At 42.5% G+C, this 59,689-nt stretch overlaps 4 protein-coding genes across 4 annotated transcripts; all 4 read left to right on the plus strand.

Moving 5' to 3' along the window:
• The first annotated feature begins 403 nt into the window (after positions 1–403).
• LOC138420462 (olfactory receptor 52H1) lies at positions 404–1,351 on the plus strand. The gene has a single exon (XM_069553695.1). It carries the CDS (start codon positions 404–406, stop codon positions 1,349–1,351), a length of 948 nt encoding a protein of 315 aa, XP_069409796.1.
• Positions 1,352–21,542: 20,191 nt separating this feature from the next.
• Positions 21,543–23,339, plus strand: UBQLNL (ubiquilin like). Its single transcript, XM_069554733.1, has one exon. The coding sequence runs from the start codon at positions 21,543–21,545 to the stop codon at positions 23,337–23,339; it is 1,797 nt and encodes a 598-aa protein (XP_069410834.1).
• A 4,264-nt stretch (positions 23,340–27,603) lies between these two features.
• On the plus strand, positions 27,604–30,263 carry UBQLN3 (ubiquilin 3). Its single transcript, XM_069553672.1, has 2 exons — positions 27,604–27,677; positions 27,953–30,263. The coding sequence occupies exon 2, from the start codon at positions 27,990–27,992 to the stop codon at positions 29,961–29,963; it is 1,974 nt and encodes a 657-aa protein (XP_069409773.1). The 5' UTR covers positions 27,604–27,677; positions 27,953–27,989; the 3' UTR covers positions 29,964–30,263.
• A 26,444-nt stretch (positions 30,264–56,707) lies between these two features.
• Positions 56,708–58,408, plus strand: LOC138420117 (ubiquilin-1-like). Its single transcript, XM_069553279.1, has one exon. The coding sequence runs from the start codon at positions 56,855–56,857 to the stop codon at positions 58,406–58,408; it is 1,554 nt and encodes a 517-aa protein (XP_069409380.1). The 5' UTR covers positions 56,708–56,854.
• The last annotated feature ends 1,281 nt before the right edge of the window (positions 58,409–59,689 follow it).

Here is a 59,689-nt window from a genome sequence, read left to right on the forward strand (position 1 = left end):
TGTAAACTATAATCCACCAACTCATGGAAAAATATGTCCTGTAAATTGGTAGTTTGTAATAGAGGTACACTGCATAATCAAAAGAATGATTGATGCCAATATGGAAAATTGCCTGGAAAAGCTGTATAAATCATCAGCGATGGCCAGAATAAATAAGATAGTCTCTTTAGGTAAAGTAACTGTATGTTCTATTATATATGAGACTGTGGCTTATGCATGTTACCTGCCAACTTCCTAACAATCTTCCTTCACTACAAAGGATCTCACTTTGAATTATAATTAGACAGCCACTTTATTTTTCGGGATATATAATGAGCTGTTGGAAGTGAGGGTGACTCAAGTGAGCCTAACATTTACCACCCTCTGTCCTCAGGAGCTGGGACTTGCGCCATCCTGGTCTGCCATGGTCCTTTTGAACCTGAGCAGAGACAACGCAGGACCCTTCATTCTGGTGGGGATCCCAGGCCTGGAGCAAGCCCATGTGTGGATTGGAATTCCCTTCTGTGTCATCTATATTGTAGCCATTGTGGGAAACTGCATCCTTCTCTACCTAATCTTAGTGAAGCGTAGCCTTCACGAACCCATGTTCTTCTTTCTCTCCATGCTGGCCATAACTGACCTCACCTTGTCCACAGTTGGTGTTCCTAAAACACTCAGTATCTTTTGGCTTGGGGCTCGAGAGATCACATTCCCAGGGTGCCTCACACAAGTGTTCTTCCTCCACTACAGCTTTGTCCTGGATTCAGCCATCCTGATGGCCATGGCATTTGACCGCTATGTGGCCATCTGTTCTCCCTTGAGATACAACACTATCTTGACCCCCAAGACCATCATCAAGATTGTGGTGGGAATCTCCTTTCGTAGTTTCTGCATCATCCTGCCAGTTGTATTCTTGCTCACACGACTGCCTTTCTGTAGGACACGCATCATACCGCACACATACTGTGAGCACATAGGTGTTGCCCGGCTTGCCTGTGTGGACATCTCCATCAACATCTGGTATGGCTTTTGCGTTCCCATCATGACAGTCATCTCAGATGTGATCCTCATTGCTGTTTCTTACACACTCATCCTCTGTGCTGTCTTCCGCCTCCCCTCCCAAGAAGCCCGCCAGAAGGCCCTGGGCACCTGTGGTTCCCATGTCTGTGTCATCCTCATGTTTTATACACCTGCCTTTTTCTCCATCCTTGCCCACCGCTTTGGACACAATGTCTCCCACACTTTCCACATCATGTTTGCCAACCTCTACATTGTTATCCCACCTGCACTCAATCCCATTGTTTATGGAGTGAAGACCAAACAGATCAGAGAAAAGGTCATCATTTTATTTTCCATCAAGGGTACATTATAATGTTCCACTGTGCAATGGAAAAGTTAGGAGAAGTTTTTAACATATATTAATATGTAAGAATTTTTTAAAAAGGGAAATGTTATTTAAAGTAAGAACAGTCTACAAGTGATTTTGTGTTTTATGAATATGTCATGATTTATATGAAAGAAAGATTTTTAAGTATTAAAATACTCCTTGATGACCTGATTTTTTTTGAAATATGAAACTGTGCAGGATACAATTTGAAATACGGAGGGGAAAACAGAGTGCTGAGTTAGTCTAAATAGAAAATAGCAATAACAATTTAGAAACTGAATTTTGCAGTTATGGAGAGAGAAAAATATGTGAAATCGGACAAAGACTCTGAAGAAAATGATTAAAACTGAGAATATAAAATTGAAATTTTTCACTTAGGGGATTATTAGATGGATTTAGGACATTTTTAATAATATATATTCTAATTATTGTCTATGTTATGTAATTCACTTTAAATGTCCAATCCTTAGACACCAAAGACCTTCCAGTACAAGTCTGTTATAAATAATGAGTTCTATCTGCATTGCTATAATAGGAATAAGAGAATATACTTATCAATGCCATGGTTTTGGGGAAGGGAGAGTAGCTTTTAAGCTCCAAGACATACTGATAAAGTGAACTTCAGAGATAGTGCTCCGCAAAAATGACCCCCTAAAGTAGCTGGAGATCTGAGAAGAGGGCTGGACTTCCTACAACCTTCCTACAATACATAGGTGAGAACTCAAGCCAATATGAAAGTAAAACAAAACAAAACAAAACAACAACAACATTGGCTGGAAGACTTGTGGAGTTCTTATCTACAGAGCCTATTTCCTTGATTAAAAGACTCAATTGCAAAATACATTTCTTCGGTGAGGTATGGGGATGAAAATGGGAAAACTACAGTAAAGTAATACATTCAAGGTAAGATGCACCCAAATGTCATAAGCATTAGAATTGAGAAGATACATGTTGTAATCAAAGAAAGATGTGGAGTTCTTTCAATATATATATATATTTTTTGAAAATTGTCTATTCAACTGGAATTGCTTATTTAGTACTAATATATTTCAAGTTTTGTCTTAAGCATTCAGGATTAATAATATGGAAGAGGTTCTGCTTTGCTTCTCTGGAGCTCATTTTCCAGGGAGAGTAACAAATAAGGAGCAAGAAAATAAATGTGTTACCTTCAAATAGTAATATAATCAATAGAAAAACAAAACCAAATATAATGATGGACTAAAACTTGATGAGAAAGACGATGGCAGAGAGAACAGCACTTGCAAAGGCCATGGGGCTGGAAACAGCTTGACATGAGCTGAGGCCAAAAACAAGGTCTGTGTGGTCACAACAGAGTGGGGTGGGCTAGGAGGTGAGGGATTATGGGCAGGACCAGATCCTGGGGCACTGGAATCATCCAGACCTCATTTTAGGAAGAGGAAACTCAAACTCTTAGAGTGAAATGACTTTTCCAAGGCACATGGCAAGGCAGTCATAAATGTGGAGCTAGAAAAGAATCTGCTAAGTCCTATTGATATTCCCACTGAACAAAACATAACCTTACTCATGTGAAAACAGACTCCAGAGGAAGGGAAAAAAAAATATCTATGAGAATCAGAGCTGGTTTTTATTGTTTTTATATGCTAAGCTGTGTTCGACTCTTTGAGACTCCATGGACCGCAGCCCTGCCAGGTTCTTTTGTTCATAGGACTTCCCAGGCAAGAATACTGGACTGGGTTGCCATTTCCTTCTCTCAAGGATCGAGCCCTGGTCTCCTGCATTATCAGGCAGATTCTTTACCACTGAGCTGCCTGGGAAGCCCATTATTGTTTTTGTGAATTGTGTTTATCTTCAATTAAGCCACAATTGACTGGGTATTCTGTATTTTTGTGCCAGCTTGCTAAAAATACTGTTGGATATCAAAAGAGATGATCTCTTGTTCTTCTGGTTATTTACATCTAACTGAGAACATGGATTTTTCCAAGAGGTGATATTTTTAAAAGTTTATTGATGGAAAAGTAAATAAATAGAGACTGAGCTGGGATCATTTAAAAATACATACTTCTTTCATCCTGTCAGGAACTGGAATCTGTGGTTATTCACTGACATGCACGAATGGCTCCCTTGGAAGCTTAATGACCCAGAAAAAACAACAAAGGAAGTGACTGTCTCCCTTTCCTTCTCCAGCCCTCCATCTTTGGGCTAGTTATCTATTATAACTTTTCTAGCTTTCTCAGGAGAGTTTCTTTATTTCTATGACTTTATAGCCTCTTCGCTGATAACTCTATATCTTAGTTTTCATATGTAATCTTTCTGATAAATTTCAGCTCTTTCTTACCTCATAGGGTCAGTACCAATATTAAAAGCAAAATGTAAGTGAGTGTGCTTTGCAGATTGTAAAACATCATTCTAACGTTAGCTGTTATGCTAATATTTTCACTAATTACCACTAACATTCTCATGTCAGACTCATCCTATTCAAACCCAAGCTCATCACCGTTATTTAAAATCCTCCCCTTTACTGTTTATGAGAGGAGAAAACTGGTTAAACTCTGATTTGCTCTTCCTTTAAGTTTAAATTTACTGCCTAGCTGCTAATGTTTCTTTCTGGTGAGGTTGGTTATAAATATTCTATTCCATGTCAGACCATGAATGACATTACATGTTCTGGTTTGGATGAAAAAAGAATAATTATACAAAAATTATCAGGTGACTGTCTCACACATAAGTTGCCTTGTCCTGGATCCATTCCTTTTTGCAAATTCCCATCTCTTATATTAAAGATATCTGAAACTAGTACAACATTGTAACGCAACTATACTCCAATAAAAATATTTTTAAATGACATTACCAATAGAGGCATTAGTTATTTTATTTTCCTACACTCAGAATTTAGAACTGGACTCTACAAATTGTTTAGTTGCTAGGCTATCCGACTCTTTTGCGACCCCATGGACTGTAACCCAACAAAACTCCATGGGATATTCCAGGCAAGAATACTGGAGTGAGTTACCATGCCCTCCTCCTGGATCTTCCTGATCCAGGCATCAAACCCACAGTTCCTGCATTAGCAGACAGATTCTTTACGGCTGAACTACCAAGGAAGCCCACTCCACAAATAGTAGGAATTGATAAATGTGTCCCTGACACCTTTAGTAACTTAGATTATTAAATAAATTTACAAATGGTTTATGTCATATTTTCAATATCATTCACAAAGTACATGTTATGTGAAAGGAAATACATGGGAGTAGAGACACTGAGCAAGTACACAACCTGCTAAAATCAAGAGGCTTATAATTTAGTAAAAGGAGTAAATCATATAAATTGGTAATTTACTCAGATGATCTTATGTATCACAAGGTACCCCAATAATTAGGTTAAAGTGCTAGGGAAGCATAAAGAAGCAAACTCAGTTAATTGGAGTCAAAGACAGCTTCCTGGAAGATTTCTGTAACTGTCTTAAAGGAGAGTTCATTTCTGTGATTGCCTTAAAGAACACAAAGAAGGTGGACCACAAGGATAAGGAGAATTGGATGTGCCTAACAGAAGGGATGGTCTAAGCCTGCTTGGGAAATGATGTGTTCCAAAGATCTGCAAGTGTAAATTGACGGAGGCATCATCCCTGGTGGTGATGCATTGCTCAGGGGCTGTAGGGGCTGTGCAGTGAGAAATATGGGAGCTTATAAACTAGTCTTCAGCGGATGTAGGGAACTTACTGGAGTATCAGCAAATGAAGAACAGTCCTGTAGCTTGATGCTATAATTGGTATTTGAAAATTAAAAATCAGTCATACATTTGCTAATTCCTTTTGCAACCTAGTTGAGTTAAGCATAGGACTCAGATGGATATAGAAATGTGAGCTTTATCTTTGGTAGTGTTGGATTTAAGAATATGGTATGACTATATATTCAGATTGGCTTTTACTGTTTTATCTCCAAGTCTAAACTTGGGAAGACACAACAAGAATGAATCAGAATTCACAGAACAATAATTCTAGCTCAGTCGGCTGCAGAATCACAAATGTGTATGTACGTATATGAAGACACATATAGAGAAAGACCTCTAGATCAGCTCTTCTCAAAATGTCAGTGAGGAGTCACCACTTTTTTAATGCCCCCCAAACTGTAGATTAATACTATTGTTAAGTACAATAAAATTAATTAGTAGAAAAAATTTAAATGTGTTGAATATACAAGCCTTGTTTTTATTATTATATTCAAAAGTCATAAGACATATTACAATGCATAAAACCAGAACAGACAGAGGAAGAAAATAAAGAACTTACAGAAATTGTACATACTGTTTCTTGAAAGAATGTATACCGGTGACTAATGTGGAGAACTTATATTATTTCATTAGATTTTGCCATTCTGCAACTATAGTTAATTGAAAGTTATAAATGAAAACTGAAAGCCTTACATTAAAAGCTGATATATACCTTTTGAAGCAATGCCATGTATATCAGTATTTAAATTCTTAATGTATCAAATGAGCTTACATTGATTTTGTCAATTTAACAGGTTTGATTGATGACAATACTATTCTGTTTAAATCATATTTTGTGTGTTGGTTTGATTAGTTTTTTTGCTAATGTGAGTAGTCAGAAAACCTATGTGACAAAGGTTTATTAAGTAAAATGGCAGAGATAATTTTAAAGCAATGACACCACTATAATTACATTTGCTTATCTTTTCTTTATTTATTCCAGCAAAGCTATGCTTTCATTATTTTATCTTCAGTTTTTATTAGTAGACAGTTTCAATAATTTATCCTATACTTTACAGTTGAATTCAAATGATCTTTCAGTAGAAAGAGTAAATTCTGAATCCTGGAATTTCCTATGTTCCTGGAGTTTCCTATGTTGGATTTTGTTTTGATAAAAAAATAAAATTCAAAACATTCTATTAAATGTGTAAGGTATTCAGTGATAGTCTTTGCAGATGTGCAACATACAGCTCATAATTTATTGTAAATTAGTTTTCCTTTAAGGATTATGTCCCAACATTCTGGAGACACTTTGACCTCCCAAATTTATAACTTCCATATTTGCCTCTAAAACTTACCTACTATTGGAAAGTATGTTGCATAAAAGTATTAGGATGTTAATAGTGCCATAGAGAGTCAAGTTAAAACAATCTGTCTGACCAATTTAATTCCTTAAGAAGTGGGACCAAAAGGTCATTTTATGGTAATGACGATCCTATATGCGAGACAGCAAAAGAGGCGCGGATATAAAGAACAGACTTTTGGACTCTGTGGGAAAAGGCAAGGGTAGAATGATTTGAAAGAATAGCACTGAAACATGTATATTACCATATGTGAAATAGATCACCAGTCCAAGTTTGATGCATGAAACAGGGCACTCAAAGCTGGTGCACTGGGACAACCCAGAGGGATGGGATGGGGAGGGAGGTGGGAGGGGGGTTTGGGATGGGGGACACATGTACACTGGTGGCTGATTCATGTCAATGTACGGCAACAATTACCACAATATTGTAAAGTAATTAGCTTCTAATTAAAATAAATATATATATATTTTTGAAAAGGTCACCTTCTTTTGCAGAAACAATGAAAGTTCATTCCATAGATCAAACATCTCAATAGGGCTTTTCACTACAATAACCATCATTCCTCATAGGCAGAAGCTTGTTTTTGATCAGCTTCTATACTATCACACGATAAAGAGAATAACCTTGAATTTGACACAGTAAGTTTTATACAGTTCCCTGTTCTGATTATCTAAGCACATCATTCAGTTCAGCTTTTATTTTCCCTAGCAAGCCTTTAGGTTTACATTCTGTTGTAATTAAGCACATTAATCTTGCTAGCTACTCCAGTGTATTTACCCATAACTATCACTGTTTCTATCAGTCAGTTCAGTGTCTCAGTCGTATCTGACTCTTTGTGGCCACATGGACTGCAGCACGCCAGGTTTCTCCATCCATCACCAACTCCTGGAGCTTGCCCAAATTCATGTCCACCCAAGTTGGTGATGCCATCCAACCATCTCATCCTCTGTCGTCCCCTTCTCCTCCCACCTTCAATCTTCCCCAGCAGCAGGGTCTTCTCCAATGAGTTGGTTCTTCACATTAGGTGGCCAAAGAATTGGAGTTTCAGCTTCAACATCAGTCCTTCTAATGAATATTCGGGACTGATTTACTTTAGGATGGACTGGTTGGATCTCCTTGCAGTCCAAGGGACTCTCAAGAGTCTTCTCCAACACCACAGTTCAAAAGCATCAATTCTTCAGCGCTCAGCTTTCTTTATAGTCCAACTCTCACATCCAACATGACTACTACTAGACAGACCTTTGTTGGCAAAGTAATGTCTCTTCTTTTTAATATGCTGGCTGTCTAGGTTGGTCATAGCTTTTCTTCCAAGGAGCAAGTGTCTTTTAATTTCATGGCTGCTATCACCATCTGCAGTGATTTTGGAGCCCCGCAAAATAAAGTCTCTCACTGTTTCCACTCTTTCCCCATCTATTTGCCTTGAAGTGATGGGGCCAAATGCCATGATCTTAGTTTCCTGAATGCTGTTTTTTTTCTTTTTAAGCCAAGTTTTTACTCTCGTCTTTCAGTTTTATCAAGAGGCTCTTTAGTTCTTCATTTTTTGCCATAAAGGTGGTGTCATCTGCATATCTGAGGTTCTTGATATTTCTCCCGGCAATCTTGATTCCAGCTTGTACTTCATCCAGCCTGGCATTTTGCATGATGTACTCTGCACATAAGTTAAACAAGCAGGGTGACAATGTATAGCCTTGACGTACTCGTTTCCCAATTTGGAATCAGTCTGTTGTACCATGTCCAGTTCTAACTGTTGCTTCTTGACCTGCATACAGATTTCTCAGGAGGCAGGTTTCTATCAGGACATATTTTTATACCAAGCTTAAACCCTAAACTACATATTGTATCCTTTGTTCATAGCTTTACATACGGGTCTAAGTTGGTTGTATTTGTCAGCAAGAATGCTAAAAGAATGATTATTCCTTCATATCAGTTCAGTTCAGTTCAGTCATTCAATCATGTCCAACTCTTTGCGACCCCATGAACCGCAGAAAACCAGGCCTCCCTGTCCATCACCAACTCCCGGAGTCCACCCAAACCATGTCCATCTAGTCAATGATGCCATCCAACCATCTCATCCTCTGTCGTCCCCTTCTCCTCCTGCTCTCAATTTTTCCCAGCATTGGGGTCTTTTCCAATGAGTCAGTTCTTTGCATCAGGTGGCCAAAGTATTGGAGTTTCAGCTTCAACATCAGTCCTTCCAACGAACACCCAAGACTGATCTCCTTTAGGATGGACTGGTTGGATCTCCTTACAATCCAAGGGACCCTCAAGAGTCTTCTCCAACACCACACTTCAAAAGCATCAATTCTTCAGCTCTCAGCTTTCTTCATATTCCAACTCTCACATCCATAAATGACCACTGGAAAAACCATAGCCTTGACTAGATGGACCTTTGTTGACAAAGAAATGTCTCTGCTTTTTAATATGCTGTCTAGGTTGGTCATAACTTTCCTTCACATCACTTTTATATTTAAATCACACATAAAATAATTATCATGCTGGTAATATCTGTATATTCAAGTTGCAATTATAAAAGAAAAATTTGCCAGCTTTACTTGTCCTGTGTTTTGGACTTCCATATCATTAAACTCTTAAATATACGAGATTATGTTGTGTTGAGAAAAGGGGAGCCTGCTTAGAGCAGGTGCTCTGACAAGAAGTAGTGAAGTTTGGATTCCTCACTGAGAAGTCCTGTCTCCTTTGCACAATGGGCTTGTTGTTTATGGTTTCTGGGCCATAACTTAGTAACTGCTTTCAGACACTTCAGGTTAGAATGTGTATGAACATGCTCCACAAGGAAAACACCTAACATGAAACGACTTTTCTGGAATAACAAAATACACAACTACAATAGTATATAATATTTTTAATTTTTGACAAACTATGAATTTTTTCTGTAATGGTATAAACACAAAATAATTTTTATGTAAACTAAAAGCAAATATAAACTGTACATGAGATACTGTGAAATACCTTTCATTCTTACATTCTATTAGGGTTTCCTAGGTGGACTTAGTGGTAAAGAACCCTCCTGCCCATGCAGGAGACATAAGAGACACTGGTTCCATCCCTGGGTTGTGAAGATCCCCTAGAGGAGGGCATGACAACCCACTCAAGTATTCTTGCCTGGAAAATTTCATGGACAGAGGATCCTGGCAGGCTACAGTCCACAGGGTCACAAAGAGTTGGACACAACTGAAGTGACTTGGCAAGTACTACAGTCTATTATGTACCTCTGAATGGAAGGATATGTTTTTTTGAGGAGGGGAAATGTTATGAAACTAATAATGTTTATTATTAGAGTCCAAAAGTGATGTGGATCCAATAGAGTTTTTCCTCAGGATGACTCTAAGCCACACAGCCTTGAGTAATGCTGTATTAATTCTCCTTAATTAAGTCACCCTACCAGGTGATTTACTCCTGTTATGGTTATCTTCACGAGCTTCCCTGGTGGATCAGATGGTAAGGTGTCTGCCTACAATGCGGGAGACCCGGGTTTGATTCCTGGGTGGGGAAGATCTCCTGGAGAAGGAAGTGGCAACCCACTCTAGTACTCTTGCCTGGAGAATCCCACGGACGGAGGAGCCTGGTAGGCTACAGTCCATGGGGTTGCAAAGAGTCAGGCACAACTGAACGACTTCACTTTCACTGTTATCTTCACAACCATTTCTTTGGGAAGATATATCAACCATCACAGCACAAAGGAAAAAAAAATCAAGATCAGAAGATCTAAGAAACTTGCTTAAGACTACTTAGCAGTGGAATTTTATTCAAACCAGGTCTGCCTGATTCAAAAGCCCAGGCTCTTTCTACCCAGCTGGTTTGTCTGTTTATAGGGGTAAGGCAGAAACAATGCTAAATCAAAATGACTGTCCTTGTCCATTTCTAGATAACAACTAGGCTTGTCATTTTTGTAGAGCATAGCTCATCTCCATCTGAGTTTGCTGCTGCCCATCCAATGGGTTTTCGGAGACCCCTCTGCTCAGTTTGTACCTTTGCCCAGGTTCTGAATGTGTGGGGCATATAAACCTGGGGACCAGGAAAGTCAGTGGAGATGATTACAAATCTCTGCTAATTCCTCATTAACACCTCACAGCTGCAACTAGCAGGTTCTCAATCCCTGTAGGGGCTCAGGGTCCATGGCCCTCTGAGGGGCACAGAGAAGAAATTCATAAATTCTTCTCATTCCCACCTGCTCTCTCCCAGGCTGACCATAGGAGCATCTCTGGAATCTCCTAGGTTCTGGGTGTGCTGACTGCCAAATGGATAAGCTGGAGCAGCAGGGACTGAAGAAGTGTTGGATAGAGGGAGGCTGGATGCCTGTTCCTCATCTTTAACGTCTCTTTCACAGCAAAGAGGTAAGAGAGTCCTGTTCCATCAGTAGCATGAATTCATCAGCCAAGACCAGTCACATTCTAGAAAGAGTTTGAGGGCTCTTGAAAAGGTGTCTATATCCCCTACCCAGATTTACTACATATTAAGCCCAATACTATGGGGAAACAGTGGAAACAGTGTCAGACTTTATTTTGGGGAGCTCCAAAATCACTGCAGATGGTGACTGCAGCCATGAAATTAAAAGACGCTTACTCCTTGGAAGAAAAGTTATGACCAATCGAGATAGCATATTCAAAAGCAGACACATTACTTTGCCAACAAATGTCCATCTAGTCAAGGCTATGTTTTTTCCAGTGGTCATGTATGGATGTGAGAGTTGGACTGTGAAGAAAGCTGAGTGCCGAAGAATTGATGCTTTTGAACCGTGGTGTTGGAGAAGACTCCTGAGAGTTCCTTGGACTGCAAGGAAATCCAACCAGTTCATTCTAAAGGAGATCAGTCCTGGGTGTTCTTTGGAAGGAATGATGCTAAAGCTGAAACACCAGTACTTTGGCCACCTCATGCAAAGAGTTGACTCATTGGACAAGACTCTGATGCTGGGAGGGATTGGGAGCAGGAGGAAAAGGGGACAACAGAGGATGAGATGGCTGGATGACATCACTGACTCGATGGACGTGAGTCTGAGTGAAGTCCGGGAGTTGATGATGGACAGGGAGGCCTGGCGTGCTGTAATTCATGGGGTCGCAAAGAGTCGGACACGACTGAGCAACTGAACTGAACTGAACTGAACTGATGTGTCAATATATGATACTTGTTTTCTGCTGGGGTCCAGCCCCGGTGGATCCAGGGTGATTCGAAGGTGGGGACGGAGTCGGCATCCTTGGAAAAAATACATATTTAATTACAGATATATAGAGAGATTAGAAACGGATAGTATAGTAGGAAGATTAGCAGAGAAAAAGAGGCTGAATAACTTGGATTACGTGGAATAGCATCCATGCTCCAGATGGGAATTCAGCCAGATAAACGAGGAGCACATGGGGGTATCAGTCTTTCCAGAAACTGATCCAATTTCTTTATTTTTGGGTTTGCTTATATACCTTTTGTTACACATAGGGATGAATACAGAGTCACGTGGGGGGTCAGCAGTCCTGACCTTTATCAAAATCAGGTGCTTCACATAAATGTATTAAAAAAAAGGTCTTAGGGATATTACATCATCTTCTGGCCATGAGTGAGACCTGCTGACATTTTATGATCCTTTCTTTCTGATAACCAAAAAACTTATTTCTTCCAAGGGTGTTTTTTCTTAAACCAGGCACCACCCTCCAAATAAAGTTACATTCCTATAGGGTGAGGGTGTAGTGAGTTACAATCAAGAAAGGAATTTATTTAACCCAAGGTTAACATGATTAATCTTAAAGGTTAATACTTATTTCTCCTATATGCTTAAAGGTTAATACTTATTTCTCCTATATGTTAGTTATATTAATTATAAGGGCAGGGAATATGGAGATTTAGCAGCAAACATCAGCCCAACAAATGAAAATCCTTTCACCAATGCTCCCCTTAAGATCTATTTAGTCTTAAGATAGTGATAAAGTTACATTTTTACATAGCAAGGACACAGTGATTTATAACAAAGTACAGTGATCTATTACAAAAGAGGAAATTCATTAACTCAAAACGTCTAGTATTGCTAACCTTAAAAACTACTATATTTCCTTTTCTATAGTCCAAATACATTGATTAATATATTCCCAGGTGCCTAAGGATATGGAAGCCTGGCGGCAATCATTGACTCAACAATGAGAAAAGCCCTATACTGATTAAGACTCTCAAAATACTCCAAAACTCTCTGTGCTGTTTATGGTTGAGAGGTAGTAAACAATCATGTGGCAGGGGTATGGATAATCCTGTCACACAAGCTAGTCTGTCAGCAGAGAGGTTTGATCTGAGACATCCTTGTCACACCCAGGGCAGGGAATTAGCAGCAATTATTGACACAACAAATGAAAAAACCCTTCACCAATAGAATTCCTAACCAACCCACTATACTAATAATTTCCAGCTCCCCAAAAGAATTTGCCTTTAGTAAGTCTAAAACATCTCATGCCTCTCAGATTTGGAGGCTGTAAACAATCACATGTGGCCGGACGAACCTATACAGGTGGGCTAGATAACCTTCAGAGGAGTCCGTAAGCTGAAACACTCTTGTCACGCCCAGGAATTTTTATTGCCTTGGAGCTGCACGTTTACTCCTTCTCCGAGAGAAACGGTTATGGGGGAGAGCCCCCCGTAAAGTCAGAGGTGTAGGTGAGAGCATAAAACAGACTCTGGTTTTGGGGTAGATGCTCGGGAACAGGGGGTTTCCTGAGGCTTGATCACATCTTTGCGTATGCCAAGCCTCCTTCCTCATGACCTTTGCCATGGGCGGAGTTCCTCACGCTGGCCCCCGGCAGTTTTACTCTTTCTGACTTACTTCATTCTGTATGACAGTCTCTAGGTCCATCCATGTCTCTGCAAATGGCACAGTTTTGTCCCTTTTTATGGCTGAGTAGTATGATCGTGTATATGTGCCACATCTTCTGTGTCCATTCGTCTGTCAGTGGACATTTAGGGTGGTTCCGTGTCCTGGCTCCTGCAAATAGTGCTGCCGTGAACATTGGAGTAAATGTGTCCTTTGGCGTAATGGTTTTCTCAGTAGTGAACCTGAGAAATGGTATGGTATATGCTCAGTAGTGAAACTGCTGGGTCATATGGTAGTTCAACAAACATAGTCTTTACATACATTTATAACTCTTAAAATAAAACTAATCATCCTCATTTACACACAAAGACACTGGAGCACAGAGAAACTAAGTGATTCACACACATTAAAAAAAAAAAAAAAGTGATTCACACAGTGTCATGGAGCCAGATGTAGAACCCAATTGAACTGGCTCTGGAGTCAGTGGGTTTGGACTCTGAGTGACAATGTAAGTAAGATGATAGGCAAGAGAGAGAAGACCTCTAGATATGCATCTCTCATCTCTAGAAAATTCTCCTCTCCCTATTCTGCTGAGGCAAGAGCGCTGCCTCCCACAATCTCCATGTCTGCTACATCACACTCCTCTCCTAACAGAGCTCGGAGCTCTGCTCGTCAGGAGTGAAAGTACAGGGCCCAGACCTGGGGGCACTTGTAGGCTGGTCACCTACTAATCATGCGGTTTAGTAAAGTTGTGTTTTAGATTCTCAGCACCTCAGTTCATTCAGCTATAAAATGTCAATTACAAGTCATACCTTGTCACTTTCTTGTGAATTCTAAGTGTTGCACAGACCCTGGTGCCCCATGGTGCTGTTAATATTCACTTTCCTTCTTTGACAATAGAGAACTCCTGCCACCTTCAAGACAAAGTGAAGTTGTGGGAATGTACTGAAAGTCTATAAAGGGGTTGCTGACGCCATTACAGTAGCTAACTTTCAGTGAATGGTGTCGGATTCGTGATCTTTGAAGAAGATTTAGCTTTAGGACCAGGGACCAGACTTGGTCACTCAAGAGGTTTTGTGTAGCAGAGTTTTATTAAAGTATGAAAAGAGACAGAGAAAGCTTCTGACACAGACATAAAAAGGGGGCCAGAGAGTGCCCCCCTTGCTAGTCTTAGCAAGGCAGCTAGATATTTTTTTAACTGGTTATTACAATAAATCAAAAGAATGGCTCAAGGTTTTAAAGGTTTTATGAGACCCACTCCCACAGTATACATTTTAAGATAATGGGATTACAACTAACAATAGCAAGATCTTACCAGAGCCCTTCATGCAACATACACTTTAAGATGACAGGATTATTCAGAAGGTTCTTAAGAAGAAAAATGTCGTCAAGCAGGATACATTGTCATATAATCCTTGATACAGAGTTTAAGGGAAAACATCCTTGAGCAAGATGAGTTGATTGTTGTGCGATTATCAGCTCTGGACTTATTTGTCTCTTTCTCCTCCTCGAGAACTCCAGACCCCTATCTCCTCTTCGAGAGCCCCAGACCCCTTTCTCCACCTTGGGGACCCCGGACTTCTTATCAACCTGTCTAGGAATTGATTCTCTCATACTGGTCCCCTAAAACTTTTCTTTAGATCAGTTTTCCACTCAACTACAGAGCATCAGGAAAAAGTCTGCTTCCATTATGTGAAGATCCAACCAGTACATGAAGTAGGGTGAGGGTGGCCCTACAAATAAGCTGGAAAGGAACTGCACTTTAATTCCAAGAAATCACGCAAAGGATCTCTCAGACCCATGGCAGGAAGATGCCTGGATAGTCAAGAGCAATTTGCTATGGTCTCAGGCACTTCAGAGCAGGGTCAGCCTTCTCTCCCACTTTTTTATGTTTAATGTACTAGTGGCCACGTTTTACAATGGCTGAGTAGTATACCAGTCTGTGTGGATAAGGATGGCTTATGCCATGGTGTGGTTTACCTGCCGAACTACCTCATCCCCCTGCAGCGGCTGGAGCAGCTACAAAGTACAGCCCAGGAGCTTATGGGCATGTATGAGCAGCAGCTGTCCAAGGTGCTGGAGCCTTGAGCTGGGGCAGCCAAACTGTAAGTTATACAAGCACAGCCTCTCCTGGACCCAGCATGGGTATGAGTCTGGATGATAGAGGAAGAGCTGAGGATGGATCCTGAGTACTGTTTCAGGATCCTCACTGGTCATATTTTATAGAAACGCTTATGCAAGAAGTACTTTCTATGTTAATGAATAAATTAATGGCTAGAATCCACTGGGAAATGGAAAGAGCACATAGAACAAGAGGAGGCTTGGAAATGGAAGGACCGGGACAAAGGAGGGGCTTCCCTGGTGGCTCAGATGGTAAAGAATCTGCCTGTAATGCAAGAGACCTGGGAGAGAGGAAAGTTTGATCCGAAAAGTTAAAATAGGGGCAATATGTCGAGAGAGTTGTGAGCAGGCCAGTGAGCTTGGAATTGATGCTTTGAGGATGAGTGAATAAAAATATTGCATCAGCAGTGTGATATGGGCAGTTGCTTTCTGTAATGGTTACTCGTGGACCTTCTGGAAAAGGCTGCTGAAATAAGATCACATTGCAAGCTACAAATCAGTGCATTCATTAAGAGAGTGGGGCTATAACCAGATAAAAGAAGAGAGAATGTGGGTGGTGCAGGAGCAAGAGCTTTTTTTTTTCCCACTGAAAAGAATATGAGTGTCCTCAGCTATGAGATGGGAGCAAATTAGGTGGCAGATAAGAGGGTGTTTTGTAGACTGTGTGGCACCAGAAGGAAGAGCCGCAGTGTTCATCCCCCCATGTCCAGGTCAGTGAGCATGCATTCGCCACTGAAGATCAAGTAACCAAGTTTTGGAGATGAACCACATCCTAGAACCCAGGAATCCTGCTGCCCTTGCTGCCTGCTGTGAGACTCCAGCTTTCACTCTGCTGCGCCTGGAGCTGGAGGGAGCCAAGGAGTTGGTGATCCAGCTTAAAGTCAGGGGAGAAGAGGGTGGGACTAGGGACCTCCTCTATCAACTGGAGAGCCAAGTGTGTGGATGGATGAATAAATGTTTGTTGCCTCTACAGCCTTCCATTTTATCTAATCTCAAGAATCTGACAATTTCCAAAATCTCTTCTTTCTAGGGAAGAAAACCCTGGAGCTGAGAAATAAGGGAAACTGAGTTCAGTTCTGAGTAACACTCTGTGACCCACCTCCCTGGCTTTGCATTTCCATAGGTAGCTAATGCCAAGCTCACACTCAGGCTTCTGGCTGACTCTGACCAGTGCAGCTTTCATGCTGTCCCCCAAGATGTAGATGTCCTTGAGAACCAGCTACGGGAGTGTGAGAGTGAGAAGGAACAAGAAAAGACCTCCAGACACCTTGGTGCACCCCTGCACCCTAGTGAGGCCTCAGACTGAATTTCCCAAGGTCTCCTCTTCCCAAGGGCAGAGTTGGGGATATAGGGTTCACTATGATGTACTGAGGGGACTGAAAGGTGGGCAGTAAAGATCCTGATGGAGAATAAAGCTTTCATTTCCTTGTTGGTATGTCTCAAAGGGATGCAGACTGAGACAGATGCACTCTTGAACGTAGCACACCTAGCTCATACCTTACCTGAACTCTTCTCTAGGTTCCTGTGCCCACGGAGGCCTCCAGAAAGCCAGCAAACCCCTTGTGGTGGTGGTTTAGTCACTAAGTTGTGTCTGACTCTTGTGACCCCCTGGACCTTAATCTGCCAGGCTCCTCTGCCCAGGGGATTCTTCAGGCAAGAATAGTGGGGTAGGTTGCCATTTCCTTCTCACGGGGATCTTCCCAACCCAGGAATTGAACCCAGGTCTCCTGCATTGAGGTATATTCTTTACCAACTGAGCTATGAGGGAAGTCTGTCAAACACCTTGTGGTACAGCTTAACTGGAGAGACTTCTTCTATACGCCAAGTGCCTGGGGCCAAGACTCGACACCCAACCCAAACTCTTCCCTCTACTGGGTGGCCCCTCTGCCTGCAGATGCCAGGTGAGTTCAGGATAATTTCTCTTCTGCAACCAGGTTTATTCCAAAGGAGCCCTACTGTACCGTAAATGCAGGTTTCTTTGGGGCCCCAGCTCAGCTTCCTCTATTTTAAGCATGCCCCTGGATAATCTTAGCCAAGACCTGACAGGTCACCTCCTAATGATCCTTTCATGAGTTAAGGATGGTGCAAACTGCCCCAAGCTTCCTTCATAAACCCACTGTCTAGAATTTCTAATCTCATCATAATCCAAAGCAGTTGTATCCCCAGCCTGGTCTTATCTCAAGAACAAATTCTTCTATACCCAGGGCTCTTTAAACTTTCCTTACAGTGATTTTACTATAATTAAATGAGATAATGCATGTATAGTGCCCACTGGGCATCACTGCAGTTGATTTTAATATTATTACTGTTACCACATTTTTTTTTATAGATATGTGTTGTCATAATATATTATAAGTAAAAGAAAAGAGATTACAAGTCAATTCTGGTTGACTCCCAAAGCCCCGACTGTTAGGACACTCACTTGGTCTTTTTATTTTTACTATTTTATTTATTTATTTATTTGGTTGCATCGAGCCTTATTTGGGATCTTTCGTTGTGGCGCTTGTGCTCAGAAGTTGTGGTGCACAGGCTTAGCTGCCTTGGGCCATGTGGAATCATAGCTCCCTGACCAGGGATCAAACCCATGTCCCCTGCATTAAAAGGCAGATTCTTAACCACTGGACCACCAGGGAAGTCCCAGGCTTCTCTCTCTCTCTCTTTCTCTTTTTTTTTTTTAGCTTTTTTTTAACCCTGATGATCTTGGTGTGAGGCTTGGCCCAGACACTTTGACTGCTGCTGGCTATACAAATCCTCTGAAGATCCGGGACTGCTGCAGAACTCTGAGGAGAGGAAAATAGGCTACGGTGATGGCGGTGGCAATACTTTACAAGAACTTCATGTGCTTTAACTAAGTTGGCACAGCTTAGGTGAGTGTCCATGGCCAGGTGGGCCTTTCTTCTAACACCCTGGTGCAACAGTGTCTGCTGTCCAGTGCTGCCTACAACAACTGCTGCTCCCACGCTGGTGTGCCTTGGAAGGATTTATATTTTGCTAGTGATGATAGGGGCTGTGGGTGTCCTGTGCCACTCAGGTGGCCACGGGTTACCTGGTGTGAGTCATTTCAATGCCAGCACTCTACAGGTAGAGGAAACCTGGCATATCAGCCAGTGCAAGCCAGCCGTGTCAGGGACCTGCATGGCTTACAGGGCGCTATATGCCTTACCCCCCCTGAGCATCGGCCAAGAGGAGAGTTTTTACGCTTTTGATACCACTGGGAGTGCCGTCTCAGCATCATGCTGGATAAGATGCTGGAAACACCATAAGGCATTAATTACTAACCTTCTGATCACAGGTTCTGTGTCTACAGTGATGGTTTCCTGATTATTTATGCTTCTTGGCTTCCTGGAACTGAAGCATAGGTTACCAAGACCACTATCCAAAAGGCCCTTTGGGGCTTGGGAACCTCCCAAAGCTGTCAAACTGAAAAAACCCTCTAGACCCTGAGACCTCAAGGCAGAGGATTTATAGAAGTGTGGCCTTTTCCTCACCCTCCAGGTGGACCATTCCTCAAAATAGCCATCAGCTCTAATGATTGTGATTATTGATTATATCTAGTTAGTTCTTGACCATAAATATCTCAATCTGCACATTAAAGTAATCTTTAATAGCGATCTGATTGAAGTTTCATTTGGAAATGAAACATTAGCTGGGCAATGTTACCCCCTCTTTACCAGAAACCTAGTGTAGGAGCTGGATTCATAGTTTTTAAAGAAATCTCATCTGTGTTTTGAAAACTGTGATTCCAACTCTTCCATTTGTAGGAGTCTGTTGAGCTAGGTTTAGAATTCTCTGTGTCAGGCTGAGATCCTCTGGCTCCAGTGCTGAAGATACAAGGAAGTTGATCATTAAAGTGAGACGCGGAAGTTTCTTATCTTATCCCCAATCTCCTATGCTGTACCTGGGGAGAAAAGAGGCAGTATCTTTGTGTGAAAATTAATGCTTCACTGTCCTGATCAATTTCACTTTGAATGCAGTTGAGAGAAGGCCTTAGACCTGAATCCTGTTCTAGGAATTAAGCAATGGAAGGCTGAGACATGAAGAACGTTGACATGGACGGGGCTAAAGATCCAGACCTTCTATAAAAGGAATCATTTGATATGATAGCAGAAAGTCTGCTGGCTGACTGTCATTAGTTTCTTTGCTCAGGCCAAGACTATCTGCTTGTACTTATCTGATGTATGTATCTGATGATGATACGATGTACTTTCTGTCCATGCAGGTACATGGAATGTTCAAGATTTCAGACCCTAAAGTCTTCTCAATCACACAGAAGACACCAGAGTACTTCACACACACTGTCTTATGCTTACACTTTCACATATACTTACATTTACAAATATTGTATCCAAATCAGACATGCCAACTGTTACATATACAATATTTCCATCCATACCCAAATATCAATAAATGTAAAAATGCTTTAATCTGTCCTTTAACAGAAAATTCACCTGCTAACCAAATAAAAAATAAACGATGTTGGCCTTTAGATGCCTAATCCTGCCCTATTAGGAATTTCACTGCTAAGTCAACTCTATGCTCACCTCTTGATTTACAGACAAATTTCCCCCTTAATGCTTCAACACGAAGGTATGCAACTCAGGACTGGGCTAGGACATGTCAAGGAATTATTTTAAAAGTTCTGCTGTAGTACTGTGTAGAAAAGACCAAATGATAAGCAAATAAAAATACTTAGCAAGGAAGGTTTCATTCACCTTTAGTTTGTTGTGCCTCTAGGAGGATTTTCCCTGTTTAGCCCTACTCCTGATTCCAGGATAGAGGAAATCTTTTCCCATTGCATGGGAACACTCTCAGTTAAGTCTAGAATCCAAGAATCTCAACCCAGAGAAAAACAAGCTTTCTCTTCCACTTAAGAAACTTTTGTCTTGCTCCACTTTCCTTTCTATGTGCTAAGTCGCTTCAGTCACGTCCAACTTTTTGCGACTCCGTGGACCAGGCTCCTCTATCCATGAGATTCTCCAGGCAAGAATACTGAAGTGGGTTGCCATGCCCTCCTCCAGGGAATCTTCCCAACCCAGAAATCAAACTCACATCCCTAACATCTTCATTGGCAGGCAGGTTCTTTACCACTAGTGCCACCTTTCGTTTCTAAGGCCTCGCTTTTTCCAGACCCCTAAAAAAGGAATAAACTCCTTCTTGTGGAAGAAATTTCTTTCTTACCTATAGGTATGTGGTTTTGCCTATGATTTTAATAGACTCAGCTTTTCACAGAGAAGGCAATGGCACCCCACTCCAGTATTCTTGCTTGGAAAATCCCATGGATGGAGGAGCCTGGTGGGCTGCAGTCCATGGGGTCACTAAGAGTCGGATACGACTGAGTGACTTCACTTTCACTTTTCACTTTCATGCATTGGAGAAGGAAATGGCAACCCACTCCAGTATTCTTGCCTGGAGAATCCCAGGGATGGGGGAGCCTGGTGGGCTGCTGTCTACGGGGTTGCACAGAGTCGGACACGACTGAAGCGGCTTAGCAGCAGCAGTAGCAGCAGCTTTTCATTCACAAGCCTGATATCCCCACAAGGGACTCACACACAGCACCACAGAGAAACATATGGACTACGTAAGCAGTTTGTTGGAGAAGAAAGTGGCACCCCATTCCAGTATTCTTGCCTGGAGAATTGCGTGGGCACAGGAGCCTACAGTCTACAGGGTTGCAAAGAGTCAGACAGGACTGAGCGACCACGACTAAGCAGCCTGTACTTTTAATAGTTGTACTCTGAGAACTTTGCCCTCTATTTCCTGTAAAAGTGTCTTATTTTCTTTTATTATGAAGACCCAGACTCCCCAAATAGGTTTCCTTTCCCAACTAGTTCAGCCAGAAACTGTGAGGCTTGGGTTGACATCACAATATCCCTTTTCTCAAGAGCTGTGCTTTTGGTGGGTGGGGCCGGGGGAGGGGTGGCCCTGGCAGGAGTCATCTCCGCTTGGCCTACTTTATATCAAGAATGAATTAGTAGCCGCAACAGGCCTCAGCTGGGCCATATCTGGAGAACTGGGGTGGGGGTACAACATCACAAAATACCTGGTCCCAGTCTGGTCACTCGTCCCCTTTGGGGCAACAAGGAAACCAGCCTGCGGCCTGAGAACGCAACGCCTGAAACAGAGGCCAGAGGAAGTGTTTGCCCGCCCTCACCCCTCTGCCCCGGCTTCCACCTGCTCCCCATCTGCCCACCCACTAAGGTCCATGCCGCATGTCATCGCTCAAACACCCAGGATGGCCCAGTGTGGGCGTCATTCAGGGCTGCCTGCAGAGAAGAAGATCTCTCTGGGTGTCACTAGGGTGATCGTGAAGACACCAGGCAAGCAGGAAGACTTTGTGATAGCCAGTGATACCTCGGTGAGGCAGTTCAAGGAGAAGCTATCGGCTCACTTTAAATGCCAAATGGACCAACTAGTGCTTGTCTTCATGGGCTGCCTTCTCAAAGACCATGACGTGCTGAGCCAGAGGGGCATCCTGGACGGTCACACCATCCACGTGGTCATCAAGTCCAAAAATGGCTCCAGATCCCTAGCCCATCCCTGGCACCAGGACAAAAACACCAAAGGAAACAGCAGTGGGGTATACCAATCTGCTGGTATGGGTTACACCCCAGTGGAGTCAACTCTTTCAGAGGATGTGCCCAAGGTGCATACCCAGGACTTGAAAGTGGGTAGTCCAGAGCACATAGCACAGACACTGGAGAATCCTAGCATCCAGCAACTCCTGTCCAACACAGACTTCATGAGACAGTTCATCTCAGAACACCTAGACACGCAGCAATCGATGCAGCAGAACCCAGAGGTCTCACACATCCTTGACAATTCCGAGATCCTGTGGCAGACTCTGGAGTTGGCCAGGAACCTGGCAGTGATTCAAGAGATAATGCAGATCCAGCAACCTGCACAGAATCTTGAGAGTCCACCGAACCCACAGTCATATGTAGGCTTAGAGACTGTCCCAGGATGGGACAATGCCTCAGGTCAGAGTTCTGCTGATTTCAATGATCAGATGCTCAACAACACACAAGATCCATTTGGGGGCAACATTTTCACAGCTCTTCTGGGAGGACAAGTGCCAGAGCAAGTACAGTTTTCATTCCCATCACCACCACCATCCCAGGAACAACAGGAACATCTCCCACAGCCCCCTACAGCCCGAGTCATCTATGCTAGTTCTCGAGGCGTATCTTCAATCAGTTCTACCCCCAGCATGGCAAATCATACTTCCAGAGCCAGTACTTCTAACTCCACTAATGGTCAGAGTCATGCTTGTGCAGTGGAGCAGCCAATTGGGATACCAGCCTTACCTGGCAGAGAGCTCAACCAGCTGCCCCAGGCAGAAGACAAAGATGCCACCATTTCTCTAGATAGCTCTAACCAGAAACCAGATGATCTCCAGCAGTCAAATGAGCAGACCAGCTCCCAGATCACAGGAAACATGATGCAACTGCTTTTGAACAACCCTTCCCTGGCAGCCCAGATGATGTTGTTCATGAGCGTGCCCCAGCTGAGTGAACAGTGGAGGCAGCAACTGCCTGCATTTCTGCAGCAGACTCAGTCTTCTGATATACTTATAGCTCTAGCCAACCCTAAAGCATCACAAGCAATACTTCAGATTGAGCAGAGCCTGCAGCTGTTGGCCACTGAGGCTCCTGTTCTTCTACCCTGGGTTGCGCCCTACCTATGGGGCCTGGGCTGGCTTCCTGCACCCAGCTGCAGCTACCCTGACACAGTGCCCTGGACCTGGGATGTGTCCAATATGGCTGAGCCTAAAGGACCTGAGTCCTGTCCCAAATCGAGAACAGTCCTGCAGAGGCTACAGTCCCTAGCTGGAGACCCTTCCCACCCTCTACAAGCCCCTGAGACTCGTTTCAGCAAGCAAATGGAATATCTCCAGGCCATGGGATTTGCAAACCATCATGCCAATCTGCAGGCCCTCATTGCTACCGAGGGAGACACCAGCGCTGCCATCCAGAAGCTCAGGAGATCCCAGGGATCCTAACCACTGGGCCTACCTATTGCTTTGCTACCTGCCTGCCAACCCATTTGACTACCTCATCTGCCTTCATCTTTTCTGGTGCTTCTGGTTAGAAGAAGTCCTAGAATGGGAAAAACCGAACAGTGCTTTCCTTACTGAATTGGCCATAGCTGAGAGAGCTGTCAATAAAATGGCTACATCAACTTGATCCCATCTGAAGTTTGGCCATTTTTTTTTTTACAAAAATGTCAGCTGTCAATGTGTAATAATCCTACCTCATGTACCATACATGCATGAGCACACATAGACACAACCACATGCATGTATTAAAATAGAAAAGCATATTTGCACCCACAGAATTACATACACAGACATCATGGCATTCTCACATATCCAAGAACATGCACATATAACCTCAAACACATATGCACACATGGCTAACAGCCAAAGATTCACATATATAGGCATATAAAGTCACCACACAGTACACATAATAACGTGTATAGACAGCTGCACACAAATGCTTAGAGACCCAAATTAGACCCACATGTAGGGAAGATAGTCATAAGATACTCATATGAAAAGAGGGAATTACATGTATGTGTGTTCAGTGGTGTCCAACTCTTTGCAACCTCATGGACTACAAATTGCCAGGCTCCTTTGTCCATGGAATTCTCAAGGTAAGAATATTGGAGTGGGTTGCCATTTCCTACTCTAGGAAATTCAGCTGAATGTATAACTATATGAGGTGTTTATAAGTGCTATAAAAAAAATGCAGTGGATAAGCTGTTCTAAATGGGGGGATCATCAAGGAAAGCCTCTCTGAAAGGAGACAGTTGAGCAGAAATCACAAGGACTTAGGAGAGCAAAACTTACAGTTCCAGGCATTGTTCCAGGCAGAGGAGGCTGCATAAGAGGAAAAGCTGTGAGATAAGAGTACTCTTGTTGTGTTTGAAGAATAACAAGGGACAGTGTAGCTGGAGAGGAGTGAACTAAAAAATGAGGGGGAAAAGAGAATTATTAGAAATCATGAAGAGCTTTGCAGATCTGGTGATCACTTTGGATTTTACTATGAATACAAAACAAAATTATTACTAGATTTTAGCAAAGGAATAGAGTAGTTCAATATGTCAGTCTGGTTGCTGAGAGGGGAATACTGTTGTAGAAGAGAAAGCTGGAAGCAGAAACACTCGTTTTAGCACGTGAGAGACAGTGGTGTCTGGGACTAGGGCAGGAGCAGTGGAGGAGGTGAGGGATATTCGGATTTGTGTGGTCTTCACAGGTCACCCATCCTTCAGCCCTGATGTGACCATCAGCAAGAGTAAAGGAAGCTCCATTAAGCTCCCAGTGCTTCAGTAAATCTGCTGCCAAAGGTCCCACTCCACCACCATGACCTATCAAAAAGAAACAGGTCAAAGAAATGAAGTGAAGTGATAGTCACTCAGTCATGTCCGACTCTTTGTGACCCATGGACTGTAGCCGGCCAAGCTCCTCTGTTCATAGAATTCTCCAGGAAAGAATACTGGAGCGGGTAGCCATTCCCTTTTCCAGGGGGTCTTGCTGACCCAGGGTGTCCATCATTGCAGGAGGATTCTTTAACTATCTGGGCCATCAGGGAAGCCTGACTCAGTGGGTAAGGAAGCTACCTGCAGTGGAAGAGATACAGGAGATGCAGGTTCAATCCGTGGGTAGGGAAGATTCGCCTGGAGAAGGAAATGGCAACCCACTCCAGTATCCTTGCTTGAAAAATCCCCTGGACAGAGGAACCTGGTGGACTATACTCCAAAGGGTCACAAAGAGTCAGACACAACTGAGTGACAAAGACTCAGAGTTGGAGAAATGCAGGGCAAATTCCAATTTAACTGAGAATACTGGAGCGGATTGCCATTCCTTCTCCCAGAGATCAAACCCGGGTCTCCTGCATTGCAGGCAGATTCTTTACCATTTGAGCCACAGGGAAGCCCCCTCAAGAAAGAAAATTATAGCTAGAAACAGATTTTTCACCTCCCCATTAAGATATCTCTATTAATCCAGTTATATCTTTTATCCTCAGTTTACATAAGGAGCCCAAATTCTCCAGATTATCTTCCTGATTCTCTCAATATGCTCTGAAATTCCCTCATGTGACTCAGTTTCCACTTGTTGGTTTTTCCCACCCTACCTTTCAGGATGCAATTTAGCAACAGTGAAACTCATACCTACAACCTTATCTCTCAATGTTCCCTCACCTTTTTGCTGTGACTAATATCTGGGTGTTCACTGAGAAGACTGCTTCTCCAGCAGTGACGACTGTTTCTTTCATTCTCTGTGGACTTAGAAGTGGGGTACATGATCTCCATGTACCTACTTTAGGTTCCCAAACATAGTTTTCTAGCTTCAACACTACTCAATCTATTATAATTATTCTGATATAATACCCACCTAGCAAACTCACAATGGTTATAACAGTTATATCCAACCCTGCCTAATCTCTGTGTAGGCACAGAAAATCATATAACTGTGCTGGCTAGTCTTATTTAAATTTATTACCAAGGCTTTAGTTGGTCTGTTTGTATGCCTAATACATTTTCTTATTTTAATGCTTTTTATCTAGAATTTGCATCATAAATCACCTGGAGGGTATGTTAAAACCCCCAGATTTCTGAGCTTCATTCCAAGGGTTTCCAATTCTTTGGAACTACAGGAAAGCCCCAAATTCTGCATAGCTGACAATTTCCAGGTGATGCTGATGATACTGATCGAAGGATCACACTTGGAGATCCAATGCTCTAGCCATATTCTTTGAGATGATTATTTCATACCTTTTATGCTCTCCTAAAACTTTCAACAGACTTTTAATATCTATTCTCAGTCTCAGATATTTTCCTTATTCCAACAAGAAGACAAAAGTGATCAAAAGTGACTTTCACCTTTGTCTGCCACTAATTCAACCAACTATCTTGCATCTATACCTGTATACTCCACCTTGCACCCTGTTTTAGTGAGTAAAATGTCCATGATCCTAAATCAAGCTCTTCACTTGGGCATTTGATTCCAATCCCTCTATCTTCTCAACAATTTGCTCTTGCAACTGTTTTCTCTTTCTCCTGCATCACTGTGCTCTTCCTCATTGGATTGTTTCCATTAGAATAAAAGTATATTATAATTGTCTCATCTTAATAAAACAAAAAAACAAAACCAAAAAAGATTTATTCCCCATTTCTGTGCAGCCATCAGCCTTTTTTTCATTTACTCTTATTGGATCCACTTTCTTTTCAATCCATTTACTTTTAAACCCACTCCAATCAGGTTTTCTGACCTCACCACTCTTCCAGACTTGGTCTCATCTTGGCCCTCAGTCTAACTGGTCTCTCTTGTTCAAATGCAGTAGCCAGTTCTCACTTACTTACCTACCAGAATCATTTGACACATTTGTTTACTTTCTCTTTTTTTGAAACTTTGTCCTTTGACTCCTTTCTCTCTCTAGTTTCCTTTTCTGACTTAATGTTTTATTTCTTCTCAATTTCCTTTGCTGAATTCATCCAATCTTTCAGACTTCTAAATATCATACTGTCCATAATTCAGTCTTTTTTACCTCTGTCCTTTTACTATATACACACACACACCGCTCCACATACTCTGTTGATGATGATGAAGTCAGCCTCACAGTGTAGAACTACCGTCTTAACATTTTCATTTGGATATGAAATAGACTGCACTTAATTTTCTATTTAACAACCTTATTTCCTGGTCTTTTTGCCTTAACAAATAGCCAATCCATTCTTTGAATTTTTCTGGGGGATAATAATAATAGGGAAAAAAAAAGGTAAAATGAAAGTTTATTTCATCTTGAATCTCTCTTTCATACTCTACATCTTACTCATCAGAAAGTCCATATGTTGACTGATATATTATGGCTAATGTTGAATCAGAGAGGACATAGGAACATAACAATGCCAAGAAGAGGCTCAACTAGCAAGTAGCTGAATTAGGGTCTTCGTAGGGACATAAGGGCTCAAGAAGCCTTTCTTAATTGTCCAACCCCTGTCTGAATATCCACATACCACCTACCAGGTTGTGTGAAAACAGAACACTTGGCTTGAGAAGGAAGGGTCAGCCCAGAACTCTCATTATGAAGAAGGCAATTGAGATAAAGGAAGTAGAAGAGTTGAAGGGTGGGGGGAGATGAAGCCCCCAAGAATCCCAAGTACCTTGGAGAAGTCTCAGGAATCCATTGTATGAGGCCATGATGTCAGTGCTGAGGTCACAGAGGTGACCTGGTGGAGCGGGTTCTGGTGTAGAAGGCTTCAGGGGTGGCTGTTCAGCAAGATGAGGGCAGTTTGGAGTCCTATTTAAGAGGAAGGACGGGGCCACGGCTGCTTGGTATGTATTCCCCAAACCAAGTCCTTCAGGCTGCCCTTGTCCATCATTCATCAACAGTCAACCTCTTTCCTAGGGCCTCAGATTCCCCTCCTATGATCATCACCATCTCTCCAACCTCAAATCCTCCTAAGGCATCCTATCCCATGCCCTCAGAGCCCCTTCTATCTGGACTCTCTAGTTCCCCCACCCTGAGACCCCAAATCGTCCCCCTGCTCACCTTTCCTTTCACCACTGCCCAAAAGGATGATTTCGGTCTCCCATCCCCCTCCCCCCAGCTGTGTCCCCACAGACCTGGGCCTCCTGCTGCCCACTATGGCCAGAAGTGGAGAGGCCCTGCCACAGGGCAGCCCAGCGCTGGTCCAGGATCCCCACCTCATCAAGGTGACAGTGAAGACGCCTAAGGACAAGGAGGATTTCTCAGTTACAGACACTTGCACCATCCAGCAGCTGAAGGAAGAGATATCCCAGCGCTTTAAGGCCCACCCTGATCAGCTGATCCTAATCTTTGCTGGCAAAATCCTCAAGGACCCTGACTCACTGGCACAGTGTGGGGTCAGAGATGGCCTCACCGTCCACCTGGTCATCAAGATGCAGCGTCGCACCATGGGCAACGAGTGCCCAGCTGCTTCAGTCCCTACCCCAGCCCCGAGCCCTGGGTCACTCCCTCAGCCAAGCTCCATTTACCCAGCGGATGGGCCACCTACCTTTAGCTTGGGTGTCCTCACAGGCCTCAATGGGCTAAGTCTGACCTCGGGTGATTTCCCTGACCAGCCAAGCTCACTGGTGTGGCAGCAGGTATCTGTGCCTGAATTTGTGGCTCAGATCATTGATGACCCCTTCATCCAGGGTCTGCTGTCCAACACAGGCCTGGTGCGCCAGTTGGTTCTTGACAATCCCCGTATGCAGCAACTGATCCAGCACAACCCTGAGATTGGGCACATCCTCAACAATCCTGAAATCATGCGGCAGACACTGGAGTTTCTACGTAACCCTGCCATGATGCAAGAGATGATGCGCAGCCAGGACCGGGCGCTTAGCAACCTGGAGAGCATCCCAGGTGGCTACAATGTGCTCCGAACCATGTATACAGATATTATGGACCCCATGCTTAATGCCGTCCAGGAGCAGTTTGGTGGCAATCCCTTTGCCACCACTAATACTGCTAATGCTACCAGCAGCAGCAGCCAACCCTCAAGGACGGAGAATTGTGAGCCTCTCCCCAATCCCTGGACTTCCACATATGCAGGCTCAGCTGGCAGGAGGGGCAGGAGGCCTGGGGACCAGGATATATCTGAACTTAGAAATAGGGCACCCAATATTCTAGGGAATATAGGGCTCTATGACTATCTCCAACAATTGCATGAGACTCCCCAGTCCCTGGGAACCTATCTACAGGGGATGGCATCTACCCTCGGTCCAAGCCAAGAACAACCACCTTCACCACCAGGAAACCAAGTTCCTCCAGCTTCACCCTCATCCCAGGAACCTGAGTCAGGCCAGGCTCTCCCCAAGGAGTCAGTTGCAATCAAGGGAAAGCCCTCCTGCTCAGCCTTCCTGAGGTATCCCACGGAGAGCAGTGCTAGAAAAGATGGAGGTCAAGATGGTGCAGGGAATGGTTCCGCTGGCCATAGCACCCACATGCCTGATCTTGTCTCCGGGCTGGGGCCTGCTGCCAATAGGACCCCACTCGCTCCTTCCCCACCTTTGCCCACAGCAGCTACTGCTGGAATCCCTGAGCATGTCTGGCTGCCACCACCAGCTTATCCAAGATCTCTGAGGCCAAACAGCATGAATCAGGCCCCACAGCTGCAGGACGAGATGCGCTGGCAACTGCCACTGCTGCTGCACCTTCAGGCATCCATGGCAAATCCACGTGCCATGCATGCCCTGCTGCAGATTGAGCAGGGTCTGCAGATCCTGGCTACTGAGGCCCCTCGCCTGTTCCTCTGGTTCATGCCTTGTCTAACAGGGCTGGGAAGTATGGCGGGAGATACAGAGCCTCGAGAGAGTCCCCTTGTGCCTGAGGATCCTTCATGTCCCCTAGCTCCTGAGGTTCCCTCAGCACAGGGCTCTATGGAGCTGGGCCTCCATTCCACCCCCTTCCTCCAGATATTGCAAGCCTTGACTGGCTCCAATCCCCAGCAGCCGACGCTTGAGACTCACTTCCGGGTGCAGCTGGAGCAATTGCGGGCCATGGGCTTCCTGAATCCGGAAGCCAATCTCCAGGCCCTCATTGCCACAGGAGGTGACGTGGATGCTGCTGTGGAGAAGCTGAGGCAGTTGTAGGAGCTGTAGTTGTTCAGACCGTATCTTTCCCTCTGTGCCTTTCCCCCCAAAGCCCCCGTCCCTAACTCCCCTCACTCCAGCCATTCTTGAATGCAGCTGCACTATGAAGCAAATTTACTATGATACTCTTTACTGCAGAGACAATGTTGTTCCAGAGTCAATGAGGAAGAATGAGAGCCAGAGCAGGGTGGGGGTGCTATAAGTGACCCAACCACCCCTGTCACTGTACCATCATGGGGTCACGGTCTGAGTTCTGCTAATGCCTATCGTGAGATGTAATTACATCCGATCTCCAATGTCGTCTGCTGCCTGAGTCTGATTATTTGTGGGCTATGGGAAAAGACGGACTGTATAGGAGGAAAGGTGGTGATAAGAGCTATCTCTGCATGGATGGGACGGCTTGGAGGGGAAACTGAAAGGTATGAGGTTAGAAGGAAAAGAGGCACAGGGAACACAGGAGGGTGAGCTGAGAACTGCAGCCTTCCATGTGTCCTTCCAAAGGTTCCCTAGATTTGGTGTCCTGCTGGAGCTGCCACCACATACTCTGGGTTCTTTGGGGCTCTCTACCCCCAGCCAGACTGAAAAGTGGGCACAGCTTCTAATTTTTATTGTCCCTGAACTCTATCCCATAGTTGGCTCTCCATTTTTGGATTTGATCCTGATTCCTGAGACAGCAATAGAGCAGGAATCAGGTTGAGTTCCAAGATTCCCTGATCTTATCGAGTTTACAAAGCTACTGTTCTTGGTAGCCAGATTTGTAGTTGATTCCACTGCCATGGATCCAGATTTATCTTTCTTATACTATCTCACTCAGAAATTGATTATCTAACCTGCGCTAGGCATTCTGCTAGGGGTTGGGAATTCAATGTGAATAAAAGAGGCATGATACTGCCTTCATGAATTTATGACTGTAGCTGGAACTGTTCAAACAGTACTCATTATATATAATCACAAGCTATGATAAGTGTTATAAAAGATGGGGATCTGTGACATAGCAAAACAGAGGCTTGATCTACTCTATAGAGACAGGCAAGGCTTGTGAGTGTGAACTCTAAGCTAAAAATCTAAAAAAGTGGTAAGAGTTAAGTAGGTAAAGTCTTGAGGGAGGAGGGAAGAGTATTCCAGTAAAAAAGTCGTCATGTACAAAGGCGCTGAGAGAGGGTGTGCATAGCACACAGGAGGTGCCTTCAGCCTCTCAGATCCATTTGCACTCAGGGATGCTTCCCAATACCCACATGCATCTGGGGCAGAAGTGTTACAATTCACTTATCAAGTGAGTGAACCATGGCTTCCAGTGCATAAATGTGCCCGTGGGTTCACATGGGTAAATACATCATGGAGTAATGCACTAACACAAAATACATATTCACACTTTCACACGGTCAAACTTTTGTGCGTGTGTCTGAGCATACACACAAAACACAGTCTGTTACAGTTTTATCATAGATGTGCTAAAAAAAAAAAAAGATAATGCTATATTCCTCTCAGGGCTTACCAGGTGGCGCTAGTGGTAAAGAACCCTCCTGCCAATGCAGGAGACAGAGAGGCAGGTTCCATCCCCACATCAGGAGTATGTCCTGGAGGAGGGCGTGGGCATGGCAAACCACTCCAGTACTCTTGCCTGAAGAATCCTATGGACAGAGGAGCCTGGCAGGCTACAATCCAGAGTGTCTCAAAGAGTTGGACACAACTGAGCGATTTAGCAAGCACGCATGCATAATCCAGTCAAGGAAAGAAAAGGGTCTTTGAAAGAGAATATCATTATAGTAGACAGTGGCCATGGTGTGTATATGTGTTTAAATGTCAGAGACTCAGTATTGGGAGTCCTTTTAGAGAGAAACAAAAGCTCTGCCTGGAACCTGGGATACTTGGATCAAGCTGCCTTTACCTGTGAGCTACCATCATGTGCCTTAGAGATAAAATGAGCTTTGAGGGCAACTTTCTCCCATTGTTTTAGGTTTTAATCTCCAGTGGAGCATAAGGCTTCAAGACTCCTTTCTACTCCCTCTTCAGTTCCCATCAGTGAGGGGTTCTTGTCCACATCCAATGAACTGTTGTTTATGGTGGTGCTAGGTGAAAGGCAGAGGAAAGTCTTATTTCTTGTAACTAAGAAGGCTCCAGGCTGCTTTTGACTGCCAGAGTTATACATTGTAATCTCTAATTTCAACCCTGGGAAGTCAGATAGGTCTGAGAAAAAACTCAGGGAGAGAAATGTTGCTTTTATCTGCCTTTTATATGGGCCAAGAAAAGCCTGAAGGTTCATATAACATAAATTCCAGCTTACCAGAGAAGGCTGTAGGTGGAAATCTGGGTCTAAAAGTTCTGGGTAGGGAAGAGAGTTCTCATTTATTGCATTGTTTTCTTTTCCTGAACTATGGAGAGCCCTTTACAGTTGACTGGGTGTTTGGGATCTTTGCTTGGGCCTCATCAGAGACTGAACTCATCAGCCTATGTTCTGCTCCCTGGTGAGTCCAAAGGAAGCAGATTCCTGGGGTGGGGAAGGTCACTGTCCACCCAGCAGCTGATGTAGGAAACATTCAGTAAATTATTGAATAAATGAATGTTGAATGATGAGTGGAGAAGTGAATGAGCAAATGATAAAGTGGTTGAGGAGGCTAGGTAGATAGGAATCAAATAAACAGTCTTAGAGGAACAGGCCTTCTGCTTGGGAAAAATAGTTTTGGAGTTTGAGATAGAGGAGATGCCTGCAGGCTGAGGTTACTGAAAGGGCAGGCCTCCAGAGATGTCATAGTTGCAGTCCCTGCTCTGACTCTCACACTGCATCAGCTGGGCCTTGCAAGGACCCTACCTAAGAGGTTGGGTGGATGGAAGAGAAGCAGACTCATAGTTTTGGTTATACTGGGCCTAGTATAACCTGAATATTCCCAAAGAAAATGTACCCTTTCCTCAGACCAAGAGATTTTCTAGAAGGCCAAAGAGCATTGAAGCTTGAAATGCTGATCTGCATAATAAATAGCCAGCCAGGTAGCTGGACAGCAATTTAAGAGAGAATTGTTAAAAACCAGAAAGTGTTTTTATGATTTATGTTTTTTTTTTTTAAATTTGATGATGTTTCCCTAATATCTCTGTTATAAATACATGGGTACATTTTTTTCTGGATATCTTAGGGTTTTACTACTTACATTTACTTTTAAATAACAATTGATGTTATTGAAGCTTTCCTCTAGCCAGCCACTCTTCCAAGCTCTTTACATCTGAATCCACACAATTATCTTTTATTCTTAACTTCAGATGAGAAAAACTGAGGCATAAAGAGAGAGGAAGTACACTGCTTAAAATTGTACAGTTCTTGCATAATAGAGCCAGGATTTGAAATTAGACAATGTACTTCCAGAGTCTACAACTTAGCTGCTGCAGTAAATCAAGTTAATTAATGCTTTAATTCTTACCCATGGAAACTGAAAAGGGGCAGGATTTGTGGTATTTGATTAGAATTTTTACACCTCTGACTCCTGCCACTATCTACACTTGACTGAAATATTTTCATTACCATATCCAGCGTATGTGTACATGTGTATTTCTGGCATAAACAAAAAGAACAGCATGAGAGTCGTGAGATAGCCAGGAATTCAACATTTCAGATGTTAATCACTCTGAGAAATTGCTCCAAAGAAGTAGGGGGAAGGTAAGTATATAGGTGATTTTGGTGAATGGGTTAATGGTGAATTTGGTGAATGGTACAGGCAAAATCAAGAACCTATTTTTACAGAGGGTCTGATAAGGGTTTCTGCTAGTCCTGAGGAGCAGATATCATCGTGAAGAAATTTAGTGCTTTTCTAGGTATGAGGAGATGCAAGAACTGGGCTAATTGGCTCCAGAAAACAGTTATGCGAAGACCTGTCCTGCCACTTTTTCCAGAGCACAGAGTGCCTCATTTCTGCTCTCCACCCTGAACTCCCTTCAGGGGCTGTTGAAGGTCAGCAGCAGTGCACAGCTTAATCCTTGTAGAGGTAGATGACATGTGCCAATGGCAAGTGTCCATTTGTAGCTATTTATGTTTTGGGTTTTTTTTTTTTTTAATTTAATCTGCTAGTTCTACATGAAAGAGTTAAAGTTTAAGCAGGCAGTCCAAGGCCTTTTAAGGAGGAGGTGAACATTCTCACTCATGCTTTCCTAGCTTTGTGCAGCAATATATCTTACCCAAGAACTGGTCTTTCTTTAGCTAAGGTCACACAGCACAGTAATGATCACAAAGCACAATGTCTTACTTAGGGAAATGCTTTTCTTAGGCTCCATGCTAATGATTATAATTGCAACAACCCTTGCCAGGGAACCTGTTTCTTAAGACTTATACCCCTGATTACACAGCAACAGTATATCTAGCCCAGAAACATTGCCTGGAACCGTTCTCCTTGGCTAATCTTGTGCCAAAGTTATCTCAGGATGTATGCCTTGGGAAAGGGTCTGGTGGAACTCTGACAATCTTGAGGTATTCTTTTTATCTATTCTCAGCAGCTAATTGAAAAGTATATAAGGCCCCGCTTAAACTAGTGAGGCAGGTACTCTCCTGCCTTCTTCTGATGTCTATGTCAGAAGCTTCCTTGGTCCTGTCACTCTGAATAAAAGTTTGCACACAAAGCTCTCAGTGACTGAGACCTGTCTTTGGTCTCAGAGTTATATCTTCTTCGGAGATCACGAATCCAGTGGCACTTTCACAGTTCACGGTAGCTATCCTCTTGGGGACCCATCCAGGATCTTCAAGACAAGGTAATACTACTCAGAGCTGGGACTCTTGCTCTTTCACTGTAAAGTCTCTCCTTTACTAACTCAGAAGCATGTGCACTGATCTTTTTTTCCCCAACAGTTTTTCCTGGTTTCTCTGACCATTTCATAACTGCTTGGGGAATTAAAGCTACTCACCTAGTGTGCCAGATTATAGACTTTCAGGGGGCTTGCAATCCATGCTGTTATTGTGTTTTTCTAGCAAGACCCTCATTCCAAGTTTTATAGGACACTGCAGGCAGGAACATATTAGGGAACTAGCTGGAGCTCTAGTTCCAGGGACATCTCTCACCTGAAATTACCATCTTGACACCAGAGACCCAGAGGCAAATTTTCATCATGGCTATGCCTCCGGACTGTATGGATGGAGACATTATTGGTGAGCATGAGATTCCTGAGGACACAGATCATGGAACCCCAGATTTGGGCAGGTTGGAAATGTAGCAGGCTTCTTCCCTTGGTAGCACTAGTTCTTAGAGGACCACAGAAAGCTCTCCAGCGGCTCTTGTCTCAACTCCCTAGGTATTCTTTTTGTACAATCTGCTGGACAGGAGTAGAAAGATTGGCCTTGACACTTCATGAATATGAAAGATTATTTTTTCCTCACAGGCTGGCCCTCCATCACCCCGTTTGTTATCACATAGACTCATGTGGCAACTCTCAGAAGGGACATCTTGGGTTTTCCCTTCATCCCTTTGTGACTCCCTTTTTGACTTACAGCTTCGTCTGTGGTCAGGAATATGCTCAAAGATGTGCACAGGCACATAAAAGACGGATGTTTCCCCTAGTGGTCTTAGCTTGGGAGACATTCCAGAAGGCTACTCTGTTCTACCCCGGGTGGCACCAGAGGAAAAGGGGAAATCAAGGCAAGGTTTTAGCGGTGAGAAACTGGACATCAATCTGGGATGCCATCAGGTCTGCCCCTGGTGCATCTCCACCCCTCCTCAGTGGTAGAACAAGGAGGGATAATAGTGAGACACCTGTGTCAGTAAGAGACAGGTTAACTTTGGCCAGGGAAGGAAGCTTAGGTGGAAGACCTGTCTCCATACCCATCTAGAGAGGGAGGGACGCCTCTGGTAGAAAAAAGCCACCACACTGGGCACCGCCTTTTTCTCTCATACAAATGGGAGCTAACAGTTCCAGAACCACCCCTTTGAATTGTATCTTAGAAAAACTGGAATAAATTTGATCCTCGGAGCCTAAAAAGTCCCTTATATACAGGCTTTCTTTGCTATAAGAGAAGATCTCACCTGCCCAGAGAGACAATCCCTGCTGGTACAACATCTCATCAGTCAGTCTACCCCTGTCATCAGAACCAACTTTAACACTCTCTGGTTTAAACATTTTAGATATGAAATTATGACCACAAAAAGGAAGGATGACATTTTTGACATTGAATGGCCGTGATAAAGAAAACTGGTTAAAATGAAATCTTTTTGAAATTGCAAAGCTGGTTCTTTTTGCACGTGCAATTAGGAAAAAGCTGGCTTATTAAAATAATTTTTCTGAAGCTCCAATCCTGCCTGAGAAACAGAAACCCACCTGGGAAAAAAACTGACGTTACCTCTTATCATGTCCTTGAGATACACAGCCCACTCTGTCTGGGAATCCTGCCATGATCAAATTGGTAGAACTTAAAGCCAATGGGAGAAAAAGAGGGGGGGGGTGTGTGCAAAGAGACATTTTAAATTTCAAGCAGACAATAGTGAGGTCTCTGTCCAGATTTATGCGTCTTCACGTATCTCCATCCTTGAACAAAATTGCTAAAGGTTAATTATCAGTGAGCTGCATTTAATTGGCCTAAAGAGAAGAGCTTAGAAAGCAAACAGTTCTAAATTCAAGAAAATTAAACAAAATGAATTTCAGTCTTGTATAAACTGGGCAATATTCACTATTGAATTGATACCTGGTATTGATGTCTGTTTGTTGATCTAATTAACACAGACATTGTGAAGATACTTTTAAAATGACATAACATTGGGTGATTTATGTTTACCAATCTACAAAATGATGATATAAAGTACTATTCAAGGTTGCTAAAGGAAAGTAAGATGTGTGTTTTTAATAAAAAGATATAATAAATGGAATTACATTCTATTAAGGAAAAAGAAAGTAAGTCTAAACCTACAGGTGACTCATCTCTAAAACTGGCAAAGGATGTGATAAGTGCAGAAAGTATAAAATAAAAGGTTTGTGACAAGTGGAAGAGAGTTTTGTGCATGGTGCATGTTTCTTAAGACATTAACCTGAGCTTTGAACTCTTTCATTGTTACTTTGACTAAGTATTGCTTAGTGAACTATTGCTTCACAGTGAATGTAAGCTGGAATTTGGTTTTCTCTCCCTGTTAAAAGAACAAAGTTTTCTTGGAATATGGTTTTTGATAACAGACTATATCATGCATGGAAAAAACTCACTCTGCTTCTACAAAAATTAACCCCTCATCAGGGAGCTTAAAATGGATAAACAATGGCTATAAACCAAATAGCTGGGGCTATGGGAAATCCAAGATGGCCACTTGGCTTTTCCCTGCTCCCTGAAACACTCACTTTTATTTGATAAGAAAAAGCCTTTCCTGGCTTCAGGGTTAATGTCTCACAATGGAGAAGACATGGTTAAAATGTGTTTTCTGTAATCTCCAGTGATTGGAGCACCCAGTTTGCTGGACAGGTCATACCGACATTGGCAAAAAAAAGCTTCACAATTTGGGAGACTACCGCTTTTACTGGTATCCTCTGTCTTTGGGCAAGGATGGCAGAACAAAGGGATCAGTTGCATGAGATTAAATAGACTGCTAAATATGATTGCGAGTTTCATGATTTTTTGTCTGACATATCGCTGGCTTCTAATCTTTGTTTTCATATATAAAGAAATTCTTCTCAAGTCACTGATGGCTTAAAACAGTTTAGTGATTTATACCTGTGGGTAAAATTAAAATATTTTTCTTTTCTCTCTGCCTTGTCCCTCTAGAAATTGAGACACTTGGGTTCTGAACAGCCTCATCAAGGTAAAAAAGACTGTCTCCTGACATATACAGAAATCTCAAAGTATACTGGGGACCTCTAAAAGAAAAATCCACCCAACTGATGTCAGGCCAATAGCATCTATTATGTTTCACTGCATATTAAGTTCTAGTTTTATGAATTAAGGACTGCATTTACTAAGATTCACTTCTGAGTTCCTTGTGGTTCTGTTATATTGCTAAGAGATTTAATTCAGTTATTAAAAATGACATTCTGAGTTTGTTTCTAAAGCTTATTTCAGTAACCAGTCTTTGAATAAAGGTCAGATGCTCCAGGATCTACAACCAGGAGAATAACAGCAGGCTATAGTCATTTAACAAACTTAAGTCGGATGACCTGGAGATGTCACTAGCCTATACCTGAGTTCTTGTTTTAAGTCCTTACTCATGATTTTACTATTGCTACTAATATATTGTTTTCTATACTGCTTGTTTCAACATGTTGTCCCTTACATTATCAATATGTGACTGAGCCACTGGTATAAAGATGGTATATAGTCCATATGAAATCCACAGCTATAATGGTGTGACTCTGTATATGAGAAGAAACAACAAGGGAATATTTTCCTGGACCAAGAGACTAGTGAGACAGGCGCTGTCCAGAGACTTTTGCTAGTCACAGGGCCTAGTCCAGTAATAGGACATTGAGAGGCCTATCGGTGAAATCTGTGATAGACTTGAGAACAAGCCTTCCCAGCACTGTAGGACAAGATGGTCATGAAATGCCCCCCAACCATGGTCAAACTCTTGGCCATAAAGGGGCCCTGTGACTGGAAACTGGCACTTGCCATCTGCCTCTACAAAGATTAATCATGGACGCTATAGCTGCTGACCATCAACATCCCCTGAAAGGAGTTCAGGGTGAAAATCAGAAATTAGGCACTCGCTCTGTGTTCTGGGAAAAAAAAAAAAAAAGGACAAAACAGGCCTTTGCATGATAGTTAAGTATTTTCAGGTAAAGATTTTCTTGAACCCAAATTCTTGCATCTTCTTATTCTTAGAAAAACACTAAAATTGTTGATGGTGACAGCTACTTTGGCTTATACATTAATACCACAATAAGAGGATAAAACTTACTTGGACAGACTTAGACAACTGGCTACCTGGCTATGCTAAGTCACTTCAGTTGTGTCCGACTCTGTGCGACCCCATAGACGGCAGCTCACCAGGCTCCCCTGTCCCTGGGATTCTCCAGGCAAGAGTACTGGAGTGGGTTGCCATTTCCTTCTCCAAAGCATGAAAGTGAAAAGTGAAAGGGAAGTCACTCAATCGTGTCTGACCCTCAGCAACTCCATGGACTGCAGGCTTCCAGGCTCCTCCATCCAGGGGTTTTCCAGGCAAGTGTACTGGAGTGGGGTGCCATTGCCTTCTCCGGTTACCTGGCTATAAGTCTCCTTAAAACAGCTGTGTATGTTGTGGTTCAGATTAATTCTCCTAAAAAGAAATGGTAAGATTTATTTTGTCTGTTAAGGCTCAGGTTGTCACTCTTTCAACTACTAACTGAATTTGTTATACCTATATTCAAAATGTATATGAACATGTCAGATGGCTTCATTCTTATAAACAGGGCAGCCCAAGTGTTGACTGTATCTAGACCAAGATCAAAGTTACTGACAAATGTAATCTGATTCCTATTCTTGCTTGGACTGCTAATTACAATAGTTCTTTTACTGATTTTTGGTCTCTGCCATTTAATCTACTTGTCTAGTTTGTTCCTTCTAAAGGATACAGTGTCTTCAAAGACAAAGTAATGGTGATGCAGAGATTCTGGTCACTCTTTTTTTTTTTTTTTTTAGTTTTTTATTTTTTAAATTTTAAAATCTTTAATTCTTACATGTGTTCCCAAACATGAACCCCCCTCCCACCTCCCTCCCCACAACATCTCTCTGGGTCATCCCCATGCACCAGCCCCAAGCATGCTGCACCCTGCGTCAGACATAGACTGACGATTCAATTCTTACATGATAGTATACATGTTAGAATGTCATTCTCCCAAATCATCCCACCCTCTCCCTCTCCCTCTGAGTCCAAAAGTCCGTTATACACATCTGTGTCTTTTTTCCTGTCTTGCATACAGGGTCGTCATTGCCATCTTCCTAAATTCCATATATATGTGTTAGTATACTGTATTGGTGTTTTTCTTTCTGGCTTACTTCACTCTGTATAATTGGCTCCAGTTTCATCCATCTCATCAGAACTGATTCAAATGAATTCTTTTCAATGGCTGAGTAATACTCCACTGTGTATATGTTCCACAGCTTTCTTATCCATTCATTTGCTGATGGACATCTAGGTTGTTTCCATGTCCTGGCTATTATAAACAGTGCTGCGATGAACATTGGGGTACATGTGTCTCTTTCAGTTCTGGTTCCCTTGGTGTGTATGCCTAGCAGTGGGATTGCTGGGTCATAAGGTAGTTCTATTTGCAATTTTTTAAGGAATCTCTGCACTGTTCTCCATAGTGGCTGTACTAGTTTGCATTCCCACCAACAGTGTAGGAGGGTTCCCTTTTCTCCACACCCTCTCCAGCATTTATTGCTTGCAGATTTTTGGATCGCAGCCATTCTGTCTGGTGTGAAGTGGTACCTCATTGTGGTTTTGATTTGCATTTCTCTAACAATGAGTGATGTTGAGCATCTTTTCATGTGTTTGTTAGCCATCCGTATGTCTTCTTTGGAGAAATGTCTGTTTAGTTCTTTGGCCCATTTTTTGATTGGGTCGTTTATTTTTCTGGAATTGAGCTGCATAAGCTGCTTGTGTATTTTTGAGATTAGTTGTTTGTCAGTTGCTTCATTTGCTATTATTTTCTCCCATTCAGAAGGCTGTCTTTTCACCTTGCTTATATTTTCCTTTGTTGTGCAGAAGCTTTTAATTTTAATTAGATCCCATTTGTTTATTTTTGCTTTTATTTCCAGAATTCTGGGAGGTGGATCATAGAGGATCCTGCTGTGATTTATGTCTGAGAGTGTTTTGCCTATGTTCTCCTCTAGGAGTTTTATAGTTTCTGGTCTTACATTTAGATCTTTAATCCATTTTGAGTTAATTTTTGTGTGCAGTGTTAGAAAGTGATCTAGTTTCATTCTTTTACAAGTGGTTGACCAATTTTCCCAGCACCACTTGTTAAAGAGATTGTCTTTACTCCATTGTATATTCTTGCCTCCTTTGTCAAAGATAAGGTGTCCATATGTGTGTGGATTTATCTCTGGGCTTTCTATTTTGTTCCATTGATCTATATGTCTGTCTTTGTGCCAGTACCATACTGTCTTGATGACTGTGGCTTTGTAGTAGAGCCTGAAGTCAGGCAAGTTGATTCCTCCAGTTCCATTCTTCTTTCTCAAGATTGCTTTGGCTATTCGAGGTTTTTTGTATTTCCATACAAATCTTGAAATGATTTGTTCTAGTTCTGTGAAAAATGTGGCTGGTAGCTTGATAGGGATTGCACTGAATTTGTAAATTGCTTTGGGTAGTATACTCATTTTCACTATATTGATTCTTCCAATCCATGAACATGGTATATTTCTCCATCTATTAGTGTCCTCTTTGATTTCCTTCATCAGTTTTTATAGTTTTCTATATATAGGTCTTTAGTTTCTTTAGGTAGATATATTCCTAAGTATTTAATTCTTTTCGTTGCAATGGTGAATGGAATTGTTTCCTTAATTTCTTTTTCTACTTTCTCATTATTCGTGTATAGGAATGCAAGGGATTTCTGTGTGTTAATTTTATATCCTGCAACTTTACTATATTCATTGATTAGCTCTAGTAATAGTAATTTTCTGGTGGAGTCTTTAGGGTTTTCCATGTAGAGGATCATGTCATCTGCAAACAGTGAGAGTTTTACTTCTTCTTTTCCAATTTGGATTCCTTTTATTTCTTTTTCTGCTCTGATTGCTGTGGCCAAAACTTCCAGAACTATGTTGAATAGTAGCGGTGAAAGTGGACACACTTGTCTTGTTCCTGACTTTAGGGGAAAAGCTTTCAATTTTTCACCATTGAGGATAATGTTTGCTGTGGGTTTGTCATAGATAGCTTTTATTATGTTGAGGTAGGTTCCTTCTATTCCTGCTTTCTGGAGAGTTTTTATCATAAATGGATGTTGAATTTTGTCAAAGGCCTTCTCTGCATCTATTGAGATAATCGTATGGTTTTTATTTTTCAATTTGTTAATGTGGTGAATTACATTGATTGATTTGTGGATATTGAAGAATCCTTGCATCCCTGGGATAAAGCCCACTTGGTCATGGTGTATGATCTTTTTAATGTGTTGTTGGATTCTGATTGCTAGAATTTTGTGGAGGATTTTTGCATCTATGTTCATCAGTGATATTGGCCTGTAGTTTTCTTTTTTTGTGACATCTTTGTCAGGTTTTGGTATTAAAGTGATGGTGGCCTCATAGAATGAGTTTGGAAGTTTACCTTCCTCTGCAATTTTCTGGAAGAGTTTGAGGAAGATAGGTGTTAGCTCTTCTCGAAATTTTTGGTAGAATTCAGCTGTGAAGCCGTCTGGACCTGGGCTTTTGTTTGCTGGAAGATTTCTGATTACCGTTTCAATTTCCGTGCTTGTGATGGGTCTGTTAAGATTTTCTATTTCTTCCTGGTTCAGTTTTGGAAAATTGTACTTTTCTAAGAATTTGTCCATTTCTTCCACGTTGTCCATTTTATTGGCATACAACTGCTGATAGTAGTCTCTTATGATCCTTTGTATTTCTGTGTTGTCCGTTGTGATCTCTCCATTTTCATTTCTAATTTTATTGATTTGATTTTTCTCTCTTTGCTTCTTGATGAGTCTGGCTAATGGTTTGTCAATTTTATTTATCCTTTCAAAGAACCAGCTTTTGGCTTTGTTGATTTTTGCTATGGTCTCTTTTGTTTCTTTTGCATTTATTTATGCCCTAATTTTTAAGATTTCTTTCCTTCTACTAACTCTGGGCTTCTCCAATTCTTCCTTTTCTAGTTGCTTTAGTTGTAGAGTTAGGTTATTTATTTGACTTTTTTCTTGTTTCTTGAGGTATGCCTGTATTGCTATGAACTTTCCTCTTAGCACTGCTTTTATAGTGTCCCACAGGTTTTGGGTTGTTGTGTTTTCATTTTCACTATTTTCTATGCATATTTTGATTTCTTTTTTGATTTCTTCTGTGATTTGTTGGTTATTCAGAAGTGTGTTGTTCAACCTCCATATGTTGGAATTTTTAATAGTTTTTCTCCTGTAATTGAGATCTAATCTTAATGCATTATGGTCAGAAAAGATGCTTGGAATGATTTCGATTTTTTTGAATTTATCAAGTTTAGATTTATGGCCCAGGATGTGATCTATCCTGGAGAAGGTTCCATAAGCACTTGAAAAAAAGGTGAAATTCATTGTTTTGGGGTGAAATGTCCTATAGATATCAATTAGGTCTAACTGATCTAATGTATCATTTAAAGTTTGCGTTTCTTTGTTAATTTTCTGTTTAGTTGATCTGTGCATAGGTGTGGGTGGGGTATTAAAGTCTCCCACTATTATTGTGTTATTGTTGATTTCCCCTTTCATACTTGTTAGCATTTGTCTTACATATTGCAGTGCTCCTATATTGGGTGCATATATATTTATAATTGTTATATCTTCTTCTTGGATTGTTCCTTTGATCATTATGTAGTGGCCTTCTTTGTCTCTTTTCACAGCCTTTGTTTTAAAGTCTATTTTATCGGATATGAGTATTGCCACTCCTGCTTTCTTTTGGTCTCTATTTGCGTGGTATATCTTTTTCCAGCCCTTCACTTTCAGTCTGTATGTGTCCCTTGTTTTGAGGTGGGTTTCTTGTAAGCAGCATATAGAGGGGTCTTGTTTTTGTATCCATTCGGCCAGTCTTTGTCTTTTGGTTGGGGCGTTCAACCCATTTACGTTTAAGGTAATTATTGATAAGTATGATCCCGTTACCATTTACTTTATTGTTTTGGGTTCAGGTTTATACACCCTTTTTGTGTTTCCTGTCTAGAGAATATCCTTTAGAATTTGTTGGAGAGCTGGTTTGGTGGTGCTGAATTCTCTCAGCTTTTGCTTGTCTGTAAAGCTTTTGATTTCTCCTTCGTATCTGAATGAGATCCTTGCTGGGTACAGTAATCTGGGCTGTAGGTTATTGTCTTTCATCACTTTAAGTATGTCTTGCCATTCCCTCCTGGCCTGAAGAGTTGCTATTGAAAGATCAGCTGTTATCCTTATGGGAATCCCCTTGTGTGTTATTTGTTGTTTTTCCCTTGCTGCTTGTAATATTTGTTCTTTGTGTTTGATCTTTGTTAATTTGATTAACATGTGTCTTGGGGTGTTTCGCCTTGGGTTTATCCTATTTGGAACTCTCTGTGTTTCTTGGACTTGGGTGGTTATTTCCTTCCCCGTTTTAGGGAAGTTTTCAACTATTATCTCCTCAAGGATTTTCTCATGATCTTTCTTTCTGTCTTCTTCTTCTGGGACTCACACAATTTGAATGTTGGAGCGTTTCATATTGTCCTGGAGGTCTCTGAGATTGTCCTTATTTCTTTTAATTCGTTTTTCTTGTTTCCTCTCTGATTCATTTATTTCTACCATTCTATCTTCTATTTCACTAATCCTATCTTCTGCCTCCGTTATTCCACTATTTGTTGCCTCCAGAGTGTTTCTGATCTCCTTTATTGCGTTATTCATTATATTTTGACTCTTTTTTATTTCTTCTAGGTCCTTGTTAAACCTTTCTTGCATCTTCTCAATCCTTGTCTCTAGGCTATTTATCTGTGATTCCATTTTGATTTCAAGATTTGGGTCATTTTCACTATCAATATTCGGAATTCCTTCTCAGGTAGATTCCCTACTTCTTCCTCTTTTGTTTGTTGGTGGGCAACTCTCCTGTTCCTTTACCTGCTGAGTATTCCTCTGTCTCTTCATCCTGGTTATATTGCTGCGTTTGGGGTGGCCTTTTTATATTCTGGTAATTTGTGGAGTTCTCTTTATTATGGAGCTTCCTCACTGTGGGTGGGGTTCTATCAGTGGCTTGTCAAGGTTTCCTGGTTAGGGAGGCTTGTGTTGGAGTTCTGGTGGGTGGAGCTGGGTTTCTTCTCTCTGGAGTGCAGTGGAGTGACCAGTAATGGGTTATGAGACATCAAAGGTTTTGGAATAATTTTGAGCTGCCTGTATATTGAAGCTCAGGGGAGTGTTCCTGTGTTGCTGGAGAATTTGCGTGGTATGTCTTGTTTTGGAACTTGTTGGCCCTTGGGTGGAGCTTGGTTTCGGTGTAGGTATGAAGGCATTTGGTGGGCTCCTATTGCTTAATGTTCCCTGAATTCAAGAGTTCTCTAATGTTTTCAGGCTTTGGATTTAAGCCTCCTGCTTCTGGTTTTCAGTTTTATTTTTACGGTAGCCTCTAGACTTCTCCATCTATACAGCACCGATGATAAAACATCTAGGTTAAAGATGAAAAGTTTCTCCACATTGAGGGACACTCAGAGAGGTTCACTGAGTTACAAGGAGAAGAGAAGATGGAGGGGGTAGTTAGAGGTAACTGGAATGAGATGCGGTGAGATCAAAAGAGAAGAGAGCAAGCTAGCCAGTAGTCACTTCCTTATGTGCGCTCTATAGTCTGGACCGCTCAGGGGTATTTACAGAGTTATACGGGGAAGAGAAGAGGGAGGAAGTAGACAGAAGTGACCAGGAGGATAAGAGAGAGGAATGAGTAGGAGAGAGACAAATCCTGCCAGTAACCAGTTCCTTAGGTGTTCTCCACCGTCTGGAACACACAGAGATTCACAGAGTTGGATAGAGAAGAGATGGGGGAGAAAAGAGACAGAGGCCACCTGGTGGAGAAAAAGGAGAGTCCAGAGGAGGAGAGAGTGGTCAAGCCAGTAATCTCGCTCTCAGGTAAACTTGGGTAGTGAAGTTTGGGTTTTTAAATGTACAAAATTGACAACAAAAACCTAAGAGCAAAGATTAAAAATCTGTTTTTGAAGACAATGGTCTGCTTTTCTGGTTGCCTGATGTCCTCTGCCAGCCTACAGAAGTTGTTTTGTGGAGTTTGCTCGGCATTGAAATGTTCTTTTGAGGAATTTGTGAGGGAGAAAGTGGTCTTCCCGTCCTATTCCTCCGCCATCTTTTTGGTCACTCTTAAAAATGGACTACCTTGATGTTCCACTGTGGTCGCAGATGCAATCATGGTTTACTGGAAAACTATCTTGAGTGTAGTAATTGTAATTATCTTATTCTTGTTATTTGCTCCTTATATCTGTAACTGTATAATGAATTTTGTATCTAAGCAACACGGAGCACTTAAGTTACAAATGATTATTGAAGCTCCTATGATTGTCACAGACTCCTCCAGCTATTACTTGGGGCTCCTGGATCAGAGATCCTCAATATAAGGGTAAGGAGAATATGCTGCCTTAACAATTTATTGTCTGTGCCCCTTACCAGCAGGAAGAAGTTATAGAATGATTTCTCTGCCCCTTTCCCTGGCAACCATATTCTCCTAAATAAAAAAATGGGGCATGAAAGAGCTAAAGCTTAGCCAGGCAGTCCAAGGTCCTTTAAGGAGGAGGTGAACATTCTCAAGATTTCTCAAGAGGCAGGTCAGGTGGTCTGGTATTCCCATTTCTCTCAGAATTTTCCACAGTTTATTGTGATTCACACAGTCAAAGGCTTTGGCATAGTCAATAAAGCAGAAATAGATGTTTTTCTGGAACTCTCTTGCTTTTTCCATGATCCAGAGGATGTTGGCAATTTGATCTCTGGTTCCTCTGCCTTTTCTAAAACCCACTTGAACATCAGGAAGTTCACGGTTCATGCATTGCTGAAGCCTAGCTTGGAGAATTTTGAGCATTACTCAGGAAGCAACAGTTAGAACTGGACATGGAACAACAGACTGGTTCCAAATAGGAAAAGGAGTACATCAAGGCTGTACATTGTCACCCTGCTTATTTAACTTATATGCAGAGTACATCATGAGAAACGCTGGGCTGGAAGAAACACAAGCTGGAATCAAGATTGCCGGGAGAAATATCAAGAACCTCAGATATGCAGGGAGAAGGCGATGGCACCCCACTCCAGTACTCTTGCCTGGAAAATCCCATGGACAGAGGAGCCTGGTAGGCTGTGGTCCATGGGGTCGTGAAGAGTCGGACACGACTGAGTGACTTCCCTTTCACTTTTCACTTTCGTGCATTGGAGAAGGAAATGACAACCCACTCCAGTGTTCTTGCCTGGAGAATCCCAGGGACGGGGGAGCCTGGTGGGCTGCCATCTATGGGATCACACAGAGTCGGACATGACTGAAGTGACATAGCAGCAGCAGGTATGCAGATGACACCACCCTTATGGCAGAAAGTGAAGAGGAACTAAAAAGCCTCTTGATGAAAGTAAAAGAGGAGAGTGAAAAAGTTGGCTTAAAGCTCAACATTCAGTAAACGAAGATCATGGCATCTGGTCCCATCGCTTCATGGGAAATAGATGGGGAAACAGTAGAAACAGTGTCAGACTTTATTTTTCTGGGCTCCAAAATCACTGAGGATGGTGACTGAAACCATGAGACTAAAGGATGCTTACTCCTTGGAAGAAAAGTTATGAGCAACCTAGATAGCTTATTCAAAAGCAGAGACATTGCTTTGCTGACTAAGGTCCATCTAGTCAAGGCTATGGTTTTTCCAGTAATCATGTATGTATGTGAGAGCTGGACTGTGAAGAAAGCTGAGCACTGAAGAATTGATGCTTTTGGACTGTGGTGTTGGAGAAAACTCTTGAGAGTCCCTTGGACTGCAAGGAGATCCAACCAGTACATTCTGAAGGAGATCAGCCCTGGGATTTCTTTGGAAGGAATGATGCTAAAGCTGAAATCCAGTACTTTGGCCACCTCATGTGAAGAGTTGACTCATTGGAAAAGACTCTGATGCTGGGAGGGATTGGGGGCAGGAGAAGAAGGGGATAACACAGAGGATGAGATGGCTGGATGGCATCACTGACTCAACGGGGGTGAGTCTGCGTGAACTCTGGGAGTTGGTGATGGACAGGGAGGCCTGGTGTGCTGCAATTCATGGGGTCGCAAAGAGTGGGACAGGACTGAGCCACTGAACTGAACTGAACTGAACATTCTCACTCATGCTTTCCTTAAGCCTTGTGCAACAATGTATCTTACCCAAGAGCTGGCTTTTGTTTCCCAGTGATCACACAGCACAACCTCTTAATCATGGAAATGCTTTTCTTAGGCTCCATGCTAATGATTATAATTGTAACAAACCTTGTCTGGGAACCTGTTTCTCAAGACTTGTACCCTTGATTACATAGCCACAGTATATCTCACCCAGAGATGTTGTCCAGAACCATCTCCCTGGCTAATCTTGTGCCAAAGTTATTTCAGGATGTATGCCTTGGAAAAGGTTCTGGTGGAGCTCGTACAATCTTGAACTATTCTTTTTATCTATTCTCAGCAGCTAGTTGAAAAGTATAGACCTTAAATTATTGAGGCAGGTACTCTCCTATCCCCTTCCGATGTCCATGTCAGAAGCTTTCTTGGTCCTGTCACTCTAAAAAAAATTTTGCACACAAAGCTCTCAGTGACTGAGACCTGTCTTTGGTCTTGGAGTTAAATCTTCTCCTTCAGAGACCATGGATCCAGTGGCACTCACTGTTCACCATTCACCATAAGCTATCACAGACTTCAGTTTTAATTTTGAAATATTTAGTGACAAAATACTCAATGCTTAACTCATTATTCCTTTGCATAATGCCATTGTCCAATTTTATTTTTAAAATATACTCTATATTCCATATAAGACCAAAGGAGATCTTCACTGGCTTTTAATTATGTATGAATACATGAATATTAGAGAAGAATTGAGGGATTTGCAATAGACAATCTTTCCTTTTAAAATAAAGACTGTTTCTATTCAAGATTCATTTGTTTCTCTTTAAAGAACTGTAATTTCTTCACATAAGTCTAGCTTTGGTTTAAGCACTACATATTTGCAGTTTATTTCCAGAATGGATATTGCTGTGGTGAAACTACTATGTCACCAGTACACTATGAATTATTATTTTAGTTTGATTCTTGTGCAAACATATGCATTTGTGAAAAATAAAATTTCTTCTCTTCTAATAATTAAACCTCTTTAGTAGATCCATGACTTGTCTCCTCAGTTTAAAAGAAATATATATATGATAGAATATATTTTGCATAATGTATATGCATAGTAGATAATACAGATAAGTAAAATAAGAATATAAAAGTCAGCAATAATTCCACTACCCAGATAACACTGCTAACACCATGATGGTTGTCTTTCCACATGTTTTACAAAATTGTGATTATATTGTGCATAATAATCTGCCTTTCCAACATGATACTATGTCATGAAATTTCTTTGCAAGTTATTAAGTAGCCTTTTGGAATTCATAAGTTTAATAAATACTTCCTAAACATTTCTTATATGCCAAGAGTAGTAGAAATACAATAGTGAACAAGATGTGTTTTCTGCTTTAAGGAGCTTACAATATAGCAGGGATAACAGACCTCCAAGAAAAAGGAAGAGAGAAATAAAAGTAATACCTAACACAGAGCACTCACTGAGAACTAGGCACTTTTCTGTAGACTTTTACTTTATTTTTTATTTTTAATTGGAGATAGTTGCTTTACAGTGTTGTGTTGCTTTCTTATATAGGCTTTATGCCTATTTACCCATTTAACTCCTACAGCTCTATAAAGCAGGTGTTATTATTAGACTTATTTGACGGATGAGTAAAGCAAGAAATAGTTATGTGGGATTAGTCCAAAGTTGCACAGCTAGTAAATAATGGAGCTGCAGCTGGGATCTGGGTCAGTGTTTCTAGAGACAACAGCTTTTATCTCTATTCTATATCAATTTCTACTGAATAAATAATTATTAAATAACAATTAAAATTCATTCATGAAGGGAATAAACAAGGCATATTGTTAGTGTATATAAGGGGGAAGGGATATATTTTTAGAAGGGTGGTCAGAGCATATCTCTTTGGTGGAAGTGTTTATGCAGAGACTTGAAGGGTAGGAGGAAGCCAGATATTCAGAGAGCTGGGAGCAGTTTCAGGCAGAGGGGAAACTATAAAAGAGTTCCCTGAGTTTGGTTAGAGCCTGATACACCTGAAGAAAAAGGAAGGAAAGCCAGGTGTCCAGAGTAGAGAGAATGAGAAGGAAAGTGTTTCCAGGTGACATGAGAAACAGGTGAGTGCAGAATTCGCCAGGGCTTTGTTTCGAGTGTGGATTTTACTCTCGTCTTATGTGGCACATGACTGAGAGGGTGGCTGGGGTGTCAGGGGGGTCAAGGCAGCAGACTCCTGTAGTCATTCAGCTGGGAGATGGTATTGGCTTAGGTTAGGTTCTCCACAAGGGCAGATGGCAAGTAGTGAACAACTCAAAACGTGTTTTGGAGACTGAATTTATAATGCTTTCTGATCAGATGGGGACAGCTTCCATGGCGGCCCAGTCAGTAAAGAATCCGCCTGCATCGGGTGACCTGGGTTCAGTCCTTGGGTTGGAAAGATCCCCTGGAGGAGGGCTTGACAACCCATTCCAGTATTCTCGCCTGGAGAATCCCCATAGGCAGAGGAGCCTGGTGGGCTACAGTCCATGAGGTCACAAAGATTCAGACACAACTTCAAGACTAAGTACACCCAGCACAATAGTAATTAAACACCCTCTCTATGCTGGAGTCCTGTCCTATATCTCGGTGATAAGAGGTGTTCTAAATCACAAAACCCTGCCTTCATAAAGCCAACAGAGAGGGGACAGTCACCAAGAAATTTATATAATTTAAGCACAGGGAGATCCTAAGAAGAAACATGGGGTAAAGAGGAAAATTGACAATGAATTGTTCTAGGGTCTAATCAGGGAGACCATCACCCAAGAGAGCATTTAAGCAGAGATGTGAGTTAGCCAAAGAAAGAGCTCCCAGGGAAAAGAGTTAACAGTTAGAAAGCCAGCAGGAACAAAAATACAGGAAGGCTCCTGTGACTGGAGAAGGGTGCTCAAGGGGTGGGGTCAGGGAGACAGACATGAACCAGATTACTAGGGCATTTAGATTTAATTCAAATATAATAGGAAAACCGTTGGTGGTTTTGGGTAAAGAGTTGAGATAAACTGATCTATATTTTTATTATTTTTTAAATTTTAATTTATTTTTCAGTTTTATTTATTTTACTTTACAAGATTGTATTGGTTTTGCCATACATTGACATGGATCAGCCATGGGTGTTCATGTGTTCCCCATCCTGAACCCCCCTCCCACCTCCTTCCCCATCCCATCCCTCTGGGTCATCCCAGTGCACCAGCCCCGAGCACCCTGTATCATGCATTGAACCTGGACTGGCGATTCGTTTCACACGTGATAATTTACGTATTTCAAGGCCATTCTCCCAAATCATCTCACCCTCTTCCTCTCCCACAGAGTCCAAAAGACTGTTCTATACATCTGTGTCTCTTTTGCTGTCTTGCATACAGGGTTATCGTTACCATCTTTCTAAATTCCATATATATGTTAGTATACTGTATTGGTGTTTTTCTTTCTGACTTACTTCACTCTGTATAGTAGGCTCCAGTTTCATCCACCTCATTAGAACTGATTCAAATGTATCTTTTTAATGGCTGAGTAATATTCCATTGTGTATATGTACCACAGCTTTCTTATCCATTCATCTGCTGATGGACATCTAGGTTGCTTCCATGCCCTGGCTATTATAAACAGTGCTGCGATGAACATTGGGGTACACGTGTCTATATTTTTAAAAGATCACAGTGGCTACTTGTACTGTCAGCCCAAACAGTTTTTTTCTTTTACTGTTTTAGTAATGCAAGTACCTAATTGGGGCTTGGCTGCCCAGTCATCCAAATCAAAGAGACGTCCCATTTCAAATAGGGCTATTTCCCCCAAAACACATTGTTAGCCACAGGACTACATAAAAGGCTAGGGTACATGCTCTCTGATATTCCTTTGTTTTAGAGGTCATGGCTGATTTTTGTAACTGATCATTTGTGCCACTTATCTTTTCTCTTCTCATTATTTAAATTTTTCTTAAGTTTTAAATCCACCAATAGTGAGCCCATTATGGCTGATTTATGTTGTTGTATGGCAAAAACAAACACAACCTTGTAAAGCAATTATCCTCTAATTAAAAACCAACAACAACAGAGAGTGAGCCCATGAAACCCTCTGTGCCCACCCTTGAGCCTAATAAAAGAAAAGCCCCACATACATTTGCTCTCTTTCTACCCATGACCTTGTTTTATGGTCCCAAGTGTGCACATAACCTCCAGGACTTGTAAGAAACTTTGTCTCTTTCAAAGTTCCCTGATGGCTATTGCTGAGGGCTTCTTGCAATCACAATAAGAATCATAAGGCCAAGTCCAGCCTCAACATCAGTGATAGACTGAGACTAGCACAAAACACTGCTATTGGAATTAGTAAAAATGGACCAAGAAAGAAAATAGGGAAACCAGCCAGGAGGCTATGCTATTGCAGTATGGAAAGTATTAAGGTGAACAGATTCAGAATATACTTTAAAGAAAAAACTCTTAGTACTTGCTGATACATAGCAATGTGAAAAGAAAGAAACTGAAGGTGATTCCCGGATCTGGATGAATGAAAATTTTACTAGAAGAACAAAGAGAACTTGAGCAAATGGCAAGTTTGAGATCCTCTTCTGAAATAAACTGTCTTGGTTGTAAAGTTAATTGACATGGGAGAGACTGGGAGAAACAGGTTTGTGGAGAGAAAGTTAAGGCTATGTATTATTACTAAGTATTAGAAAGTCAAGGCTATTCATTGCTATGTATTATTCCCCTTACTGTGACAGCAAAGAATTCCAATATAGACCAGCTCCAGATTCATCTCATTGGAGAATAAAATTTGCCACCCCAAAATGTGTCTTTAACACAAGAATTAATTTAGGCTGATTATTTTTAAGAGACATAAGACTCAGGAAATTTTTCTTGTTACCTCCTGCTCAATTGCCCAAAATAATTTAGATAAAGGGCCTGCTCCAGGAAGAAGAACTAACAGCATAAACAACTAAAGAATAATATGAACTAGGTGTGGTAAACTGGGGGAAACTTAGCAAGTCCTATTTGATCAAAACACCCACCTTGAGACACAAGTGTGTAACTGAACTGGGGAAGGCTATCAGCTTGAGTAGGAGATATTTAGGCACTGAAAATGGAGCCTGTAGAAGAGGAAGGAAGAAGAAGGACAGTTCACCTAAAGAGTATGAGGGAAAAAACTCTCTGGAACCATGTGATGCACAAATGTGATTCTGGACAATTGTTACCTGGCATGTTCTTCAACCTCAGATACACATTAATGTACTAGCTACGGAGTACGTCAAGGCTGTATATTGTCACTCTGCTTATTTAACTTATATGCAGAGTACATCATGAGAAACGCTGGGCTGGAAGAAGCACAAGCTGAAATCAAGATTGCCGGGAGAAATATCAAGAACCTCAGATATGCAGATGACACCACCCTTATGGCAGAAAGTGAAGAGGAACTAAAAAGCCTCTTGATGAAAGTGAAAGTGGAGAGTGGAAAAGTTGGCTTAAAGCTCAACATTCAGAAAATTAAGATCATGGCATCTGGTCCCATCACTTCATGGGAAATAGATGGGGAAACAATGGAAACAGTGTCAGACTTTATTTTTTGGGGCTCCAAAATCACTGCAAATGGTGATTGCAGCCATGAAATTAAAAGACACTTACTCCCTGGAAGGAAAGTTATGACCAACCTAGATAGCATATTGAAAAAGGGACATTACTTTGCCAACAAAGGTCCGTCTAGTCAAGGCTATGGTTTTTCCAGTGATCATGTATGGATGTGCGAGTTGGACTGTGAAGAAAGCTGAGCGCTGAAGAATTGATGCTTTTGAACTGTGGTGTTGGAGAAGACTCTTGAGAGTCCCTTGGACTGCAAGGAGATCCAACCAGTCCATTCTGAAGGAGATCAGCCCTGGGATTTCTTTGGAAGGAATGATGCTAAAGCTGAAATCCAAAACTTTGGCCACCTCATGTGAAGAGTTGACTCATTGGAAAAGACTCTGATGCTGGGAGGGATTGGGGGCAGGAGGAGAAGGGGACGAGACGGCTGGATGGCATCACTGACTCAATGGACGTGAGTTTGAATGAACTCCGGGAGTTGGTGATGGACAGGGAGGCCTGGTGTGCTGCAATTCATGGGGTCACAAAGAGTCAGACACGACTGAGTAACTGAACTGAACTGAACTGAATGTTAGCTAAGGAAAAGCCAGAAACATTAGCTTGAATATCTGATTCTGCTGAGCGCAATCCAAATGGAATCCCCAATGGGAACTGGGTTTGGTACTAATATTTATATAATAGAAATTTTCTTAAGGCCTGGACATTACCAGAGGAGGCCCACTAAGCTGTTGCTTCCAGCCAGCGATAAGGATCACTCTGTAAAATTTATTGGGACTGAAAATCTTTTTCAAAATTGCAACTTATCATAGGCTTGATATGGGTTGGACTTGGAAAACATTCATTCACACCAACTGAATTTTAAGAATACATCTTAATATATTATATTTAGGAGGATCTAGGTGTTCATGTTGCCCACATCTAACAATCTTCTAGAGATGGGAGTTTAGGCGACCAAATCCTACCTTTGTAGTCCTTTGAAACTCTAGAATCAGAAAAAAATGGTCAAGTATATAATGGAAAAAGCCTCAGACAGCTTGATGTAGCCATCTTCACAGTGAAAAAACGTAATTTTTGCAGGTATTAGACAGAATTTACTCTTGGGGCTCACCTGACTGGAGCAGTCAAAGCAGTGCCTTAGACAGTTACCGTTTCCTGCTTTTACAGCTGAAATATGTACCCTCCCTAGGCACAATTCTATTTGTCATATATACCTCAAATGACATAACTGTTAAGTCAAAGAGGAAGATCCATCCAGTCCACCCTAAAGGAAACCAGTCCTGAATATTCATTGGAAGGACTGATGTTGAAGCTGAAACTCCAATACTTTGGCCACCTGATGCGAAAAACTGACTCATTGAAAAGTCAGTTCCCTGATGCTGGGAAAGATTGAAGGCAGGAGGAGAAGGGGACGACAGAGGATGAGATGGTTGGATGGCATCACCAACTCAATGGACATGAGTTTGAGTGAACTCTGGGAGTTGGTGATGGACAAGGTAGCCTGGTGTGCTGCAGTCCATGGGGTCACAAAGAGTCAGACACGACTGAGTGACTGAATTGAACTGAACTGAAGTCAAAAAGACAGTAAGTCAAATCATTACTTTTTCATTAATTTCTCTTGTTTTAGCTCTGACCCTCTGGGAGTTGAGATAATAGAATAACTGCATTTCCAAGTTCTTTGCAAACATTATGCCGTCTCACTTAAAACCGTGTATAACAGATGGGTTACCCAGTCTGGGGAGCCTCAGAGTTGAAAGCTACCTCAAGACCCCTGTGAGGCTGGGTAGATTAATTACTCATATTTTGAGTCTCTTCCTATAGAAATAGAAACTTTATGCCTGACTAGGGCATAGGTAGTATATAGTGACTGTGTGCATGCATGCTCAGTCTTGTCCAGCTCTTTACAACCCATGTACTATGTAGCCCACCAAGCTCCTCTGTCCAGGGGATTTCCCAGGCAAGAACAGTGGTTTGTGAGTTGTCATTTCCTATTCCAGGATATCTTCCTGACACAGGGACTGAAGCCGTGTCTCTTTGGTCTCCAGTATTGGCAGGTGGATTCTTTACTACTGTGCTACCTGAGCCCTAGTACAAGATAGGTGACTAAAATTGGCACTTCCTTAGCTAGTTGAAAGACGCTTACTCCTTGGAAGAAAAGTTATGACCAACCTAGATAGCATATTGAAAAGCAGAGATATTACTTTGCCAACAAGTGTCCGTCTAGTCAAGGCTATGGTTTTTCCAGTGATCGTGTATGGATGTAAGAGTTGGACTGTGAAGAAGGCTGAGTGCTGAAGAATTGATGCTTTTGAACTGTGGTGTTTTTTTTTTTTTAATATTTAATTCTTACATGTGTTCCCAAACATGAACCCCCCTCCCACCTCCCTCCCCATAACATCTCTTTGAACTGTGGTGTTGGAGAAGACTCCTGAATGTCCCTTGGACTGCAAGGAGATCCAACCAGTCCATTCTGAAGGAGATCAGCTCTGGGAATTCTTTGGAAGGAATTATGCTAAGGCTGAAACTCCAGTACTTTGGCCACCTCATGCAAAGAGTTGACTCATTGGAGAAGTCTGTGATGCAGGGAAGGATTGGGGGCAGGAGGAGAAGGGGATGACAGAAGATGAGATGGCTGGATGGCATCATGGACTCGATAGACGTGAGTCTGAGTGAACTCCGGGAGCTGGTGATGGACAGGGAGGCCTGGCGTGGTGTAATTCATGGAGTCGCAAAGAGTCGGACACAACTGAGCGACTGAAATGAACTCAACTGAACTGAAGCTAGTTATTAGACTAGAACCTTTTTGGTTGAGCTTTATTCATCTATCAAACTCCAGGTGGTATGATTTTCAATAGTGAGATAGATTGGCACAAAACATGTTTTTAGACGTGCTGCATGCTAAGCCGCTTCATTTGTGTTTGACTCTTTCCAACCCTATGGACTTAGCCCTCCAGGCTTTTCGGTCCATGGGATTTTTCCAGGCAAGAATACTGGAGTGGGTTGCCATTTCCTCCTCCAGGGAATCTTCCCAACCCAGGGATTGAATGCACACCTCTTATATCTTCTGCATTGGCAGGAAGGTTCTTTACCACTTGTGCCACCTCGGAAGTCCTGTTTTTAGACAAGAACATTTAAATTTTTTCTACTGTTTTTTAAATTAAATCTGATAGAAAGCCAACTTTAGACAGGTGGTAGAGACTACCGCCCTTCCCCCATTCAGGTCTACCTCTCAACTGTGACCTCATCACTGACATCATCTCCCCTGAGGCTGGCTCCGGAGAGGGCAGCTGCTACCCCACGGGAGCCGAGTGGCTCCGGGACTACACTTGGAGGTGGTCTCCACAGGACTTGGGTGAGAGGACATCACGGAACACCTACTGGTCCCTGTGCTCAGGTGTGTTCAGTGCTACATCTAGATTTCTTAAGGTCCTCAGGGGGCCCTGAACTCTGCTCTTGAGGAAATATGTCACGGGCTAGGGAAGAAGCAGGGGACAGTCAGCTGGTGTCTGGTCGGGAGCCACCATCACGCATCATCAGAGTGGCTGTCAAGACCCCACAAGACAGCCAGGAATTTATGCTGGCAGAAAATAGCAGCATCCGCCACTTTAAGAAGCAGATCTCCAAACGTTTTCACTGTGATACTGACAGACTGGTGCTCATCTTCACTGGAAAGATCCTCCGGGATCAAGACATACTGAGCCAGCGAGGCGTCCTTGATGGCACCACGGTCCACCTGGTGGTGAGGAGCCGTGGGAAAGGCATTCTGCCCAGTCCCAGCACTCTGCCCAGCCCTGCTGGCCCCTGCGCCCATCGTCCAGATCCATCCACCTCAGAGAGTGCTAGGATGCTAGCCAGGCTGGGCCAGCTGGCCCGGACCTCTCCTGAATTAGCCGACTTCTTTGGCCAGCTGGCTCAACTCCTCATGGTTGTGCCTGAGCCCACGGGGCCATCATTAGAAGACCCTGTGGTTCAAGGTCTGGCAAGTGAGAAACCAGCCAATGCCAGCTATGTTCCTGAATCCTCAAGGCCAGTGCCGAAACCTGAGCCAGCTCTTAAGGCTCTGGAAAACTTGCAGAACCCGGCCCGGCAACAGGAACTCCTGCAGGTGGACAAGCGGGGGCTGGAAGCCTTGAAGGCAGTGCCAGGTGGTGACAATGCTATGCGTCCGGTCTTCTCTGATATCCAGCATCTCATGCTGTCCACTCTGGCCCCTCTGGTTGCCTCCAAAGGCCACAACCCAGATTCAGAGCCTTGCAGAAGGGGCATCAATCCTCACAGTTGTACTAACATCACCACCACGGCACCCACAGTCTCCACACCTGCCAGGCCATTGGCACAGGATGTCAGTGCAGGAGTAGCTGCTCAAGCCAGGGATGTAATTTCAAACCAGGCCAATGCAGTTTGTAGGACTGGACTATCAGACTTAGGCCAGAATCTTCCCTCCCAGGAGAGCCAGCAGCCCATTGGGAAAGCCACTCCAGCAAGTCAGCTGAGACCATCACCCTCTGTCTTGCGCAGAGCCTTACATGTCCTGCAGCAGAATCCAGCTCTGCTACACCAGCTGGCAACAGGCAGCCCCCTGCGACATCATATGCCACTCCTTCCCATACTCACCAACCCACGGGCACTGCAGGCATTGATCCAGATAGAAAAGGGCCTGCAGATACTGTCCAGGGAGGTACCTGGGTTGGAACCATGTTTATGGTGTCCAGTTAGACCACATGGGGCCAGAGGAGTTTCCGAAACTAGGGGCAGAGGACAGGGTCACAGAGCAGATCCTGTGCAGCCCACCTTGGCTGTTCTGCAGCTCCTCCACGCTCTGGCCAATGCCTGCCCTCAGTCTACCCAGTCCTCATCGTCCTCATGTCCCCTCACTGAAGACCGCTACCAGCAAGAGCTGGAGCATCTGAAGGCCATGGGCTTTGCTAATCGTGATGCCAATCTTCAGGCCCTCATGGCCACAGGAGGAGACATTCATGCTGCCATTGAGAGGCTTCTGGGAATACCGGAGGCCTAGGTGCCTCCAGCTGATGCTCCAATGCACCATCCCATGGAGAGGAGAGGGGAAAGGAAAGGGAAAGAGAGGGCGGGGGAGTAGCTTATTTTGGGAATTTCTCCTGCTCAGATCACGTGCACAGTTATACAGCCTCCCCTCACCTCTCAAGCCTAGTCTACATTAAAAAGGATTGCGTGGATCTTGTGTGTTGTGTTGATTTCAGAGCAGGTGGGCAAAGACAATGTTGTGTGGGGGAGGGATGGATCATGTTACATGGCCTTGGGTCTGGGCTTCACCTATTCTCATAACCGTCACCTCAGAGTAGGGGGAAACCCTGAGTCCTTTTTATTATCTACTCCTGTTCAATGGGCAATGCAGTTTCCCACCAACATTGCTATCATCACCACAATTCCAATTCCACGGTAACTCTGAAGGAATCCTGACGTTTGCTCTCCTGGGAAGCCACGAGTTTCTTCACAGACTCTGAAAGCCACCTATTCTTTGACAGTGTTTCTCTGTCTTGATGTCATCTCCTGATATTTCAGAAAAGTTGTTTAACTTGCCTTTCAGTTAGGGCTTCTCCTTGCTATCCACCTCAATGGAATAACAGACCTTAATAATAATGTTGGCAGTTCTCCTGGGAGCTAGACCTTGATACCTCCAGGCTGCTGGCAGCTACTATTTTCTATAAATTAATTTCTCCCTCTAGGAGCTATTGCATTCTATCACTAGAATACTATTAGAACAACAGACTCCCCCCCGCCCCCCCACCTCCCAAATTCCTAGAACTTTGAGGAGTAGAGTTTGCAGCCAGGGCTGCAGAATCCTCTGTTACTTATCCTATGTGAAAGCTGAACTTTGGTCAGAGATAGGAAACTATGGAGAACAGTCCTGTGCTACATCCACAAGACATCAGCCCAGAGTAAAGGCCATAGCTAGGTCCCTGCACCCAGCTAGTAACAAGTGCATGGTCCTTGCATCTCGTATTATTTCTGTAGGCAAAGCATGGGGAGGTGAGATGCTGCTGAAAAAGCCACAGTTGGAAAAGAGGGTTGGATGGAGGGTCTTTGCTAAAACAATTCCTCCTTTCTGTAATATCAGTGTTGGAGTGAGATTAAAGGTTTAGGGAAGAAGGGAGGGTGCTGGGCAGAATGGGTGGATCAATTCCCACAGTGTTTGCATGAACATATATCAATCTCCAGAATAACACAAGGAAAAATATAGTTCATGAGATGTATAGTTGAATCCTGAAGTCAGAGTAGAGCACATGGAGGATATCACACTGTCCCCTCATAATACTGT

This window comes from Ovis canadensis, chromosome 15 (assembly GCF_042477335.2).
Source record: "Ovis canadensis isolate MfBH-ARS-UI-01 breed Bighorn chromosome 15, ARS-UI_OviCan_v2, whole genome shotgun sequence".
In the NCBI taxonomy this organism is placed as follows: Eukaryota; Metazoa; Chordata; class Mammalia; order Artiodactyla; family Bovidae; genus Ovis; species Ovis canadensis.

Excerpts from the sequence above, each read along its gene's own strand:
- LOC138420462 (XM_069553695.1), top strand. The coding sequence starts at position 404 with ATGGTCCTTTTGAACCTGAGCAGAGACAACGCAGGACCCTTCATTCTG.
- UBQLNL (XM_069554733.1), top strand. The coding sequence starts at position 21,543 with ATGCCGCATGTCATCGCTCAAACACCCAGGATGGCCCAGTGTGGGCGT.
- UBQLN3 (XM_069553672.1), top strand. The coding sequence starts at position 27,990 with ATGGCCAGAAGTGGAGAGGCCCTGCCACAGGGCAGCCCAGCGCTGGTC.
- LOC138420117 (XM_069553279.1), top strand. The coding sequence starts at position 56,855 with ATGTCACGGGCTAGGGAAGAAGCAGGGGACAGTCAGCTGGTGTCTGGT.